This window comes from Chamaea fasciata, unplaced genomic scaffold (assembly GCF_029207755.1).
Source record: "Chamaea fasciata isolate MVZ Bird 193981 ecotype frontalis unplaced genomic scaffold, bChaFas1.0.hap1 SCAF_2, whole genome shotgun sequence".
NCBI lineage: Eukaryota > Metazoa > Chordata > Aves > Passeriformes > Sylviidae > Chamaea > Chamaea fasciata.
Window position 1 is genome coordinate 14,944,334 of NW_027094087.1, and position 72,089 is coordinate 15,016,422.

Genomic DNA, 72,089 nt, shown 5'->3' on the forward strand with positions numbered 1-72,089 from the left:
AGGATTAATCCAAACAGTTTTTCCCAGCATACCTCTCATGTGTACCACTGGAACCTTATCTCCGTCTGTCGTTTGCAAGGGCTCAGATTGGGCAGGACCTGCTCGGTTGGTGAAACCTCGAGTGTTCACCAACCAGGTGGCCTTTGCTAAATTAATATCCCAATTTTTGAAGGTTCCCCCACCCAGTGCCTTCAAGGTAGTTTTAAGCAGGCCATTGCACCGTTCAACTTTCCCGACCGCTGGTGCATGATAAGGAATATGGTACACCCACTCAATGCCATGTTCTCTAGCCCAGGTGCTTATAAGACTATTCTTGAAATGGGTCCCATTGTCCCACTCGATTCCCTCAGGGGTGCCATGTCTTCACAGGACTTGTTTTTCCAGGCCCAGGATGGTGTTCCGGGCAGTAGCATGAGGCACAGGGTAGGTCTCCAACCAACCAGTGGTGGCTTCCACTATGGTTAGCACATAGTGCTTGCCCTGGCGGGTTTGGGGAAGGGTGATGTAGTCAATCTGCCAGGCTTCCCCATATTTATATTTGGACCACTGCCCACCATACCATAAGGGCTTCACCCGCTTGGCTTGCTTGATTGCAGCACATGTCTCACAGTCATGGATAACCTGAGAAATACTGTCCATGGTTAAATCCACCCCTCGGTCTCAGGCCCACTTATAGGTGGAATTTCTGCCCTGATGACCCGAGGCATCATGGGCCCATCGAGCTAGGAACAACTCTCCCTCGTGTTGCCAATCTAAATCTATCTTTGACACTTCTATCTTGGCAGCCTGATCTACCTGCTTGTTGTTTTGGTGTTCCTCATTAGCCTGACTCTTGGGAACATGGGCATCTACATGGCGGACTTTCACAGGCAGTTTCTCTACACGAGTGGAAACGTCCTTCCATTAATCACCAGCCCAGATTGGTTTTCCTCTACACTGCCAGTTGGCTTTTTTCTGCTTTTCCAGCCAGCCCCACAGAGCATTGGCTAGCATCCACGAATCAGCGTAGAGGTAGAGCTTTGGCCACTTCTCTCTTTCAGCAATGTCAAGGGCTAATTGAACAGCTTTGAGTTCAGCAAGTTGACTTGATCCCCCTTCTCCTTCAGTGGCTTCTGCAACCTGTCGTGTGGGACTCCATACGGCTGCTTTCCACTTACGGTTCATTCCCATGATGCGACAGGAACCGTCAGTGAAAAGAGCGTAGTGTGTTTCTTCTGCTGGCAGTTGGTTGTACGGAGGAGCGTCTTCAGCCCGTGTCACTTGTTTTTGCTCTTCTTCGTCTGTGAGATCAAAGTTTTCTCCTTCCGGCCAGTTTGTAATTATCTTCAAAATCCCAGGGCGATTTGAGTTTCTAATATGGGCACACTGTGTGATGAGGGCAGTCCATTTGCTCCATGTGGCATCGGTGGCATGGTGCGTGGAGGGAGCCTTTCCTTTAAACATCCACCCCAGCACTGGTTGTCGGGGTGCCAAGAGGAGTTGTGCTTCTGTGCCAATGACTTCTGAGGCGGCTTGAACTCCTTCATAGGCGGCCAAGATCTCCTTCTCTGTGGGAGTGTAGTTGGCTTCAGATCCTCTGTAACTTCGACTCCAGAATCCCAGTGGTCGGCCTCGGGTCTCCCCTGGCACCTTCTGCCAAAGGCTCCAGGACAAACCGTTGTTCCCGGCTGCAGAATAAAGCACATTCTTCACATCTGGTCCCGTCCTGACTGGGCCAAGGGCTACTGCATGAGCAGTCTCCTGCTTGATCTGGGCAAAGGCGTGTTGCTGTTCAGGGCCCCAGTGGAAATTGTTCTTCTTGCGGGTAACCAGGTAGAGAGGGCTCACGATCTGACTGTACTTAGGAATGCGCATCCTCCAAAAACCTATGGCTCCTAGGAAAGCTTATGTTTCTTTCTTGCTGGTCGGTGGAGACATTGCTGTGATCTTATCAATGACTTCAGTGGGGATCTGCCGCCATCCATTTTGCCACTTTACTCCCAGGAACTGGATCTCTCTGGCAGGTCCCTTGACTTCGCTCTTCTTGATGGCAAACCCGGCTTTCAGCAGAAGCTGGATGATCCTCTCTCCTTTCTCGAACACTTCAGCTGCAGTCTTTCCCCTACACAATGATGTCATCGATGTACTGTGGATGTTCCGGAGCCTCACCCTTCTCCAGTGCAGCCTGGATCAGCCCATGGCAGATGGTGGGGCTGTGTTTCCACCCCTGGGGCAGTTGGTTCCAGGTGTACTGCACGCCCCTCCAGGTGAAAGCAAACGGGCCTGCATTCTGCAGCCAGAGGAATGGAGAAAAATGCATTGGCAATGTCAATAGTGGCATACCACCTCGCTGCCTTGGACTCCAGCTCGTACTGAAGTTCCAGCATGTCCGGCACAGCAGAGCTCAGCAGTGGAGTCACTTCATTCAATGCACGATAGTCCACAGTCAGTCTCCATTCTCCATCAGACTTGCGCACAGGCCAGATGGGGCTGTTGAAAGGTGAGTGGGTTTTGCTGACCACCCCTTGGCTCTCCAGCTCACGGATCATCTTGTGGATGGGGATCACGGCGTCCTGATTTGTCCGATACTGCCGACAGTGCACTGTCGAGGTGGCAACAGGTACTTGTTGTTCTTCTACCTTCAGGAGTCCCACTGCAGATGGGTTCTCTGATAGTCCCGGCAAGGTGTTCAACTGCTTAATGTTCTCTGTCTCCACAGCAGCTATTCCAAAAGCCCATCTGAGTCCTTTAGGGTCTTTATAATATCCATTCCTGAGGAAGTCTATGCCCAGGATACATGGAGCCTCTGGGCCGGTCACAATCGGAAGTTTCTGCCACTCCTTCCCGGTCAGGCTCACCTCGGCTTCAACCAGAATCAATTCCTGTGATCCCCCCATCACCCCGGCAATGGAAATCGGTTCTGCCCCCACATGTCCCGATGGCATTAGAGTACACTGCGACCCAGTATCTACCAAAGCTTCATATTTTTGTGGCTCTGATGTGCCAGGTCATCGAATCCACACAGTCCAAAAAACCCGATTTTCCCGTGCCTCTTCCTGGCTAGAGGCAGGGCCCCTCTAGCACTGGTTATTATTCTCTTCTTTGACATACATGGTAGAGGTTCCTTCGAGGGAATCTGACACAGCATTCCCACCTCCGTAATACCTGGCAGCTTGCTCATGGGAGGCTGAGGCTACCTTCATTCTAGTGGAACTCCCTCTGTTAGTGTTTCTCTCCTGGAGCTCACATACCCGTGCTGCCAGGACAGAAGTAGGTTTCCCATGCCACGCTCCCATGTCCTCTCCATGGTCCCGCAGATAAAACCACAGGTCAACTTGAGGGGTGTACCCTCTCTCTCTCGCTGGGGGATGTTGGGCTCTGATTCTGGGGCCTGTGACTCACACCGGTGCTACATGGGAACTGTTCCTTCTCATCTCCTCTCTCATTTCCCTCATCTCCTCTTTGAGTTCCTTCACCACCGCAGAGACATGAGCCTGCATTGGGCCACTGATCATACTTTCATAATTTCTGAGCTTGTTGGCAACAGAACCCACTGTCTCTCGGTTATCCTCGGCATTAATTGTTGCGATGAATGTGGCGTATTGAGATGGTCCATGAGTTGCCAGATTCCACAACTTGTGCCCTGTGCATTTAACCTTGTCGGGGTCATTATCATGCTGCCCGGTCCTCCCAAAAAGTACTTCCAATACTGCCACTTCTCTCAACTGTTGGATTCCTTCCTCAAGGGTCTTCCATCGCATTCTATTGTTGTGCTCTTGCATTCTGTCTCTGTGGACAAATCTCTCTCTCACACTCATTAGACGTCGTTCCCAAAGGGGAAGGGGCCTTTGCTCTCTTACAAATACCTGATTTATACCTGAGTCCTGGGTCAAGGGTCCCAAATTCCTTGCTTCAGCACTATCCAGTTGTACGCCTGTACCCATAAGGTCCCAGACTCTAAGTAGCCAGGCTGCATAAGCCTCATGTCCTCGTTGTGCAATATCTTTTTGCAGATTACGTAGACTTTCATATGTCAGGGACTCAGTGATGATCTCAACCCGTGGCTCTTCTGTGGATTGTGAGGACCCTCCTTTCTTATCCTTAAGACCAGGATCTGACGATTTCACTTTACACTTCCTTGTTTCCACAGGGGCAACTGCTGCTGGCTGTGGCTGCCCTTGTGGTTCAGCTGGAACCTGGACAGTTGTAACGTTTGTGGGTTCCACTGCTGCACCATCAGTCTCTGCCTTCTCGGGGCGGGGGGGGGGGGGGGGTTTCATGAGCTGGGGAAATGTACTCCCTCAGCATCTGGCCCATCTCATGCATCTCTTTTACCAGAACCTCAACCCAATCTGGGTGGGTCCTTTCTGAGGCAGGCTGTGGGGCAGAGTCAGGCTCTGGGGTATCATCCCTATTCTGTGGGGTAGGTATCAGGGTGGTTATCCAGGTCAATCTTCCCTTATCTCTGAATGCTAAATAGAATACGCATATTAGCAGCACCAGCCATTGTATGATATCATTAGCATTCAGAGAGGATTTAAACCCTTCAAAAACTGGTGGGGCAGACCCAAAGAGATGGGTAAAGGGTTGGGAAAACAAAACCTCCCCCGGTGTCATTTCCTCACAGTAGGTACCATTGTTAAAGTAACTCCAAAAACACACAGTTAGTGTACGATAGCCCTGAATCCATGTGCCTGAGGAAATTAAAATTTTAATTTCCAGAGGAAATTAAAAATCCATGAGTTCTTCACCTTATTAAGCCATAAAATAAACTGGATGACAGTCACAGTAGCTTTAGTTATAGGGCCCATGTTTAGATAAGGGCCTGCAAATGGAAGGAATACAGCCACAACCACATGCCATCCAAACCAGGCTAAGTTAGACCACATGATGCAGCCTAATGAGGTTTTTATATCCAACGCACACAAAAGAAAGTACTAGGTTGGTTAAGAACCGCTATTTCTCTCCCCTTTTCTTTTCTCAGTGCCCTCAAGCCCCACACTTGCGCACCAAAATCTGTCTTGGTTTGGGAAGACAGGTATCTGCCAGGTAAAATTACAATCAGAGGCTCTTTGGCAAAGATTTGGGAAATAGGAATAGCAGTTCTTTACTAGTATGTAATACAAAGCAAACAAACACAAAAAACCTCCCCCCCCCTCCCCCCAAACAACTACAGCATTAATGACAAACGACAACAGTACCAAGAACCTTGAGGGCTTTGTTTCACAAAACCCAGGGCAGTTTGGTTTCGGCGTCCCTGCAGGATCCTCAGAGCACCAAGCGGAAACAGTGGAAAAGTCCCGGGCTGGTAGCTGGGATGGCAGGGTGTCCCGGCAGGCAGGGGCAGGATGTCCCAGCAGCGCAGGGGGTGCAGGGTCACGCTGCAGCAAGAGGAGCAGCGCCGAAGAAGCCGAAGGCGAGGCAAGGCCTGGACCAGCTCCCGCAGGTGGCAGGGAAAACTCAGGATTCAGGCCGAACCGGTGATAGTAGATTTCCCAGGACTGGATCCCTTTGGCCACAGTGAAACTCCTCCAGCCAGCAACTGCCGTTCTCTGCTCGGCGTGCTTTGCGGCGGTTGAGATCCTCGAGAAGCGGCAGACACACGTCCGCTTGGCGTGCTTTGTGGCGGCTGAGATCCTCGAGGAGCGGCAGACATGCGTCTCCCGGAACGCCAAAAAAAGAAAAGCCCGCAGCTGCCTCAAGCTTTGTCTTTTACCTGCATTCTCTCCCCTTTCCACCTTTGTCCACCTCTTTGTTTCGGTTAAGTACTCTCAAGTATCCAACACTTGGTCCCCTTGGTAACTTGTGGGGAAAAAATTCTTTAGAGAAAAAGGAACAAACCTAACCCCCAACAACTCTAAGGAACCAGCAGCAACCAAACACCTGAGATGCAGCTCAGTTTTCCTCTGAAGGTCACAAGTGCCTTGGTAGCTTCTGGACTCAGTGTGGCAAATGGCCACAACACAGATCTTATGAAATTACACTGGCAGGCACTGAGGCCATCTGCACTTTTAAGTGGAGTTTAAGGGAGTAAGTTTAGTCAGCCTGGAAAGAACAAATACAACTGCAAAGTCTGAGCAAGAACAGTCAATAAGGTCTTGTTTCAAGAATGCCTCTGAATGAATTTTATGTTAAGTCAAATGTTGCTTCAGTTCCTCCCTGAATCAGGACTGAATAGCAAAAACTCCAGACTTGGGGGATTAGGAGAAGTTGATTTCACTGGGACACAGTGTCTCCTTTCTGCAAGCTGCTTTTTCATTTGTTACTACATGGATACACTTGAAAAGAAGCGAAAGGCTACACTAGAAAACATTTAAATGCATTCTGATCTCCTTGAACCAGCAGTAACCTACAGTTGATGCCACAGCTATCCCATTCTCAAACTGCTCAGACACCCAACTCAAACTAAGAACATTCAATATTTTTAAATTCTTAAAGAGACGCACTCTTTGTGGTTTGCATATGAACCTGAGAAAAATAATAGTCTTAATGCTGAAAGATGATGCTTTAGGTAATGGAATACGCTATTCTGAAGTCAAATAGCTGCTGCAGAATTACAGTTATCGTTATAAATACATGGAACATTTTAAATCATAAAGATCTGGACTGCATATAGTAGAGAATAAGTAAGTTTGAACAGCATGCATGACAAATGTAAAAAGTATTACTTGGTGACCTACAATTTTAAAATGCCCAAGACACATTCAAAAGTAATTAGATGCTCATAGTCTCTACCCTCATCTCTTTGCAAAGGCTGAATATCCTCATTACTGGTAAATAATATGATTTCAAAGCCCTGGCTTTATGCAATTGAACTGAAGTAAAATCTAGGATGCTTTCATATTTGTTTTTAATTTTTTCTCCCATTTGTGAGTTTTGCTGATTCAGTATTTTTATACTAAAATCAAAATATCATTTGCTGATATAAAAGGCATTTTAGCATATTTCCAATGTATAGAGTTTTTAAGTCCAGGTAAATCAATTATAAATTAGTGTATTTTACATACAAAAATTCTCCTTATGTTAACATTTCAGTTCATAAACTAGTCACAAACTGCTTAAAAAAGAGGCACTCAAAAATCTGCACTTGGCCAAAAATAATACCTTTTAATTACTAGAAAATTCTAACAGCACGTCTCCATCTAACATACTTATCAGACCAACATGCACAGTGATCATTGGGTATTATCAGCTGGAAGTATAAATGGAAAAGAGTTTCAGTCTTCCTTGTTCTTTCTTATTCCCCTCATTTCAAGGAAAGGCATAGTGGTTGTCTCAAGACAGAACTTGACACTTTCCCCCAGAATAAACCCCAGCATCTGCCTCCTGTGCTTTTGAAACAGTTTGTTCAACCATTTGCACCACTTGCACATTCCTACATGGGAAAAGCCTCACTCCCATGTGCTGCAGGTGAAGCTAAGAACTGGTGTTAAGCACTCATCAGACACTAAATTATAAAGACTGTTTCTTTGGTCACATGTTGTTTAATCATGAAACACGATGGTCCAGAGTAGACAGTATTTTTATTCATCCTGAGCCTTGGCAACCTTTCCAGTTTATTTCAACACCTGGCCACGTGTGCTGATGCAAAACCCAATCCTATTTGTCCCTGAGGAAACAGAACTGTCCCAACAGTGCTGGCTGTTTCAAGAGGCAGTCAATATCCATGTGAAGCCATGTTAATTATTTCCCTGAATATCCAGGGTATGGAGGGGGTGGGGGATACTGTGGAGTTGGAGGAAAAGGTGGAGGTAGGTCAGCTGGGTACTCCATTTCATGTTCATAACTGTATGATGGTGGAGCCACTGAAATGCGAGAAAAAAAGAACACAGAGTTAAAAACCTGTTTTTCAGATCAGCCTTCAAGTATTTCTTTGCTGATATCCAGACTTGCATGCAGCTGATATAAAACCTCCTGGCAATGCATTCATTTTTTTCAGGCTGCCATTACACAGTCAATTTATATCAACGTGAGTCATTGTTCATTGCCTTTTCCTTCAGTCCTTAGCTGTGTGCCCACCAACAGGCTGTGCCAGTAAAAGTGTTTGTGTGCCTGTATGGCAGATGATACCAGGCAAACGTGGCAGAGCTAGTAATTTTTGGGGAACAAAGGCTGAGTTTATCAGATCCATTCCCTTCCACCTCCTTCAGTAGCACAGGGATTTATGTCATGTCAGAATGATGGCAGTCAGGGTTCTTGATCTCCACAGACACCTCAAACACCCTCTGGATGCCCAGGTGTGTGATGTGCCATACCATGGCAAACACAGCAGCATCACACCTCCCAGGGCAAATGCCAGACAGCATAGCTTGGGCTGAGCAAGAACAAAGCTTTCACCTTGTTCACACCAATGGGGACATCTGAGGAGAGCCCAACATTCATAAACTGGGTTAGGCATTCAGAAGTAGCTGAAAACTTTTTCTCAATTACTTCTAATAACTTTAAAGAAAAAGGATTCATTCACTGACTAAGAAGATTGAAAGCTGCAGAATGATAGCATGGTAAGAACTAAAGGCTCTGTATGAACATACGACTAGAGTAGTCTCTACAATTTTTAAGGTCCAGAGTCTGCTCATGTTTCCATTTATGTCACCACAGATCCTCTCCTGTCCCCTCTGTAGATGTCACAGGCAGACTGGCAATGAAATAGTACTAGCATAGAGTGGAAACAGAAACGTAGGGTGTGATGGGAGGAAGAGACTCAAATCCCAGAGTGCCATAAAAGCATGCCCTGCTCTCTTGAACACCGGGCTGCTGCTGTGGCTGAGGCAGAAAGAAGAGCATCTTCACACTTGCTGTTCCTGTCCAAAACAGGTAATGGCAGAGGGACTATTGGCCACAAGCCATGCAGTCAAATCAGGTCAGTCATTATTCGAGAAGTGTTCATGACAGCAGGGAACAAAGAAAACATTTCCAAGCTTCCTCATTCTCCAAAACCTGCTGCTGCTGCTGAGAGGAAGAACTGCTCAAACTGATGTTTGCACTAGAGGCCTTAATGCATAGAGCCAAACTGCCTAGAGACTGAGAGATAAGGGTGAGTCATTGCAGGAGCAGACTTGGGGAGGAAAAGGTTACGGCCCTGGAGTTTTCATTTTGCTCCTGTTTTTACAGCTTGCAGCAACTATTCATTTTTGAAGTAGCTCTTCAGAAATTCATGGTTGAGAATATTGCCATTTTCTTTCATACTCATCTCTGTATGCAAAATAGTGTTGAAATGATAAGCATGGTTACAGATGCTTTCAGTCTAACTGGAATGTAATGATGTGAGGGAGAAAACAGACATTAGGACTGGTATGATAAAGGAATACATAAAAAGTATTGCATAGCTTGCCTATAAGTATACATAATGCACCTGAGGTTTGCTGCAACTTTTGCAACAGAAGGGAAAATAAAAGCAGAGGATCTCTAAGAGGGGGAGAACAAGACTTCATGTATGGAACACCTTTGCATTTTATTACAATGAACTCCCAAAGTTATCCCAAGGCAATTGCTCCTGGATTTGTAATTAACAATGTCACTGAATTGCATAAACACCATTATGCTGCATACAGGGTCTGCCTATCTCTTCAACAATGTGGCCACTTTCATATGGTAGATGTGGAACTGAGGCAAATGTGTCTTGCAGACCCCTACTGGCTTGGTGCCACCTCCTTTGGTGCTCTTAGAGTGGTGCAAGTTGACAAGTGTGGTGCAATGGGTGGCTCTACACCAAGATGGCTCATACATAGCCCTATGTACCAGCTCGCACTCACTTTGGACACAACTGCTCTACCCCAAAGGCACAAGGGGTCCCTACTGTTCCCTGCGATGTCGCAGACCCTGTGACACCTCTGGCTTAGACTCTGGGCCTTCCTGCTGCTGCCTGCACCTAAAAAAAAATTACATCAAAACAGTTTTAACTCACACACAAGCCTGCACTGAGCATGTCCAACACTCAGCTAACTTTGACCAAGGCACAAACAAGTACCTCAGCACCATGTTCCCACCTGGGACTGGGAGGTTAGAACTAGATGATCTCTAAGGTCCACTCCAACCCAAGACATTCTAAGATTTTATAAATATTGTCCAAATTTGTATTCCAAGTTCCAGTTCAGGCATGGTGCCAGGTGGATGCAGAGATCGAGCACTGCATCCTAGCCAGCAGTCTTTCCTGGGACATGAAGTACAGAACACCCTGCAGTGATGCCTGTGTGCTTTTGTAGAAGTCACCTAGGATCTTGCAGCACCCAGCAGAGCTTGTGAGCTCTGGGCAAAAACCAGTCAGCTCAGGTTGCATTAGACTCTTCATCACCACTCAAAGCCTTTGCACTATGGTCCACAGACCTTATTTTCCAGGTTTTCCCCCTTCTGTGATATGCCTGGCCCCATTATATTGGACAATGTGAAGAAGCTGGCTGCACATGAACAAGAACAAATACAAAAACCAGAACACTAAACAACTAATCTATTGCCAGAGAGCCTCTGGCAGAGTGAGACAGTTTGTCCTGTACTGTTACATGGGGTTGTTGATTGGAGACAGAATTACGACAGGACTCACCAAGGATCATCAACAACCTGGTTTATTGTTCAGGATCTCCTTTCATGGGGGTTCAAAATTCCTGGGTTTAGTCAACTGATTGGTTGGGGTTTCATCACCGCCCAGCTCTCTGGCCAGTGATGTGTCTGTGTTCAGGGTAGAATGGGATTGGCTGGGGTTCCCTGCTTGAGTTCAAACCCATACTATCTTTGCTCACCCAGGGACTTGTTTATTTTCAGGCTGGTTGAGTTTGGGGGTCTGTTATGGCCAGATTTATCTTTGCAGCTACAGACCAGCTGCAGCCGTGACACTGTACAATGTAGCATTGCCCTGAGCAAGGACTAGACATGCTCCTGCAGGCACCATAAGCCATCTATCTGTAAAGTGCGTCACCTGGTCAGATCTCCTTAGCCCGCTCAGCACCTGAATAAACCCTTCCAGCCAGAGCTGCACTGGCAGACACTGCATACTGAGCTGTCCTGCCTTTCTCAGCAGGAGCTGTGCTGCTGCCTTCCAGACTGAGAAGAACCTCCTGCTGCAGTCACATTCCCCATTTACTGTGTCTCAGAGACTGAAATAGTTCATGCCCCAAACACTAATATAAAAGTTTTGCCCATTATAACAAAAGCTGTAGAAAGAAAAACTGTATAACCAAAGAAGCCTCCCTGAAGATACCTGACTGGTACTTTGGACTGTAAGTTAAACCACCAAGGTAAGACGCTATTGTTCAATCATCTCAGGCCTAGGGAAAAACAAACAATGCTGAGGGAAAGGAATGTATCTACAACAAAGGCAAATCCAGCAGAGATTCTTCCCTGGCTGAATTTGCAGTGGGCGAGACCACAGCCCACAGAACCCAGATTTACTCCCCCTCTGAAACAAGGCAGGGGAGGAGGTTTGGGTGTAACCTCAGAGGCAGGGAACACTCATCCTCCCTTACACAAACTGGCCCAGCTGTGGAACCCCCAACCCCACAGTCCACATCCACGGGACATTCACATAAGAGGCAGCTAAGGGAGTATCATAATCCATCAAAGACCCCACAAAGTATCCCCCAGAGTCATTCCTGAAGCCTTGCACCACAGGACTGCACGTGAGGCAACAAACCCAGAGTCTGTTGTAAAAGACAAAGGCAAACTCCCCCTAACACTCCAGAGAGGTGCCTGGGTTTTCCTACCTAGCCGGGGGCATATTAACCCATCAGAATCTATGTTTTTCAGGGTGATCATCAGTACCAAGACGACCAATGAAAGGATCAATGGAAAATCATTGGGATCCACGGAGTGGTGATATTTTCCTTATTCTGTCTCTATCACCCACCTTTCTGTCCCCCCACCTATTTTCTATTTTCTTTCTTTCTTTCTCTCTTTCATATCAGACATAACCCATACTATAGTCACTGGCATATGGTCTCATTTGCATCTTACTTCAGGCAGAGGCATTTCTAAGAATTTTAATGATCAGATCATGACACCGTGGAGCTATAACTATCCAAGGATAACACTCCTGCCATGACCACAGGCGCTCTTGCAGGGCTTCCTTACCTGGGTACGTGTTGATGGTGTTGATGTGCATCATTTGGATGACCCCTGCTTGAGTCCCACAGTTGCTCTTCATGCACATGCAGATAAGATGGCAATCCCAGCAATCACTCCCATTATAAATACTATGCCAAAAACAATTCCAGCTGTCGCTTGCCTCTGCAAGGGGAATGGAAGCATGCAGTCAGACAAATGAGGTTTACAAAATAAAATTATTTTCTCAAGAGCAGCCCTTATGTGAGAAAAACCCATATTTATTACTGAAAATGGCTCAAATTTTAATCCATCAAGGCATGTGAATAGAAAAAAATGAAAGACATATGAAACGATCTTTTATTTCGATTCCAAGATTCCCCTAATTAGTTTTTTTTTCCTTTTCAAAGTCCCGTGCCAGAGTTTGAAAGAAGAGCAGATCTCACAGCTCGGTCTTGAAAGGTGTTTATTACATTTTTTATCTGAAGGTCAGCACACTGCCTAACACCATGCTTAGCAGACTGAAAGACACCACTGCTAAGAGCACGAGACCTGGTGCCCAAGGTCTCTTAAAGGTTTCTAACCAAATTAACTCTTGAAACGTACTACATTTACAATTTTGTACCAATAATTACTACTAATTCTAGACACACAATTCTCTACATCACCTACATTCTACCAATGTCTTTGGGCCACCATCACAGCAGAAGATGGAGTAGAAGAACTTAAGACACAGCCCAAAATTCTCCATCTTGCCTCTACCTACTTGCATCCTAAAAACCCAAACCTACAAATTTTCCCTCCACGGCAAACTAAACTACTATCTAATTTAAATTTTTGTTGTTCTCATTTCATCCGTAAGTGTTGGCAGTTTTTCCCATGGGCTAAGGTCAAAGGCAATGCTTTCCTGGGGTCCTGGCAGGCGACCCAGGCCCCCCAGGGCAGTCTGAGGGATTTTCTCTGTGCCCTGGACTCCAACAAAATGAAAACAAGAAATTTTTTCAAAGTCACCTTTGCAATTGTGGCAGATCACTCTACTGATTTACCATATATTAAATCCTCCCATTCCAAGGCCATCTGAATTTATCTACTTTTAACATTATGAGGAATAATTCCTTCTCTTTCCTCTCATCACATAAGTCCTTTTTTTTTTTTTTTTTTTTCTGAAAGGCATTGGTATGATTTTCTTTTGAAAAGGAAGCCTAAGTTATCCCCAGCAATATATTTCCGAAGCATTCATGTGCATGATGTACTTTCATAGAATATTACCATTGTTTTGTTCTAGGTCAAAAAGTCCTGCTTTGCTTCTGAGCCCACAGATTAAGGACAGCATCCTCTTCTCAAAGATGAGCGGCATAAAGCAAAGCAACACCTACCCTTTCACACATATGCTGCTTTAGGCAGCACGTGTATTTGAGGCTTAAACAATTTCTTTTAAAATGATCCAGAGGAAGGAATTTAACTCAGCTCCTGAAATAATGAATCAGACTTTCCTTGAAATTTTAATATAGAGAAAGGAAAGAAAGCCTTATTGCCCTCACACATTGGAGAAAAACCTTGAAAAACTTCAAAAAAATTCACTAAGAGACACTAAAGAGCTTCCAGTAATCCTGAGAGAAAAATCAGCCTTTTTTATGAACTCTACTTCACTCAGGTTTGTTGTCAGCTACAGGCAGTGAAGCATATGTTATATGAAAGATGGTATTTATAGCCTACCCTTTCATGAAAAAATCCCACTGACTTGACAGAAATATTCTTACTCTGTTCATCTCTTCATCTTTCAGCAAAGACTTCAAATTGCAACCTTGCTGGAAACTTTCCTACTGGATATTTTAGTTGATAGTTTGTCAGAATGAATAAGGCTAACTAGATATTATTGGAATGTAGAGAACATAACATGCACTGCAATACCACAAATATTAAGAGTAGTCTAAACCATAGTTTAGATTTGCCACAGAATCATGGGAAAACACAGCAGGCCTGATTTTCAAAATGCTTAAAGTCTGCTTGCTTCAAAAAACTCAGCAAGAGTTAGGATGGACTCAATACTTGAAAATGAGACCTTCTATTTAGGAACCTAAATATGAATTTAAGAGCTTGATTTTAGGCCCCAGCAATTCAGGAACTTGGTCATGATTTGCAGAACAATCACTTAATTGTACAGCATAAGTAAACATAGACCATATGGTGGTGTAATAAATACACTGCCAGAGAGCTAAATTGTTTTCTGTTGTTCTGTAGCAATGAATGAAGAGTGTGCAGGGAGAACAAATCCGTTAATATTTTGCAGAATATATGAAGACCTAATTAACAAAAGCCTAATTCATGACAACAAGCACCTGGCTTGCTCAAAACACTGATGAGACCAAGTGCTTTGTACTAACCACCATGAGTAACTAAGAAACACAACCACAATAACTAGTATCTAAGAAAAAGCAAGTATTTTCTTTTCAAAGATGCTCTTGGGAGATGTGATCAACATTATCACTACCTTGAGAAAAACTGTCATAGGAGACAATAGTTTGATTCAGAAGACACTTTAAAACTGTACTCCCTTCCTTCCAGACGATTCGCTAATAATATCACAATTAAAAAACTATGGTGACCCTTTTACAAAGAAGTGACTTGCCACTGCTTTTGCTACATTCACTTAGTGGATGAAGCATTGTGAGCACTGCATCAGAGTTGCAGGTAAGTCCCTTACGCAGAAATAATCTCTTCTAGCCAGATTCCCAGCAGCAGAACCAGTCACTGCTGACCACTGGCCTCCAGTCCTGCATTGCTTTGTTCATGGTCCACTGCTGCTCAGCTCCCGCAACCCTGGTACACTCTGCCTGGCTGACCTGCTCAAATCCCAGAAACCACAACAGTTTCTTGTGCTTCCAACCAGCTGCACCCTGAGGAAAACTCAACCTCTATCCTTAAAATTCACAGAAGCATGTAACACACAGCAAACGTTACCTTCCCAGTACTAAATTAAAATTCCTGGATTAATAAAGCCCATTGTATAATACAGTTTTAATAGTTTGCCTTCACTGTTTTCGAAGGCAAAGGCATCCCATTTGCTCCAGAAGTGTTTAGCCAGATTCCATACTCCATCTGTGCTGAAAAATGGGTTGCACTCTTCATGGGCAAGACACAGCTGTAGAAAGCCCCTCTGCATCTGCTTCCACCTGAAATTCAAAAAGGGCCAAAGTCCACTGTTGGAAAAGGCCTCTCAGCCTAAGAACAACTATACTGATTGAGAGGACTTTGGAAGATGTATTCTTTCAAATGTATATAACAGAACACATATGACTCCATACCACTCTCTAATGATGAGTCAGAATGTAAACTCACTAATTTAGAGACCTGCCCTTAAAGCCCCTCACAATGGCCCCAGTGAAACCAGAAGCACATTGCCTCCACATATCAGGCTGCATCTTCTCAGCATCAAATCCTGGCAAGACTATGGTCACATAGCAGCTTTTCTGGGCACACAGCACAAAAAGAAATGTTAGTTCATTTTGTGGAAAGCCTACGACTAGAATATATGAAGAAAAATAAGCATATATTTTTTTCTGAAATGATAAGGTTTCTCTTTGCCTTGTTGTGGAATTTTTGAGAATAAATATCCTATAACCAAATATGCCTTATTATTAAAGCCTGCTTGCTTTGTCCCTCATTGATATTTTAGACTTCTGTATAGAGACACAGAGGGATATGGTGGGTTTTAGAGCTGTTCAAGGGAAAGTGTGTAAGAAGAGGGACACTGTAAAGCAAAAGAACACTTAGAAACTACACAACAGAGTCTCAGAGCAACTAGGAAGTTTGAAAAAAAAAGGGAAATTTTTGAAATGGAACAGTTTGAAGGACAACTTATGCAAAGTCCTCCACAGAAACAAAGCCAATGAAGAGAAGACGACTGTCACAGAAAAATAATGCATGGAAAAATAAAGATTGGGAGGAGAAAAGTAATTTTAAAACTGTGGAAATGTCAAAAGACATTGTCAAGAAAAAATCAGATATTTATAGAATATCTGATATAAAGAATATTTAAAGAATAAAGGTATTTCCTCCTGTTTTTAGCAACATCCCACTGGAAAGAATATAAATCTCATTCCCAGATTAACATTTCTGGCCAAGCAGGTTGGGTAATTTTTTTACTGTATCACTTGATGGATTTCTTTTCTGCAAATCTGTTCAGCCTTGACCTAAGCTCAGGTAAATTTTAGCACCCACAGCCTCAGGTGGCAAAGAATTTCCCAGCTTAATTATAAAAGAATCCTATAGTCACAGAATGGTTTAGGTTGGAAGGGATCTCAAAGATCATTTAGTTCCAACCTCCCTGCCATTGGCAGGGATGTTTTTTACTAGATCATAGAGCTCCAAGCCCATCCAAGTTGGCCTTTTAACACCTCCAGGGATGGGACTTCTCTGGACAACTTGTTCTATTACTTTGTCATCCTCTCAGTAAAGAATTTTTTCCTAATATCTAATCTAAACCTGCCCTCTGTCAGTTTAAAACCATCATGTATCTGACAAACTGTCCCCTCTGCAACTATTCTTAACTTAATGTCCAATAGTTTTCTCTGGGGCTCCAAGCCCTCAGCTGTTGTGGTTTAGGTTTGCTTATCTGAGTCACGGCACCATTTATGTGGTGGTTTTACATTTGCCAAATCTGGCTAACTGAGAGATATGATTTTGGGAGAAAAAAGGCAAAAGCAGGTTCAACTTAGAAGTAAAACCAGATAGATTTTATTAACATACACTAGGAGAGGAAAATAAGAAAAGAAAAAAAATCAACACAAATTAATTTCTAAATCCAACTCACTCTCTCACTACAAACTGTTCATTTTCTACAAATAATGTAAAGACGCAAAACTCAGAACTGCAGATCAGTACCACTTATAAAACAGTCTTTCATTCACTCTTTCAGAGAGAGAAGTCACTCCTGTGGTTTGGTAACTTCCACACAAAAGCAGCCTGCCCAGGAAAATCTGCATTTGTGGAACTTCCCATATAAGGTAGCCTTTCCCATGACTACCCATGGGCCATGGCTTTCACAAACTGGGGTGATACTGTTATAAATAATCACGAGCCAATTCAAAATCCAAATATTTATTTAGCAATTTCAAAAATATATTTTGAAACGCCACAATAAATCAGGACAACATCGATCGAATGCTGGGTGGACAATCCGGAAGCAGCAAGGCTGCTTCTCCAGGGTACTGTCCATGAATTCAGAGTCTCAGGGTAGGAACTTCATACGGTTTTTCTGCCCTGAGGCAAAAGCACGACTGCTGAAAAGATCGTGATTTCGCCCAAAGCACGACCTCATGCAAAAAGCTTGACTTTGTGCAAAAAGCACAACTGCTGAAATGTCTTTCATCCCCTGAGGGATGTTTTTGAAAGGGTTTCCTGAAGAATTGTAAAGAAGTCCAAAAAAAGAGTCACTGAATTTTCTGTTGGGGCACTTGATGAAATCATCTTCTAGTTTCCATCGAGATCGCTATCAGATCCTTGAGTGGCTACAAAGATGTGGCCTGCCCGTAATTAATGAGCCCTTTTCACGTTATCTCTTCTGTTATGTTGCTAATGTCGTGGTGGCACCTCCAAGCTAAAAAAAGACTGGAATTCTTGGAGACGCCCTCGGACCGTCTCCAAGAATCCACGTTTTTTTAAATTCCAATGTATAATTTTCCACACACAATTTTAATACACGAATTTTATACAGTACAGCTATTACAGTACCTTTTAATAATGAGCTGTTTCAAAAAAACCCAAAGAATCTTTTTCAACTCAGGGAACAGAAATGGTCTTCTCACTTCTTCAGTGTGTTATAAATGGGCAGGAGACACAGTTTCCTCCTTTAAATGCCTTTATTAATGAACAGGGTCTCGAGGGGTGGCCTACGCCGCTGCTGCTCCCTTTTGTCCACACCGCTGAGGAGGAGGTGCAATCCGCTTTGCTGCTTGCGCTGCAGAGTGGGAGTTCTTGCCTTGCAGGGGTTCCAAAAAACTCTCCTTGGCTCATGGAGTCCAGGGGTGTCTTGCTCTTTAAGTACTTTCTCAGTTATGGTGAGATACAAAAGCTTATGAAAACCCTTGGCATAAATACCCTTGTGCATGGTTAGTCCAGTGCTGTCTTTGGCAGATTTAAATTTTGAGTTGGCTCGTTTTGGCTAGGGGCTCTTGGTGTTGATATGGTCCCATCATGCAGCTGGGCTCTTTTAATTTCCATAAGGGTGGCAGCAGCAGCCTGACTGACAGGCCGGTTGTCAGCAGGAAGTAGGAAGAGGATCTGACAGGAAGTGGAGCAAGCAGGGAACAAGCCGATGGGACAGGCTGGGTGCAAGCAGTGTGCAGGCAGGTAAAGCAGCAGCAGAAATGGAGAGCGGTGATGCCAGGGAGCGGTGATGCCAGGGAGCAGTGATGCCAGGGAGCAGCAACAGCTTGACTTGATGGAAAGGTTAAGTGGGATTTTGGGGTAAGGGATACAGAGTGGACAAAACTGCCAAACAGCATTATAACTCTTGAACTAAATTTAACAAAATATTACAACTCTATAACCAACAACTTATAACTTCATCACCATTCTTATTTATCACAAGTGGCAGAGGGCTTCTTCTTATCTCTCTCTTCGACCTCTCATGGGGACACAAAAATAGTCATTCAGTTCATCACAGATGCCTTTGCTCAAAATCCACAAATCATCCCCAATTTATATCATTCACAATTTAAAAGATTATTCTGTTACCATAATCCATAGGATATTTTCAGCCTAGAACCAAGGCAACTCGTCATCTCTACCACTTAAAAGTCACTCTTCCTTTACTGACTTTGAGATCTTCATATTGTCCCTTGACATGTCTCCAATTTGGCCTTTTCTTCCATCTCTGAGAAGGGTTAGAGTTTCAAAGTCTCAATCTGTGTCAGGAAAGAGTTAAAGCTTGCCCAGGTCTGCGGTGGCAACTGCTAATGTTTCAAAGAAATGCCGGTGGGAAGGCTGATGGATAACTTGTCTTCCATCCCTCCATCTGATGGTGTGAGCCATTCACAGCTGCTATGTTAGGCCCATCGTAGAGTGGAGGTGCGGGGGGGGGGGGGGGGGGGGGGGGGGGAGAAATCCTACCCTACCCTTCCCCTGAGCCAGGGTGCTGGCAGCCAGGGGGGCCCAGGACATGGTCCTGCCACAACCCACCCTGACCCCTGCCACGGCCCCAGACACATGGCCAGCCCAGCCTCCTCTGCGGGCAGCAGCTCTTGGAGGCCCCTGCCGGCCCCTGGCCGCCTTGGGGGCAGCCAGGGCCTAAGCTGGGCTCTCCTCAGCCAGCCCACGTGCTACCCGTTCACTGGACGGGGAGAAGGAGGAAGTCTCCAACCCACCTTCAGCTTTTATATGGGTATTACCAAAAGTAGCCTTTCGTTTTCTGAATGGTCAGAACTGCATGTCAATTCAAAACCTGTGCCCCCATAGGTCCCTGTCCTTTCCAGAGAATTCTAAGGTCCTTGCAGGGAGATGCTGTTTCAACCCATGACATCAGCTCACCACCCAGTGCCCTCAGCTTTTCATCCACAACCCTCAGTTCATCACCAACCAGCTACCCACCTCTGCTGCACTGCCCGTGATTTTACAGACCTTTAGAATCATGCCTGGCATCCAACTCTTCCCCTGCAGAAACCCAGTCCCTCTTGGCTGTTCTGCCTACAGGGACTGCTTCATGCCTTGAAGCCCTGGCCACTCCTCATTGCATTTTTTCTCAACCTCTTTTGTTGTTTTCTGAGAGCACGGTATTGTGAGAAATCAGGTTGTAATTCATGTCAATTAAATAGCATGTGTGTCTGTGGACCATGTGGACAGACACCATGGGATTATTATAAAGAAGAGTTTTAAATCAACTAAGTAAGGCATGGAAGTAGGGTTTAACAAGACAACTGTATAACAGTAGGCTTTTAGCTAACAGTTTATTTTAACAACAAAATTGTAATTGTTTGATTACCTTGTATAAATTTTAAACTGTCCTTAGTATAAGTATAGAAGAATTTGCAATCATTAAAAGGGGAACTGGGACTAACATAAAACTGACAGGCTTTACAGAGATGTTTTGAAACATGCTGATTTTGAGGTTTTGTAACGCAGAAAGGGGCCTCATGTAAACAGGTGTTAGGGCCCTACTAGCTTTGGGTTGTGTAATGACTAAAAGAAGGCTTGCAAAATGTATGCTGACTAATGTAATAAATGGTTATGATTGGTGCTGATAAATTGAAACAGTAATCAATATTTTAAAAGCAGTAGTTCAAAATGTAACTTTTTAGGAGAAGAGGGATGGCAGAAATCTCCTCCCCTTCTCCAGCAGATGTTCAGTAGAGAGGAAGAAACAGAGATAAGGAGGCTATATTTATCTGGAGATGGGAACTTTTGGGGGGAAATCCAGAAAGATGCTAATTATATTAGATCTATTGCCTTAGTGTACCAAGAAACTATTTGGATGTGCATATATAGTATTTACTGACATAATATAGGCTTAGTACGCATGTGTAACCAATGAGTTCAGTGAAAGGACACGTGATGAAGATGAGACCCTTCCTCCCTGTGACCCCCGAAGGTGGGGAAGACCACTGGTGGAGTACGTGCAGTGGAGGCGGAAATGGGTGGTGATAAGAGTGGTGATGAAAATTTTACGAATCGAAAATAGGTGGGAATGGGTAGTGACACAGATTGTAAAAGAGCCCAAATGAGCTATTTTTATTTGTACATGAGGCTGGACAGGTCCTGCTCATGTACCCCGCAGGATATATAGATTTGCTTATATATTATTAGAACCAATATTATTTACTATTAACAAATTATTGTAACTTTTAAGCTGCTCAAATTAAACTTGCTGCTGCATTTAATATTTTTTGGGTTTTTATTTCTGATTAGAAAATTAGGCAGCACATTCATTTATAACACTAACAAAATATATATGCTTGTTAAGCAAACTATATAACCAAAAATAATGCTAGTGGAAAAAGGTATTTTAAAGGAAGAATGGGGGGGGCGGGGCTGGAGAGACATCAGAAGACCATTTTGGACCACCTCCCCAACAGACCTTCAAAAACTGCAACTACTGATTATGAAGAAAAGCAAGCATAAAATAACTAAAAACTTTGGGAAGTGAAGTGCCAAGAATGATATAAGAAGACCACCGCTCAAGAGCTGAATTTGTGCGTTGCTCGGGGTGGTGACACCCGCGCACCCAACGCCGTAATTGCTGACTCTTTTATGGAACAAATTATTAAATTGGTTATATTGCTTAATGCATTGGCGATTCTAACTTCTCATTTATTACAGTATTAGATTTGTTTTTTCTTGACTGCCAAACAGCCAGGAACTAAGGTTTTGTGGCATTATTTACCGTAGTACAAGTCTCATTTCTGAGAGTAATGTCAGTCCAGAGTCTATCAAGTCCTCTGGGAGCTTGGATTGCTTCCCCCTGGATGCACCACATAGTGTTTATGGGCCCTGGATTTTCTGCCTCAGTGCCTGGACTCCTGTCCTCTGCTGCAGGACACAGGCTCAAGCAGAGGTGAGCTTGAACCACCAGTTTTGCCGAAGCCCAGCTCACTCTAAAATACCATATCAATTTAGAAACTCTCACTGTAGAAGAGACAGTGCTCTGCACTGCATTGATATTGGCATAAAGGTCTTTTCATCCTGTAATTGCTAAAATTAGCAATTTTACAACAATTTGATCAAGCACACCAAGTTGTAAAAAGCATGTGAGGATCAGTATTCCCACTCTGTCTTCACAGTATTCATTACCACGTTACTGCAAGAAAAATGTGCCATTCCCAGACTTCTCTTCACTCAGCTGGTCTCTTCCATCTCATAATCTTTCCTAATTTCCAGTACTTTATTATTTCTCCAATTAATTTATTGCCAACTCTCTGTATCTATGATTTGCTGGCACTGCATCTAGAAAAATATTACTAATAATATGTGCAATACACCTCAAAAATTTACAGATAATATTAATAAATGCCCTTTAATTTCTCAGCCTGTAAGGCATTTGAAAAGAAACATTGTGGCAGTGTCAAATGGTGACAAAGCTGATTTTTTTAAAGTGATTTTTTAAAAACTCACTCTCTGAGATAATAAAAAAAACCAAAAAAAAATCAGTGATCTTTGGTATTCTGATCCAGACATTCTTGTTTGAATAAAACCAAAAAAACTCTTTGGACTCTTAATCAGACTCAATGTGATTTGGAGGGAGGTAGTATTGGACTATTTATGCAACTTGGTTGGCAAACCCCTTGGTTACTTGGACCAATAACAGAACTGCAGCAGCATCACATGCATTTCCTCTGGCCTCCACCAGAGCAGGCAGACCAGCTCTGGGGCATTTGCTCCTCCCCACTCCCTTTATTTTCAAAAGGACAAAACCACATAGTGAGGGATCCTCTAAGAGACTGGTTTTGCTGTTCAGAGTGTTTTGGCTGGGGTACCTTGAAAACCTCATAGCAAAAACTGGTGGAGGAGAGACTGAATCAACTGGGATACCCCATGGCTGAGCCAGCAGATTTCTCAGTAGAGTTTTACAGCCCTGGAAAAAGGGATACACCAGGGCAACGTGGACTGAAAAAACATCCAACTTGGAAACGAGTTAAGTAGTCAAGCTAATTGCTGCATCCTTTTTTAAATTAAATAATTAGTTTACAGAGTGGCAACACAAATGGTTTAGGCTTGTCTTTGAGGCTTTGCTTTGTGAGGCATATTTATACAAAATTCCATCTAGTACTTCTTTTAAATACACTTTTTTACCACAGAGTGGAAGGCGATGAGTCTGCTTCCGTAAACAAATCCTGTATGCCTATGTTAAAACTGGGTACAGAGCATACTTAAACAGTATTTCCCTTCTTTTGCTCCTACTTGGTTGTATTTAAGGTGTGTTTTTAATATTTAATTCCTTCCAGATAGTTTCCTCTGTGCCATTGCCTCTCTACCATGCTATATTTCCCGGATTCAAGCGCCAAAATACCCTGAGCAGGAGCCTCAAACAATACCTTGAGCAGGAGCTGTACAATGAAAGGATAGTGGGCAATCATCCTGGTTCCTCACCTTCCTCCCCCAGCTCCATTTGGACATATCACTCCTCTAAGACTGCTCCATAAACTACATAAATATTACAAACGGTTAAAGGACTTGCTGCCCATCAGTACTGCCAGACCTGAGCAAGAAGGTACCTTCTGCAGCTTGTTAAAAGGCTGCTGAGTGACCGAAGAGTAAATGTGGCACACTTGCAAAAATGAACAGAAATATCAAATAATCTGTAAACCAATTGGATACGTAATTACAGCTTGTTCTGGTTTGGGCTATTGTCAGACAGACTTTTCAGAAAATTTGCCTTTTAAAAAATATGTAGACATTTTATGCTTACTTCCTTTATGCCAAACCATATACTCTTCTCTCCAACACACTGCCAGATGTGCTGCTTGCCAGCAGCGATGCAATGTGCTTCAAATAAGCAGTCCTGGAAAAGTCATGGTAGCTGCCATGGTAAAGGGAATAGAAACCTCCTCCAGCTGGCTCCCAAGCTGCTTCCTCTGCCTGAGATCTTCCTGCACCCCCAGACAGAGGGTTTAGAAGGAGGGATGCCATTGCTTCCACCCTGCTTATGACTCAATGCAGGCCTGGCCCAGAAATAAATTTATGGATAGAGGAAATGATGCATGAAACATAGCTGGGAGGAGCATATCTCATACACCAGGCATAGTACTTACTGTACAGCCATGTTCTTAACTGATCATGGTTAACCAAAAACATTTTAATCAGCCCACCCTGTCCAGCATTTTCATCAGGCCAACATGTGCACACATGCAGATGCTGGCTTTGAAACAGAGAATCTGTCTTGGCACTTCCAAAATTTCAGAACATTGCTGGAATGGCAAAAAAACCAATGCAAAAATCTGAATTAAAACAAGAGATTAAAAAAGGGAAGAAATACAAACGTAATGAAGAAGAAACCTTCCCTTTTTTACCTTTTATGTGAAAATTCTGATTAAGATATTCCAAGATTTTCTGTTACCACTTTTCACCCTCATGCTCTCCTCTGTCCTTTTGTTTCAGCAGTTCCTGCTGCCCCACCTCTCTCTCTCAGACATCCTGTTCCCTGCAGTCATGACCTCCTCTTGCTCTTTAATGTGCTTTACATACTTCTCTGGAAAGGAAAGAGAAGCCATAACACAATTCTCACTTTCCAAAATGTTCCTTGCTGTGCTCACAAATTCAAGGCCCAATGTGATATTTACTTAAATAGAAAAATATGGGTCAACTATATCTAATACAACATTTGCTTTAATTTAGGGATTTTTATTTTTAATGATTGCAGTTTGCATTGCTGGATGACCCTGCCAGATAAAATACTTCCTGAATCAACAGCAGCAGGAGAATCTGAAATTACTGCTTAACTTCCATCCCTCTAAGCATCAAAGCATGAGAGAAGTCAGGATGACACAGTGGGCTTCCAAAATGACCAAAAAGTTACTAAACCCCAGTTACAGATCACTTTTGGCAGCTGTGCTACTGAGTATAAACACCTATGAGAATCACAGGGTCATGGTATTCCTAGTAATTCTTAACTTACTCTTTCTAACACTGATTTTAATTACAGTAGCTTCTACAAACTCCATGAGCTCAGTGCAGGTGAATCCTGCAGCTCCCCTTCTGGGGAGCTCTTTCTGGAGCAGCCTGTTACTATTTTGACTTCTAGACATGTTACCAGTTAGATCCTGAAATCTCAGACCTATCAACAGGCAAACCTGCATGGTTTAACCCAGGAGTATATCTATATGGTATTTTTGCCCAGCCTGAAGCCAAAGCTGTAGAGTCACAGTTGCTGGAAAGAATGGTAGTTCAGAACCTTTTGGCCTATCTGCTGCCTGCCTTACACCTGTAACAAATCCTGAAAACAGCCACAGATGACATGATTTTGATGTGCCAGGGAGTATTCTGCACAAAGATGACTGATTTTTTGGTCAGTGAGACAACTGTGCAGACATTAAGGGAAAGGGTCAAGACATGTGACTTTTAACACTTGCACCAAGGCAGGATGCAAGTGATACACAGATTAACTGATTTTTTAAAAAGGAAAAACTGCAATGGCTGTAATAAAAAAGAGCAACTCCCCAAGATTTCCAAGTCAATGGGTGTCTTGGTTTGGGAAGACAGGTATCTGCCAGGTAAAAAAACAACAACTGGAGTTTCCTTTGGAATGGAGAGTGTAAAACCCCCCCACCCCTTTTTTTCTTTTTCAATTATAAATTTACAATCAGAGGCTCTTAGGCAAAGATTTGGGAAATAGGAATAGCAGTTCTTTACTAGTATGTAATACAAAGCAACCAAACACAAAAAAACCCCCACCAAACAACTACAGCATTAATAACAAATGAAAACAGTACCAAGAGCCTTGAGGGCTTTGTTTCACAAAACCCAAGGCAGTTGGGTTTCGATGTCTCTGCACGATTCTCAGAGCACCAAGCTGAAACAGTGGAAAAGTCCTGGGCTGGTAGCTGGGATGGCAGAGTGTCTCGGCAGGCAGGGGCAGGATGTCCCGGCAGCGCAGGGGGTGCAGGGTCACACTGTAGCAAGAGAAGCAGCGCCGAAGAAGCTGAAGGCGAGGCAGAGCCAGCCCAGCTCCCACAGGTGGCAGAGAAGATTCAGGATTCAGGCCGAACCGGTGATAGTAGATTTCCCAGAACTGGATTCCTTTGGCCACAGTGAAACTCTTCCAGCCATCAACAGCCGTTCTCTCTCTCCCCGAACGCCAACGCCGGAAAAAGAAGAGCTCACAGCGGCCTCAAGCTTTGTCTTTTACCTGCGTTGTCTCCCCCTTCCAACTTTGTCCACCTCTTTGTTTCGGTTAAGTACTCTCAGGTATCCAACACTTGGTCTCCTTGGTAACTTATGGGGAAAAAATTCTTTAGAGAAAGAAGGAACAAACCTAACCCCCAACATTATCCACCTCAAATTTTTTTTCCCATGCCAACATATTACATTGAGTTTTAACTGTTAAATATATATATATATATACATGCAAATATGGATCCAGCCACATTGTCATGTGTAGTTCACCCCAAAACAAGGTCTTATTGAGGTATGCATCGGGTCTCTCCATCTTTTTGCATTACTTACCTGGTCCCTGAGTGAAGACAACCTCACGGATGGGATTGTCTTTGCTGGAGGCAGGATTAATCCAAACAGTTTTTCCCAGCATACCTCTCATGTGTACCACTGGAACCTTATCTCCGTCTGTCGTTTGCAAGGGCTCAGATTGGGCAGGACCTGCTCGGTTGGTGGAACCTCGAGTGTTCACCAACCAGGTGGCCTTTGCTAAATTAATATCCCAATTTTTGAAGGTTCCCCCACCCAGTGCCTTCAAGGTAGTTTTAAGCAGGCCATTGCACCGTTCAACTTTCCTGACCGCTGGTGCATGATAAGGAATATGGTACACCCACTCAATGCCATGTTCTCTAGCCCAGGTGCTTATAAGACTATTCTTGAAATGGGTCCCATTGTCCCACTCGATTCCCTCAGGGGTGCCATGTCTTCACAGGACTTGTTTTTCCAGGCCCAGGATGGTGTTCCGGGCAGTAGCATGAGGCACAGGATAGGTCTCCAACCATCCAGTGGTGGCTTCCACTATGGTTAGCACATAGCGCTTGCCCTGGCGGGTTTGGGGAAGGGTGATGTAGTCAATCTGCCAGGCTTCTCCATATTTATATTTGGACCACCGCTCACCATACTAGAAGGGCTTCACCCGCTTGGCTTGCTTGATTGCAGCACATGTTTTACAGTCATGGATGACTTGAGAAATACTGTCCATGGTTAAATCCACCCCTCGGTCTCAGGCCCACTTATAGGTGGAATTTCTGCCTTGATGACCCGAGGCATCATGGGCCCATCGAGCTACGAACAATTCTTCCTTGTGTTGCCAATCTAAACCTATCTTTGACACTTCTATCTTGGCAGCTTGATTTACCTGCTTGTTGTTTCGGTGTTTCTCATTAGCCTGACTCTTGGGAACATGGGCATCTACATGGCGGACTTTCACAGGTAGCTTCTTTACATGAGTGGCAACGTCTTTCCATTCATCAGCAGCTCAGATTGGTTTTCCCTTACGCTGCCAGTTGGCTTTTTTTCACTTTTCCAGCCAGCCCTACAGAGCATTGGCTACTATCTACGAATTAGTGTAGAGGTAGAGCTTTGGCCACTTCTTTCTTTCAGAAATGTCAAGGGCTAATTGAACAGCTTTGAGTTCAGCAAGTTGACTTGATCCCCCTTCTCCTTCAGTGGCTTCTGCAACCTGCCGTGTGGGGCTCCATACGGCTGCTTTCCACTTACAGTTCATTCCTACGATGCGACAGGAACTGTCAGTGAAAGGAGCGTAGCGTGTTTCTTCTGCTGGCAGTTGGTTCTACGGAGGAGCTTCTTCAGCTCGTGTCACTTGTTTTTGCTCTTCTTCGTCTGTGAGATCAAAGTTTTCTCCTTCCGGCCAGATCTTCAAAATCCCAGGGCGATTTGGGTTTCCAACACAGGCACGCTCTGTGATGAGCGCAGTCTATTTGCTCCATGTGGCGTCGATGGCATGGTGGGTGGAGGGAGCCTTTCCTTTAAACATCTACCCCAGCACTGGTTGTCGGGGTGCCAAAAGGAGTTGTGCTTCTGTGCCAATGACTTCTGAGGCGGCTTGAACTCCTTCATAGGCGGCCAAGATCTCCTTCTCTGTGGGAGTGTAGTTGGCTTCAGATCCTCTGTAACTTCGACTCCAGAATCCCAGTGGTCGGCCTCGGGTTTCTCTAGGCACTTTCTGCCAAAGGCTCCAGGACAAACCGTTGTTCCTGGCTGCGGAGTAAAGCACATTCTTCACATCTGGTCCCGTCCTGACTGGGCCAAGGGCTACTGCATGAGCAATCTCCTGCTTGATCTGGGCAAAGGCGTGTTGCTGTTCAGGGCCCCAGTGGAAATTGTTCTTCTTGCGGGTAACCAGGTAGAGAGGGCGCACGATCTGACTGTACTCAGGAATGCGCATCTTCTGAAAACCTATGGCACTTAGGAGAGCTTGTGTTTCCTTTTTGCTGGTTGGTGGAGACATTGCTGTGATCTTATCAATGACTTCAGTGGGGATTTGCTGCTGTTCATTTTGCCACTTTATTCCCAGGAACTGGATCTCTCTGGCAGGTCCCTTGACTTTGCTCTTTTTGATGGAAAATCCGGCTTTCAGCAGAATCTGGATGATCCTCTCTCCTTTCTCGAACACTTCAGCTGCAGTTTTCCCCTAAACAATGATGTCATCGATGTACTGTAAATGTTCCGGAGCCTCACTCTTTTCTAGTGCAGCCTGGATCAGCCCATGGCAGATGGTGGGGCTGTGTTTCCACTCCTGGGGCAGTCGGTTCCAGGTGTACTGCACGCCCCTCCAGGTGAAAGCAAACTGAGGCCTGCATTCTGCAGCCAGAGGAATGGAGAAAAATGCATTGGCAATGTCAATAATGGCATGCCACCTCGCTGCCTTGGACTCCAGCTCGTACTGGAGCTCCAGCATGTCCGGCACAGCAGCGCTTAACGATGGAGTCACTTCATTCAATGCACGATAATCTACAGTCAGTCTCCATTCTCCATCAGACTTGCGCACAGGCCATATGGGGCTGTTGAAGGGTGAGTGGGTTTTGCTGACTACTCCTTGGCTCTCCAGCTCACAGATCATCTTGTGGATGGGGATCACGGCGTCCTGATTTGTCCGATACTGCCGACAGTGCACTGTCGAAGTGGCAACAGGTACTCGTTCTTCTACCTTCAGGAGTCTCACTGCAGATGGGTTCTCTGATAGTCTGGGCAAGGTATTCAATTGCTTAATGCCCTCTGCCTCCACAGCAGCTATTTCAAATGCCCATCTGAATTCCTTAGGGTCTTTGTAATAGCCATTCCTGAGGAAGTCTATGCCTAGTATACATGGAGCCTCTGGTCCGGTCACAATTGGATGTTTCTGCCACTCCTTCCCGGTCAGGCTCACCTCGGCTTCAACCAGAATCAATTCCTGTGATGCCCCCGTCACCCCGGCAATGGAAATCGGTTCTGCCCCCACATGTGCCGATGGCATTAGAGTGCCTGTGACCTAGTATCTACCAAAGCTTCATATTTTTGTGGCTCTGATGTGCCAGGTCATTGAATCTACACAGTTCAAAAGACCTGGTTTTCCCTTGCCTTTTCCTGGCTAGAAGCAGGGCCCCTCTAGCACTGGTTATTATTCTCTTCTTTGACATACATATTAGAGGTTCCTTCAAGGGGATCTGACATATCGTCCTCACTTTTATAATACTTGGTGGCTTGGTCATGGGAGGCTGAGGCTACTTTCATTTTAGTGGAAACCCCTCAGTGAGTGTTTTTCTCCTTGAGCTCACGCACCCTTGCTGCTAGGACCGAAGTAGGCTTCCCATCCTACCTTCTTATGTCTTCCCCATGATTGCGCAGGAAGGACCACAGTTCAGCTCATGGGGGGTACCCTCTCTCTCTAGCTGGGGGACGTTGGGCTCTGGGGCCTGTGACTTGCACCGGTGCCACATGGGAATGGTTCCTCCTCATCTCTTCTCTCACTTCCTTTATCTCCTCTTTGAGTTCTTTCACTACGGTGGAGACATGAGCCTGCATTGGGCCATTGATCATACTTTCATAACTCCTGAGCTTGTTGGCTACAGAACCCACTCTTTCTCGGTTGGCATCAGGATTGTTTGTGGCAATGAATATGGCATAGTCACGTGGTCTATGAGTTGCCAGAGTCCACAACATGTGCCCGGTGCATCTAACCTTGTCAGGGTCATTATCATGCTGTCCGCTCCTCCCAAAGAGTACCTCTAACACTGCCACTTTTGTCAGCCTTTGGATCCCCTCCTCAAGGGTCTTCCAGTTGATGTTATGATGGTGCTGCGGCACTTTGTCTCTGTGGACAAACCTTTCCCTTATACTCATTAAAAGCCGCCCCCAGAGGGAAAGGGGGCCTGGTTCTCTTACAAATACCTGATTTATGCTTGAGTCTTGGGTCAAGGGTCCCAAATTTCTTGCCTCGCTACCATTCAGTTGTACACTTGTACCCATAAGGTCCCAGACCCGAAGCAGCCAGGCTGCATAAGCCTCACGTCCCTGTCGTGCAATATCTTTGTGTAGGTTACGGAGACTTTCATATGACAGAGACTCGGTGATGATCTTAACTTCTGTTTCCCCTGCGGGTTGTGAGGGCCCTCCTTTCTTATCTTTATTACCTGGGGGCTCTGATTTTATCTTAGACTTCTTTGTTTCCACAGGGGCGACTGCTGCTTGCTGTGGCTGTCCCTGTGGTTCAGCTGGAACCTGGACGGTTGTAACATCTGTGGATTCTATTGCTGCATCATCAGACTCTCCCTTTACAGGGCAGGGGGAGTGTTTTTCACCAGCTGGGGAAGTGTATTCTTTCAGCACCTGGCCCATATCATGTATCTCCTTCACCAGAATCCCCACCCAATCCGGGTGGTTCATTTCTGAGGTGGGCTGTGGGGCAGGGTCAGATGCCATGACAGTATTTCCAGTCTGTGGGACAGGGTCAGACTGCATGGCAGTATCCCTAGTCTCTGGGGTAGGTGTCTGTATGGTGATCCAAGTCAGCCTCACCTTATCTCTGAAAACTATTGAATAGGCTATGACTATTAGCAACACTTGTATTAGCAACACTTGGGTAGTATCTAGAGAGAACTTAAAGTCTTCAAAAGCTGGTGGGGTAGGCACAAAGAACTGGTTGAAGGGCTGGGAGAAAACTTCCTCTGCTGTCATTTCCTCACAGAAAGTACTATTCTTAAAGTAATCCCAAAAACATACACTTAGTGTGTGATAGCCATGTATCCATATGCCTGCCTTCCAGAGGAAGTTAAAAATCCATGAATGCCTCACCTTATCCACCCATAAAACAAACTGGATCACAGCCACCGTAGCCTTAGTTATAGGGCCCATGTTTAGATAAGGGCCTGCAAATGGAAGGAATACAGCCACAACCACGTGCCATCCAAACCAGGGTAAATTAGACCACATGATGCTGCCTAATGAGGTTTTTATATCCAACGCACACAAAAGAAAGTACTAGGTTGGCTAAGAACCGCTATTTCTCTTCCCTTTTCTTTTCTCAGTGCCCTCAAGCCCCACACTTGGGCACCAAAATCTGTCTTGGTTTGGGAAGACAGGTATCTGCCAGGTAATTAAAAAAAAAAACAACTGGAGTTTCCTTTGGAATGGAGAGTGTAAACCCCTCCTACCCCTTTTTTTTCTTTTTCAATTATAAATTTGCAATCAGAAGTTCTTAGGCAAAGATTTGGGAAATAGGAATAGCAGTTCTTTACTAGTATGTAATACAAAGCAAACAAACACAAAAAAACTCCCACCAAACAACTACAGCATTAATAACAAACGAAAACAGTACCAAGAACCTTGAGGGCTTTGTTTCACAAAACCCAAGGCAGTTGGGTTTCGATGTCTCTGCACGATTCTCAGAGCACCAAGCTGAAACAGTGGAAAAGTCCTGGGCTGGTAGCTGGGATGGCAGAGTGTCTCGGCAGGCAAGGGCAGGATGTCCCAGCAGCGCAGTGGGTGCAGAGCCACACTGTAGCAAGTGTCGAAGAAGCCGAAGGCAAGGCAGAACCGGCCCAGCTCTCGCGGATGGCAGAAAAAACTCAGAATTCAGGCTGAACCGGTGATAGTAAATTTCCCAGAACTGGATTCCTTTGGTCACAGTGAAACTCTTCCAGCCATCAAAAGCCGTTCTCTCTCTCCCCAAACGCCAGAAAAAGAAGAGCCCGCAGCTGCCTCAAGCTCTGTCTTTTGCTTGCATTCTCTCCCCCTTCCAACTTTTTCCACCTCTTTGTTTCGGTTAAGTACTCTCAAGTATCCAACACTTGGTCTCCTTGGTAACTTATGAGGAAAAAATTCTTTAGAGAAAGAAGGAACAAACCTAACCCCCAACAATGGGCTAAACAACAGAAGTAAGTGCTAGATATGGAAACCAATAGAGAGCTCTGCCATGCTCCAGGACATCTTCAGAGATGCCCTTCATTTTCTTGCTGTTTCAACAAGCAAGCTATCTTGTCTTCATTGTTTCACAGGTCTCTATCCATTCCAATCAACTTCAGCTGCAAAGTTTTGCATAATGAAGGCTGGTCCTTCTCATATTTCATTTTCTCCACATAAAAACATTTCCTTTACAGCCTGTTGTGTGCCAACCAGCCAGTACTCTGAGCATTGCGGCATGAGCTGTTGGTGCAGGTGATGCCACATGATTTTTGCCTTTTCCTTTTGTATGTTCCCTGTATTCTTCACACATGTATTTGTAGTTCTGTAGCCTATTGTTATATTCACGGCTAGTTTTGCCAGTACTTTTCCCTGTCTTTCCCCTAAGCAGAAAGACAAAATATATTTCAGAGCTCCAAGTCCCAGAGGGTACAAGGTCCCCTAGCCTATCTTGGTTCTTTCTGGGAACCAAGGCTGAAAAACAGCTCTTCAAGACACATTTTCATAAACAAAGTTTAGTTTCCACCTGAGGGGGGAGAATTCAGAGAAGGTTGAACAGAGGGAAATTGCATCATCACTTATGTCTCTAATTAGTGATTTTTGTCAGTTATGCTAATTTGTTAAACTTAGAAAACTGTATTCACCCTGGGTAGGGGTAGGCATTTTGTGGAAATTTCCCATATTTGCCTCTGGAGGCTTCCAATAAAGACCAACATTTATATTACCTCCTATAATAATATTATCTTGAAAGCATGTTGTTTTATTTCTAGGTTTGTTAGGACATCACTGGGAGAGCTGAGAGCTAACCATCCTCTGCTGCCATATTTCCTTCACTGGAATATCTTTGTTTTATTGGTTCCTTAGCCAATGAAAGAGAATTAAATGGTTGTTTGCAGAAAACCGTCCAGCTCCTAACATGATAATCATACCTATTTATTGTAGTTTCTGAAAAATAACAATAAAAACAAAAAAAAAAACAAAAACAAAAAAAAAAAAAAAAAAAAAAAAAAAAAAACCCCAAAAAAACCCAAAAACAAAACCCCAAAAAACAAACAAAAAAACCCCTCAAACAAAATAGCAGCGACACTCTCCTCTCCATTTCATTTAGGGGTAGAGTGAAAAAATTTAGACTTTCCTAAGCTGTTTAGAGCTGGGACCTCATGCCCAGAAAGGGCATCCTCCAGGCATTTCACAGAAGTGCTTGTGCTAGTAGAGCAGAGGCCAGGTGACTCAAAAGGGCAGTGATGCCTTAAGTCTCTAGCTTTTATATTTTTCAGATTCTGTACTGCATTAGTGTATAACACCGAACTTCATCTAGTGTTAGTAAGCTCTCATCATAGTTTGGTCAGACAAGACAATCCTTCCAGGCCTGAGAACCAAAGTCATCATCACAGCCTCAGGCCCGAAAAGTATAGAAAAAAGTAAATTGAGGAGTGCAAACGGAGGAATGTGACTTCATTACCTGAAGCTGTAATTGGACAATTAACCCCCGACATGCAAACAGACCAAACTTTTATTTGCCTGAAAAACTTATGACTGTCATCCATCTTGGGTGTAGCCTGTCTGAGGCTCCCGCACTGCCCAAGGTGTATCTGTTGAAGGCCTTTAATAAACACCCACTTTATTCTTTAGCTCTGTCTAGCCTCTGTTCTAGGTAGCCAGTCCAAACATCAGCAGCACTGGAAAAAACTTCCCCTGCCCATTCAGCGGGTAGCACTAACTCATACCAAACTCAACTGACCACGTATCTCTGGCTAAAATGAACCACTGAGTGAATTGAAGTAAAAATATATTACTTCTCTGCCAGATAAATCCTTTCCATAATGGGGTTGTCTTTGAGAAGCAAAATGCCACTGAATATAACTCTAGAAGATGCAGTTCTTCTAGGCTGTGACCTTGGACTTTATAGGTTTCCCTTGGGATCTCCCAAAGAAGGCCATGTTTCAAGCATTCAGTCTCAAAATACTCTTAACAGAGGCAAGAGCCCAACTTGGCATTCAGTCCTTGCTTCATATAAAATTGCATGTTTCTGTGTTTCTGACTGAAGATATCCTTCCCGATTTTCGAAAAGTTGAGCCCAACAGAAATATTTTTTTTCCTTCTTGGTGGTCATCTCTGAAGACTAAAGTAGCCTAGAAGCTAATCTAGTGGCTTATGTAAATTGCTAAGACACATATAATATAATATAGAAAGATTCTGCCTAAATACAACGCAGCCCCATGTTGGGGGTTGAAGGTTTTTTTTTTCTTTTTTTTTTCTTTACTTGTCATCAGTGGAAATTTGCCCGTTGTGTTGCTAAGAGACGCTGATGGCTGGGTGCTTCAGACAGGGAGGGGAGCAGAAACTCTCTCTCACTCGATCTGAGCCTTCGGAGGAGAGCGGTGTAGCTGCTTGGCCTGAGGAAAAGAACTCACTCCTGCTACAGAAGTCCAGCTGGGTCCTGTTTCTTCTGGTGTGGGGTGAGACACTGCTCCTGGGAGCAGCCACTGAACTGGGACCTTGTTATCTCCTGCCCCGCTGGAGGAGGGGGTGCCGCCATGCTGGGAGCAGGGTCGCTGTTGTCCCGCCCCCCTGCTGCTTCTTCAGCCCTCCTCCGAGTTGTTCGCTACTCTGTTGCGCACACCCCGTGCTTGCCGAAACTTCCCCTGCCTACAGCCTCAGCTCCGGAGTTCCTGATCTATCTCTTCCTCTCTGGGCTGAGCCGCCATTACCGCGTGCTCCCCGAAATCGCGACACAGCGCCCCCTGCGGCCGCTTGGGGATCATCGCACCTGCCCTGCCCGCCGGGAGCCTGCCAGCGCCCCTGCCGGCTGTGACCGTAACTACACCAAAGGGGAAAGTGCCTGCGCTCAGGGAAGCTGTTACTGGGTTCCCGGTTCTGTTTATTACTAATGTTGTAGTTATTGTTTGTTTGCCTTGTTATACATATTAGTAAAGAACTGTTATTCCTATCCCCATACCTCTGCCTGAGAGGCCTTTAATTTTCTAAATTATAATAATTTGCAGGGAGGGGGTTTGAATTCTCCATTCCAAGGGAGGCTCTGCCCCTCCCTAGAAGACACCTGTCTTTCAAACTGAGACACCCCTTAATAAACACTTGATGAATCACTGCAAGGAAGTGCACTCTCAGCTCCCAGCAGAGAAAGCACAAGATAAATGTGAGAGGAATGGACATCACAGTATGCAGAGGGACAAACCACCAAGCAAATGCCACAGACGATATATTACAAAACAAATTGCATCTCTTTCTTGTCTGAACTGAAATGGAAAAGCATCATAGAGACACTTATCCCTGAAACACTCCCTACTCATTCACCCCATTTTTCTTGAGTCCATAGTTTTTCCTCAAGAGCAATCACAGACCTTCTTCTGGCATCTTAGGTTATATCTTTATCATCTATGTAGAGGTTGCATGAGACCTAAGATCATCCAGAGTAGGTTCTTTTCAGGAATACATGTTTTTTCATGAAATACTTCACTCTGAAATACGTACTGTCCTGTGACAGATGAGGAGACACCTGAGTGCAGCAGTGCCAGGAATGCAAACCATTTTTATCCACAGCATCACCGAAAAAGCATCCAAGGAGTATAAACAAATTGGAGGCTTTAACTCAACTTGCACCTTCTGGAAAGACCAGCAATGCTGCTGCTTATTTTAATGGAATATTGTGTGGAGACCAGCATGCTAAGGGAGGGAGCACAGGGACCCACTTGCTGAAGTAGTGTCAGGGCTGTTTCCAGTTCCCTGATGGTAACACCTGCACATGGAAAACAGTTTTGATTGCAAGGAGCTAAGCCACCTCCAGTTCTCCAAAGCTAAACATACATGGCATGCATTGAGCTTTGCAGGAACTGGAATTCATGGTCCTTTCCTAGCATTGCTTCAGTTGGACTCTTTCACTGACATTAATGATCTGTAAATCACTCCTGAAGCAGAAGCTTATCAACTTTTCCTGTTTTTTTTTTTTTTTTTTTTTTTTTTTTTTTTGTTTTTTGTTTGTTTGTTTTTTTTTTTTTTTTAGTTATTAGAGAATGAGGGAACATAGAGGAGAGAAAATTTTGCCATTTAATGAAACAAAAGGAGAGGAAAATTGTAACCAAAATCCTTTTTCACAACAACAAAGTCAAAATACCATTGAATAAAACAAAGAAATAAAATATCTGAAAATGAGCAGCTTCCTGCAAATAACACTACCTTAAGGACCAGAAAAAAAGACCTTTGACCTTTTCAGAAATCTGATTCCGAAATTATATAGAATATAAAAGGTTCTTCATAAATCATTAATTAAATGCATTTATTAAATTTCAACTCAAATTAGAAGATTTTACTGCTTTTGGAATTCTATGTGTTCGACAAATGAAAATGATTTAGGTTTGCGGGGTTTTTTTTCCACATTGAAAAATTTGTAGTGGTTCTTGGATGATCTTGGAGAAAAAGTCTGAATTAAGACCCTAAAAACCTAACATCATAAATTATTTATATCCAGATATCCTGGGATGACTTTATGATGTTTGTATCCCAAATCGTCTGTTGTGTTTATGCTGGATATTAAGTTCTGCACCTTTAAGACTGGTTCTGAGAGTGAAGGGGGAGAAAAAGAAGTGTGGAGTTTATTTGCAGAAACTGCACTTGCTCCCCTGCATTCTTCTCACAGACAGTGTTGTCTGAAGTGGACAGCAAGAGAGAGCTTTCCTTTGCTTTTAGTTAGTTTCTTGGCTAGCTGAGGCAGAGAAGTTCCCAGGACTGTGGTTTTTCTTTTTCTTGGAGCTGTTCAAACCTGCTCTGGACTGAGGGCCCTGAAGAACACTGGAGCTCATACCTGTGGCCCACTGGGCCTGGGACACTGCATTCTAGTGCCAGAGGGACTGATAACAGACTGAGTGAGCTGAGGTGCACCTCCAGAGGGGGACTTTCTGAGTTTGTCATCTCTTCAGAACGGCAAAAGATTTTGTTGTTTAATATAGTTCATTTTTTTGTGCTGGTGAATGCTTTACCTGTTAAATAAACAGGTTTTTTCCACTTTTCTCCAAGGAAATCTTTTTCCAAACTAGTTGGGAGAGGGGCCGCTTGAATTTGCTTTCTAGAGAGACCCCATTCAGAGGTTTCTTCCCAAATTTGCCCTATATCAGGACACCATTTAAAAAAGAAAATCATAAAATATGTGCATTGCTCGAGCAACCATGCAATAGCTTTTTAAAACTGCAGTGCTAGGGAGAAATGTGTATTTTGAGTCTAAATAAATCTATCTGGGCCTTGAATTACCCAGCAAAGGGATTTTTTCCTCATATCTTCATACAAAAATAGTAAGACACTGAGAGTTTAATTTCAGAAATTCTAAAGCAGATTGAAAGAAAAAAATGCTTTCATCTTTTCTTTTTCTAATGTACTTTAGTACGCAAATCTTACCCCTGTGAAAGCAACAAAAGAACCTCTTTCTGCATTCTTTTCTTTCTGTCAGATTTATAGCACCAATTCCATTTTTCTTTCCCCTTCTCTCTTCCCAAATACTGTGTCAGAGCTTATGAGAGCCACAAACACCCACTGAGAGTAAGGCAGAGGACATTATGATTCTAAATCACCATTTGCAAAAACCTATAATGAACTTGAAAGTATTTACATAAGTCTTTGCAGGATTCAAACCTTATTATGTAGCATAAGCAAATTATGTGGTTGAATTTTTGTGGTTTGGAATACCCTCATTAAGCATGTATAAAGTACGATTTACTAAATGGAAAAGGTGTTAAGTGCTTGAGTATATGAATCATTTTATGTTTCTAGAGAAGAGGACTATGAGTCAGAAAATGAAAAAAAACCCTTGAAAATTAAACTATAGTTACAGAAACATGCTGTGGCTCTTACAAGTTCCATTGAATGATGAAAGTCAGTTTATCTGAAGGCAGCTGTGCTGGGGATGCAGAAGTCACCACATGGTAAAGGCCAGTGCACACACATGAAGTAATGTTGAGCTAGGCTTGACCTCCTCCACCTCAGTTGACCATTGGGGGCTGGAGAAGAGCCAGTTACTAATGAGTCATCAATAATTTCCCTTGCAAATGCATGACATGGTGGCTCATCTACCTGCATGGCCCGGGTGGAGGACAGAGAAACCCCACACAGTAACACAGAGGATCCAGTCCCTTCCTCGCCTTTCCCAGGAGATGGGACACTGCTTATTCCTGTAGAGCTGTGCAGGAGAGACACCCCCCATATCTTGGTCCCTTCCTCACAGTTTTGGTGACATGTTACTTTGCTTTTTATGCTAATGAAATATAGCAAATAACACGACTTGATTTATATAGGCACAGAGCCCACTGTCTTTTCATGGACTCTAGTAAGTCCATGCAACTTACTGGAGCTGGTGTTTCTCATGGGAAGAAACAGTAGCATCCACAAGCCAGAAGACCTATCCATGAAAATATTTTCTGGTAGCAAAACCAGATGGAATGACAATCTGAGCTATTTTGGCAGAATGATATGTAAACGCAACATTTTGTGGAGTTTCCCTTGAGGTAAACCTTGCCGTTATGTCACAACCTGTTACTAATCTAAACTTGACACCATTTTGCAACAGCATGAAGGAAGTGACTGAATGCCGTTACATGGCTTGCAAAATATTCAAAACATCAAAAGCATCCACAACCACTAAACAATATATTAATACAGTATTTATTAAGATATATGCTCAAGATGTCAATTTTTTCCCCCAAGTATCACAGTCCATTATAGTCACTTCAGACATATGCACAGCTGTTGGAAAGAGCAGACAGGTTGTTCAACAGCACAGTCAAGTAACAGAAAGAAATGTTTACCCAGGAAAGCAGGCAATTCTTTTCCTTCTATGTATGTGCAAACTACATACCCCACCAACTAAACAAGGAGTTATACTTTTTAATCAAGAAATACACTTTAATGTACACAGTTAACTAACACAGTGAATGGGTATCACAGAATGTGATGAGTTGGAAGGGAGTCATCAGGATCATCAAGTCCAACTGCTGGCCCTGCACAGCACACACCCAGAATCACATGAGATATATGTGATAGATATTGTAGGATTAATTTGTGTTTTCTTTTTATGATACTTTATAAACCTATATAGAGTTAGTTTGTGTGTTACTGTATAATGTTTTAAGCCTGAGGAATGCAGGGTTCTGGGAAGACATTCCTCAGCTGAAAAGCAGAGAATCACCCATCACCGAAAGAAAGGAAAGCACCACCCATGGGTGATGAAGTTGAGCACTGCCATCATCGGCCATCGGCCAAGCACTCAGCACCCCATATCCATCATCCCAATCTCATCAAGGACATACATCTCAATACCTGGTTCCAGTAAACCCAGATATAAGCTTATGCCTCCCAGGAAAAACTATTCACCAAACTCACATTCAAAAAGGAAACCATATGAATATGAATCAAGGACCATGTTACACAAAGAACCGATGAAGTAATCAGTTGCACAAGCCCAAAAACTGTATAAAAATGGGGGCCTGCACACTCCGAATTTGTGAACCAGAGGGGGATCCTGTGCCATAGGGGCAGGATCTTCAGTTCACCCAGCACCAATTCCCGGGATCAGAACTGAGCTTTGGTTGTGGTTTTATTGGGGTTTTTCTATTTCTCAAATTCTGGAAATTTTTTTGTTGTTTTTATTAATAAATTTTTTATTAATATTTTTAATTCACAGATTCGGCTTATCATTTATAACATATATACAATGCATGTATATTCTGCCATGCAGCAGCTTTTCAAAACAAGCCCAGTCCACGATCCATCACTTAGAGAAGGGATGAAAATAGTTATTTCATAATTTCATATCAAAATGAAGGGTCAATTTAAAATATATTACTAGAATTAACATACTTGTAAAAGAAGCTTGAGAAAGAAAAGATTCTTGATGATCAGAAAAATATGGCTCTGGAAGAGTTTTCCAGTAGGTGCAGCAGGGGTGAGCTACTAAGAACTGCGAACACTGAGCTTGGCACATTTACGGGCTGCCTGTGATAGTGAGAGCCTGGTTACACTGACCTAACAGTGCAACACAAGAAAAAGCTCTGAATTCAGAGCTAAGCTGCAGTAGGTATGAAAAAAAATGAATACACAGACATCAAAAGGACTCAAACCTCTCTGAGTCAGTGCTATGTCACCCAAGTTCTGGCAAAGCTGCGTGTAGGAAAAAGAGCTTCTAGTAAGAAAAGAAAGGACTATTCAGACAAGGCAGGAGAGATGTAACAAGGATTCTAAAATGTAACAAGTAGCAGAAGCATAGTAGTTTTGCAGAAAAAAATCATCATTCAAGCGCTTCTCTTAGGGAAAAAAAGGTGATGTTGCTCTTAGGGAATCGATCATGTATATTATTGGTTAGCAGACATCTGAACATTTATACTATTGGCTATCCAGACTCACGCTATTCTAACCTGATAGTAAAAATATTATAAAAGCTATGTACACTTTTATTAAATGTTTCCAGATATACCACATCTGGAGACTGTGCTTCATATGTTTCATCTGGGCTCAGAGATTGAGAGAGGGATTAGCAGCCTCCATTCCAAACTTCTCTAAACTTTAATATTTTTTTTGTTTTTCAAAGAAACTGCATTGTTATAAATACATATTATAGGGTTGGCTTTCCACAAGATGTGTGTTATATGAGTAATAATGTTATGGTAAGGATATAAGTTTTTCTTTTATTTCTGCTACTGGTAAAAAGAATTAAGCATAGTGGTATTAGCTGATATAGTATGCTTAAACTGTCTGTTTGGCTGGGATAACATCCAGTGAACATGTGAAGAAGACTCTGCTATTTGCTTGAACTGTCTGTTTGGTCAGGATAGCATCCAGTAAACATGCAAAAAGGGACTCTGCTATTGATATACCAACTATCAGCATCTACCATCTGAAGAAAGCACAGACCAAGGCCCAAACTGGATGTGATAACAAAGACACAGGCAAGAAACAAGCATGCTCTAAAAAGGCGGACCCAAGGAGGGACCATGCAGAACAGTTCCTGGAATATGGAAACTAGTTTATGGAAAAATATGAATATTCAACAGACTGATGCAATAGAAAGGGTATTTAAAGCATGACTTCAATATAGCAGTGTGTGGACTTGGCTGAGTGCCAAGTCACCCTGCCAGCTGTACTTTGCTTTTTTATCTCTTTATTATTTCATTATTTTATTAAATCTATTTCTTAAAAATTACATAGGAAGTGAACCTCATTTTTCACAGCATTCATCAGCTAGTCCCATAGAATACAGAGAAATGCTCTTGTCTTAAGCTAATATTTACTCCAGTACAGATATTTTTTGTCCCATCAGTACCAATGGAGATGAGATAGTACCCTTAGACTGGTCTCATGGCATAGATCACACAGGAGTGGCATTCTTGGTAGTAACAGAAGAGTGTCACAGATCAGCCAGTCTGAACTGCCAACTCAACCAGAATAATTGGACTGTACAGCAAATTTTCTGAAAAAATTTTTTGCTTTCCCACTCTGGGGAAGGCAAGCCCTAAATGAAAGAACAGAGTGGTGTGAAGCAAAAAGGCAAATGGTACAATAAGGCAAACAAGGTAAAAAAGAGGGAATTTAAGAGCAAGTACATTGAAGAACCAAAGAGGCCAATAAAAGAAAGAATTAATTATTCCTCTCTGTGCTGCTGAGGATTTCTCCTTGTGCTTCTCAAACTTCAAAGGCTAGTCACACTCAAAGGCCAAGCTGAATGCAAATGTCCTGATTCAACAAAACACTTCATAAGTAAGAGTTGAACACGTTTAAATGTGGCATGGGGTCTCCAGCGCTGTCTTGGGGTGGTTTTCTATTCCCTTTTCATCTGCTTTATGCCCACAAATGATTGCTGTAACTTGAAGGCGGGTCCGGGGGAGGGGGGAGCCTTGGGGTTCTTGTGAGGGCTTCTTCAAAGCCTTACTCCCCAGGCATCTGGGATACAGAGAGGATGGTGGTTATTTAGTTGCCTAGCTAGCTTGGGGTTTTATAGCTTTGGCAAGAAGTTGGGTTTTTTCTCGCTTTCCCTGGCCTTGGAGGCTACAGCAGCAATCCTTCTGGGGCCTTTTTTTTATTGTTTCTTTTCTTCCTGAACTGTTTAGTCTGGTTTGGTCCAAGGCCAGAAGGAAGTATCAACTATACCCTTGTTTTGATTTTCTTCTTAAATATGTTATCACAGAGGTGTTACCAGCATCTCTAATTGGCCCGTTTTTGGGCAGCAGCATGTCCATCTTCAGAGCCATCAGCAATTGGCTCTATCAGACATGGTAGAAGCATTCAGCAGCTTCTCACAGAAGCCACCTCTGTGGCCATCCCGCTACCAAAAACCAGGCAGTGCCAAACCAGTACAAGAGGAAACACTCATTCTAGAGTGGTTTTCTCCTAAACCTGTCTCTAAACTGAGACAAGCACTTAAGGGGAACAAGGAAAGCAGGAAAAGAAAAATAAATGGTAGTATGTTGGACTTGGCAGAGGCAGCAGAACATCCTGAGTCTGATCGGTGACATGAGCTGAAACAGAAGGAGCAGGGGAGAGAGGCAAGAATTAACAGGATTTTAGGAAACAACAGCCTAGATGACACGAGGGCTGAGAAGGTCTAATCCTGATGTCAAGTTAATGAGGCTTCCTGAAGTCCCTATAGCAATCAGTTTTATGATCAGTGGTGCCACAACTCTTGATTGTGCCTCACTTTTCAAGCAATAGCCTCACTGTTTCTCATCCTTTATATGAATAATGAACATTCCAAACAGACTGGGAGTTTGGGACAGGCATGCTTTAGGAATAGAACAACAATGTGGGGGAGATAGGAGTCAGTTCCAGACACCTGACACAAGAACATGCAGAATGCCACGGTTGTATCACCTGGCACACAATATTCCCACCACAGAATGAGATCCCATTATGGAAAGCCACTATATTTTGGCCACATGATGAAGATACATCCAGGTACAGACTGAAAAAAGACAGATGGAGAATAGGAACACCAGTTGAGTAAGGTGCCAACTTCATTAATTAGCAAATAAGTCACTTGCATATATGAGAAATTTTAAGTATTGCACAAGGGCAAAGTACCACCAGGAACACTAAAAAAAAAAAAAAAAAAAAAAAAGGAGACTTCAATAAAATGGAGGAAAGCAAAACATTACTGTGTATAATGAATAAACTAGAGAAAACAGGGAAAACTACAAAGGTATTTCATCATACAGTTCGATTTTTAAGCCTTTTGGACTATTGGATTCAATGGACAGCTTACATTCTGAGTGGCTTTTTTGTAGTTTTGCTATTACATACTTCAGCTACGTATGTCTGAACAAAACCCCCCATGATTTATCAATCAGGGAAAGGCATTTTTACCTGACTCTTTCCAATAGTACCCTCTTGTCTACGGCACTGAATAGAGGGTAAAGTTGATACAAAACCCACGGAGAAAGAGAATAAGACTAGTGTATATGAATTAATGTAGTAATTTAATGGATGTATTTCCTGCCATAAAAAATGCTCTTGTGCATTTCTTATGACCTGCCAGCTTGTGAGTAATGAAGCATGTGATCTTCTAGCTACTTAATAATTGTAATGTTTCTATAGTTGGGTTTTGCTTAGGTGTTATTTAATAATTCTTTTTTCCACATTCTATTTCTATGCTCCTTTATCACATAGATAATTAAAAAGAAGGAGATTTCCAGCTTCTCTTTTTCTGATCAAGAACTTATGTGGGTAAAGTAACATACATGCCTTCATGTTTTATAAGCCCTTAAATTCAAACAACAGGATATCACTTGATCTTCATCTCCTTCATCCTCTGTACTCACCAAAACAAACAAGCTTCTAATAGGACTACATCAAGGAAAAACCACCACTATTTTTAAGAAGCATTTTGCATTTTTAAAAATGTATATAGGAAAGCAAAATGAAAAGTAGTCTGTCTGTATTTCTGAATTAGTTATTTTGGAACTACTGTATAGTACATGCCCCATAATACAGCCACCACAGTAAGATATAAATGAAGCAGCTACCAAAAAAGTGGCAAAAGATATATATGGAATCATTTTAGTCACACTGTGCTTTTGCTTTCCATTTTGAGCAACTTATCTTGAAAGGTGTTTGATTTATTTCAAAATGTTTTTACAACCTACTCATTTCTTTAATGGGTTTGGGGGTTACAAACAGACCCTCCCGACACAAGAAAATCAGGTAACACTCAGATGAACATCTGTTTATAAACTGAAGGTTGTGCTAGACTCGTTACCAGATTTCGTGTGGTATGAAGACCCTGTTGTAAACAACAACTTTTGGGATGCAGAGAAACTGATAAATGAAAACCTTCCATTTTAAAAGAGCAATTTAATGAAGCTCTTTTTCCTATTTTTCTCCCTTCAAAAACAGGGTTCAGGAGATTTCAGAGGAAAAGGTTTTCATTAGTAATGAGCATCTTAGCAGAAAGCTCATAGATTTAAAGCACAGCATTTTTTGTTCCTATTTAATTGTCAAAGGGAACAGCCATGTTTTAATTTTGCCTTTTCTTCATTTACTAATTGCACAGAGAGCTGTTTCATTTAGTATATTTAGTTCCTTACAGAATCAAACTCTAAAGAATTAAAATATAAGTCCTGCTTGAGCTGTGACAGCTCAGACTACTGGCAAGCGGTTAAGTCTGAATTTAAATTCATATCCAACACAGAAGTCATGATCACATAATTTGCTTTTCCGAGCCTTATAGCTGTGCTAGATTTCCACAGAGGAACACCAAGGCTGCATTTTGGATTGCCTTTGACTGGCATTCTGCACCGTGCTTCTGCTTAGCCTCAGTGAACATGGGCAGAGGAAGAGACGATCTCTTTCCCAGATTTCTAAAGAGCTTCACATCTTTTAAATTAATCAACACCATGCATGTGTGACAATATCGACAATACAGAAAACAGCTTCTCCTTTCTTCCCAGAGGACAAAAAGCTGTTTCAGATTCCCAGCTGGCTTGAGAGAATGTAGGTCTATGAAAGCTGGCAATTATTAACCCAGATATTTTCCAGCCAAGGATCTCCCTTGGAGGGTTTCAGAATAATTTCGCCTCTCCATAGCATTCAAATGACCCTTACTCTACTTTGTCCATGTAAAACTCTGGTAAGTCAGAGAAGAAATAGTTTCTCCAACTCCTACAGCACTGTACCAAGAAGGTAACCACACTGCAACCCAGCACAGACTGAAGCAAGGAAAAGTGTGAGGGGCAGTGGAATGGGCTATGATGGACTGACCATACCTACATTCCCCACTCTCTGTGCTGCTCAGAGTGGGGAAGAAGAGGAGCTGGGGATGGAGGAGGAAGTTGAGCCTGAGACAAAGCCTGAGGAAAGAGAGAAGGGAAGGGGAAGGTTTTAGTCTTTGTTTCTCACTCTCTGACTATATATTTAGTTGGCAATAAATTGAATAAATTTCCCCTAGTCAAGCTTATTTTGCCATCATGGAAACTTGTAATTGATTTCCTGTCCTTGTCTCAACCCCTTCTTATTTTCTTTCCCTATCATTTTCAGGATGGGGAATGAGAAAGCAGCTGGAAAGGCATCTGGCAGCCATTCAAGGTCAAACCATCACAAGCAGACAAATGATCTAGAGCCCTAAATCCAGCATTCTTCAGTGATTCAGCCTCTCACAGGGAGATGTTCCAAGATATCCAAGTACCCAGCACCTATGCCAGGAGGAGTCAGGTTTTTAGCTGATGAGAAGGGAAGATCTATCTCAGAAACCCCCATGACTGGGCCTAGCTGCCTTCTCTCTCCTCCTCAAAGATTCCCTTCCACACTTCAGGGACTACTCAAGTTTGCTGCTTACTCAACTGTCCAAATTACATGCCAATGTATTAAGAAAACACAAAATTGGAGCGGCCTTGCCTTCATTACACGAACCTCGACTGCGATTTTAGGACAGGCAACATTGTTTTCACTGAATGCCTGCCTTTTTTTGTTGTTGCTTTGGTGATGTTAATGTGACTTCCAAATCAGGGCAGTAGAAAGTTCTGCCTCTATCAAAATTTTCTGCTTTGGTGAGAGCAAATACAAAGGAATTCACTATAGAGACATCATAACTGGCACAGACTATAAAAGAATACTTTATATTTTAAAAGGTAATGAACAGCTGGTCAGAGGTTAAGCTCACCTATTCTGATCTCAAGCTGACATAACTTAAAATCAGTGGCAGAACAGCTTCTGTGAACCTAACTGAGGGAACAGGTCATTCATTAAAATGTCATACTGAAACACTGGAGATAAGTGACAATACTTTAAATAGAAAGCAAAAATAGAATTAAAGGGAAAAATCTTTCCCATTCAGCAATGCAGTAACAAAGTTTTGATAGTAGCTGGCTAACCATCATTTCCAGAAAAAAAAATTTAAAATCCATGACTTAATGAGAAACAATGGAAGAAAGACAACCCCAACACAACAAAAGGAAAGGAAATACATCCTCTATCTATAAGGCTAAACTCAGCAAACACCTGTATCACCTAAATTTATGAACATGAAGCCAGATCTAATCTCTCACCAATACCTCTGCCCAACATGCTAACCTTCCACAGGGAAACCTTAGGTGTTTTCTTTAGTATGTGTGCAGCATCCTATTATATGGAGCTGTAAAGGAAATAGTTCTAGAAGGGAAAAACTAAGAAATGCAGCCAAGAAAATCATAGCTTAAAAGTTACAGTGATGACAGAAAGATTTACTGCTGTTCTGCAGCTAAATAGGAAGAGGGTGATGATATTTAGTCCTTTTCTACCCTATCAGTCTCCATTCCTGGGGACAAGATCTGAGTAAGATTGACTGAAGCAGCCAAATAAAACACAGATGTTATGCTGGAAGGGAAAGCATCACTGGACAAAACAGAGGTGACAGGCTGGATTATGCCTGAAGTGCTTGTTAACTCTTCACTGTTCACTGTCTGAAAAGACAAATTGATTCTTTATACATTCAACTCCTATGTATCAGGTTTGTGTTGCCATGTTAAACACTAGAAATCACATTTTTTTAAGTTGTTGAGGTTGATGCTGGTACTCCTCACTGGGTTTTACAGATTTTGCCTAGGACAGTGAATTAGCTTTATAGAAGCACTCCTGTAAGGCAAGTAAACAACAATAACCTTGTTTTTTGTAAGAAGAGGTACAACAGGTTGAACTGCAGCTGTTCATGAAAAATAACACAGGCTTTTGGGTCCTTGCATATATTAGCTTATTCCCACAAGCATCTATCCCCTTACTGCAAAATAAAGATTTACAGTTTCCAAATGTTTTGCTGCATTGATCTGAAGATACTGAAAAGCAGGGCTAGAGGCTTCCTCAGCAGTCAGAGCACAGCAGACATGCAGAGTCTGATGGCAGGCTGTAGGATCCTTTCCTTTACCCTAGAATAGTATTCAAAGGGTCAAACACATCGAGAATGTGCTCCAGAAGAGCTGAAGAGTCATCCAGTGATGCAATCTGACTCCAGGCTTGAATTTCCTTCATTTGCAAGGAGTTCTCACCTGAAGAGGCTGGCAGTCATGAATAAATATAAACACCGAAGTTTCTGGTTACCAGGAAATTTCCATGATTCTTTAGCTTGGATCTGGATTAAATATGAAACCAAACTGAAGAAATTATGAGTCAGGGCACTGATGTATAAGCAAGGCTGGCAATAAATGGAAAAGTGCAGCCCCAGATCTTACTACAGGCCGTTTCAATCTCATCCAGGCATCTCTGCTCAAAAACAGACTTCTGGTTTATTGGGTGCCTCTCCTGCCTCAGGCACTGAGGCAAACAGGATAATACTGAATAACTAACCCTTGATATGCTCAATACAAAAGCATCCGTGGCTGCAGATAAGCTACTGTAGGTGCTGGAAGTAATAAACTTCAGAAATTTCCCCTTCTTTTGTGCAATAGCCCTTAGATTTGGACTGGAGAATGAACGGAATCAAACCTAAGAACCAGGCCGTAAGTTTCCTTGTTGCATAAAATGAGGGGAAAAGACCTCCCTGTCAAGCTTCCCTAAAGTCCAAATAAATACAGAATACTCCTGTTTCATAGCACTAAGTCATGGGGCAAGAAGCTGTGTGGAATGGAGTCATCCCCCAGGAGAAAGGGCACAGGTCTTCTCACTCATCTGTTAACATGCAGGGAGAAAATCTAGCAGCATATTCCATTCCTCATTGTGTTTTATAGTTGGACGTGGCTATGTCTTGTGAAATGATGTAAGATGTCTACAAATAAGGAGGCTGAGAGATGACACTCCCTTTGCTCCAGTATAAACATGCACAATGAAAAGCATGGCAGGGTGCGGGGCAGAAGTAAGTTGCCATTCATAGTAGAAGTGCTAGGAGAAAAGAGATTGCAATGCTTCCATGCAATTCACATGGCAGATTATAGAAGAGCCTTTTAAGCATAGCACTGAGACCATACTATGCTGGAATTCCATCATGCCCTATGGACTATGCATGGCTCAAAGACCCTGCCAATCTCTATGATGTTCCTTTCACACAACTAGCACTGTAGCAAAGAGGAATCATTGGACAAGTAACATGCATTTCTCAGTGCATTATTCCGTGCTTAGACCTTATAAACCAGGAGTGAAATGGGAGCACAAATGCAATGCAAGAAAACAATGCTCCCCTGGGAATCTTAATGGCACTGCCATGCACTTTTGAACTGGTGAGAAAAGTCAAGACGATATGTAATAAAATACAAGTGAGCTTTTGTAGAATAAGTCTGATCAAAATCCCCATCAATGTTCCTCTCCCCCTTCAACATTTCAGTGCTTGTAATCTTTGTGTCAATTTCCTCATGTTTCAAATAAAGCAGAATTTATTAATGCATTTTCTTTGATTTCAGGAACCAGGCAAGCTCTTTGTCATGGTTCGATATTGGCCAAGCAACAGGCACCCATGACAGTCATTTGCCCACTCTCTTCTGCTACAGTTGGGCAGAGGAGAGGGGAAAAAAAAAATTAACGAAGGGCTCATGAGTTGAGATAAGGATTGGGGAAAAAAAAACCTTGAAAGGCAAAAATAGGTTCAAATTGAAAGGTATAAGGCAAATTTATTTTTAAAAGACTCAGAGGATGATAATGAGAAATAAAATAAGCTTTTCAAACACCTTCCCCCTCCCCATTTCTCACCAACAGCACAGGAAGACAGGGCATGGGGGTTTTGGTCCATTCATCACTTGAGATCTTCTGTTTGCTCAGGGTGAGGAGTTTTTTCTGCTATGCCATGGAGTCTGTCCCATGGGCAAACAGTCCTCCCAAAACTGTTGTGGTGTGGGTCACACATCCAGGGGGTGTAGTCCTCTACAGAGGACTACTAGATAGGCTACTCTAGTTTGGAAGCAAGGGCCCTCTCTCTCTATTCAGGTCTACCACTAGATCAGAGCTTTCTCTTGCGTCTACCCACTCTGGCATGGGCACTTTTCCCACGAGCTGTGAGTGGATCTCTGCATCTCCCATGGACTTTATGCATTACAGGGGGACAGTTTGTTTCACCATGGTCCTCACCATGGCCTGCAGAGAAATCTTGGCTCCGATGCTTGGAGCACCTCCTCCCCTTCCTTCTTTCCACTGACCTTGGTGCCGCCATGTTGTTTTCTCTCACATGTCCTGACTTCCTCCTTTTCTCCAACTGGAAGAAAAACTGCTCATAGGTACTACTGTCATCAAGTTCCACCAATTTGAAGATTGCTGCAGCATCTTGCAATGCCAAGAGGTTGATTCTGTCTACATTCAGGGTCAGGGAATTGCTCACCATGTTTCTGCCACTGGGCAGGTGGCCCCACTGCCACTGGGTGGGCAGTGGCAGCCACCTCTGGCCACTGGCACTATTTAATGCCAATCTTCATGCACAGTGCTGGGAAGGAGAAGCCGCCACCCCTGCCCTTCTGCACGCAGTGAGGCTGGCTAGGGGCAGCCATGCAGGCAAGGCTTGCCACAGGCCATGTTGAGATGGCAGCAGCCGTGGTGCACTGCCATGCGCCATCCTGGGAAATGGCCCCCAGCAGCGGTGCCTCGCCACCCCTGGAAAAAAAAAACTGCATCTGTGCTGTTTTGATTTTCTTCTTAAATATGTCATCACAGAGGCATTATCAACTTCTCTAACTGGGCCACCAGCATGTTCATCTTCAGAGCCATCAGAGATTGGCTCTGTTGGACATGGTGGAAGCTTCTAGTAGTTTCTCACAGAAGCCACCTCTGTAGCCCTCCCCTGCTACCAAAAACTAGGCTGTGCTAAATCAACACTATTGGTTCAGGAGTTGGTGATTGTAAACAGCTATTTTGCCTCAGCATCAAGTCTGCAGGAACACAAGATGCCACAATGGCATTGTCAAACACAATTGGAAGCCACAATGGCATTGGCAACATAATGCTTTCAATGTGGTGTAAACCCAACCTTTTCTGAAAAATGCTGCCTGTCAGGCAAAACTATTCATGCATTATACATATCTTGGAGTTGGACACAAGATTGCTGACATTATACTACTCCTTATTTCCTCTGTCATGGAAGCTCTCCAGTCCTGGCAAACATTAAAAAAAAAAAATCATACGTCTCTCATAAAGAAAGACCTCTCAACTCTGCTTGTGTTTGGCATTTCTGAGCACTTACTCAAAGTCTGGCATAAGTACAAGAGTTGCTCCTGTTCTTCTTTCTCAAAAAGTTATGGATTTATTGGCATAGCTTATAAACTGCCTTCAAAGTGATACAGAAGAACATCCCTCACATCAAGCACAACCACAGGACAAGTAACTGCATGGGTTATAAAGAAGGTACATGCCAGTCCCTCCTGAGGTAATTCTAACTGTAACAAAATAAAAAGCAAAGCAATACTGAGGTGCACTAAGTGCACTAAGTTTCCTCTGAAATCTGTACACCTACATTTTGCTAATATTCTTCACACTTTTATAAGGCAAGACAGTGTCACATTTGAGCTTTTCTTTGCCAACCTTTTGAACCCAAGCTACTCATTAACCACCTTGAAAACAAATACTTGTTCTTAGGAAGAAATCTGAGCATATGTACTGTGTTGCACACATGTGGTAAGGGCAGTGTATCCTGGACAGAAGAAAGCTTCAGATATCCAGGAAAAACAACTTAAACCCATGCCAGGCTAGCTGTCTCTGGGTCAATGATATAATGTCTGCCCATGAGTTTTGCAGACTAGGGAAATTTTGGCCTTGCTGTGTGCAGTTCTTTCTTCTGGGCACAGATGACCAGAGTCTGACCCCTGGGTTGTTCACAATGGAAATCCTCCTGGTGATGGGAAATCCCTGGCTATCAAGTCTGCACTAGGATGGCCTATCTCTGTCCCTCATCTCCGTAAGCCTGACAGAAGAATGGCCAAAGATGGGTTTGACAGATCACACAGTCATAGAATAGTTTAGGTTGGAAGAGACCTTCAAAGGTCATTTAGTCCACGCCCTGCTGCACTGAACATCTTGAACTAGATTAGGTTGTTCAGAGCTATGTCCAATCTGGCCTTGAATGTTTCCAGGGATAAGGCCCCTTACAACCTCCATAGGCAACTTGTTCCAGTGTTTCACCACCCTCACTGCAAAAAAGTAATTTCCTTATATCTTCTCTGAATACCCTCTTCTATGTTAAAACCATGAAAATCATCTTTATGTCTAGCAGTGGGACAAATGTAAAACAAAGTCAGCTTTTGAGATAGCTAAAGTCTGAACACATTCTTCTAAGTTGTCCCACTGGCCACTTGGAAACACAACTATTCACTGATCTAAGTTATTTTTAGGGGCTTTCCAATAAGTTGTTTTTTGAAGAAGGCAGTATGATTTAAACTTTTGGCTTTGGACTAGTTAATAGTACGGTGAGCATGATAAATATGCAGAATTCCATTTTGGAGCAGAGGTCAAGCTGGCAACACCTGCTGGCATGAACCTACCAAACATTCAATCTTTAAATGACCCAAATGTATCGTATTCTCTTCCCACTGTTCATCACATCCCAGTCCATATTTCTTTTGAGGATTATGTGGAGTAAAATGACAGTACAAGGAGTACAATGACAACATTCGTACTGGCAAGTTATACAAAATATCACATGACAATTTCTTAGAAGTTGAAAAACATAAAGCTAAGATGTCTTTAAGGTAGCTTCTCATTACTGACAATACATCCACTGACAGAGGGAAGTATTTGTTTTTCCCATCTCACCACTGTTTCTTTTTAAAGCAGAGTAATTGTCAGAGTCATGCTCTGAAAGCATCTGTTCTGGTGTAGAGATGGCCTGCAATGAAAGTCACTGCTGACTGAGGCACCAGACACCTGTACCACACCCCTGGGAATCATCTCATGCAGAAAATCCCTGGAGCTGGTCCAGAAAGTTACTCAAGTTTTTCAACACAGGGAGCACAGCCACTGCCAGGCCAGTAGCCCCGCCATGTCACCCAAGATGGAGCAGCCCCTGGTCTGTGGGGGCAAACTTCTCCAAGGAAAACATCCAGGTAAGATGGACCTCTGCAGAATACCAACCAAGAAACCAGGGGAGTCGGCAGGAAGACACAAAAATAATTACTAGAAGAGGAGAAAAGAGCTTCTTACATATAAAAGTTATTTTCCATTCTATTCAGAAGTAAGTTTAGTCTTGTGTCAGAAATAATTTTAAATACATCAGTCTCTGCTACCATTTTGGCAAAAGTGACTTTTCCTTCTGAGCAGCTTTTCAGGATTATTTTTGTCCTGCTGGTTTCTGGATTTCACCAGGTTGACCTGCCAAGGGCTGCTGCTGAGTTCCCCATCCCTCTGATCCTCAAAGAACCTCCACAAGTCCTGCTTCTCATCTCAGAAGCAGGAGCAAGAGGGTGGCCTGGCAGTCAGCCTTGGCAAAAGCTCATTTCTAAATGCATCAACCATGCCACTGCTAAGAAGGGACAACAACAACCCATACTCTGCTGCCTCAGTCATGTAGCCATTTGAAGTCTCCAAAAAGAGAAAAAAATCTTTCCTCCCTACCATGTTCAGTAAGACACTTCTTACTGATTATCCGGGCTGAAATAAAACACCAAGACCAATGTCAGAGCATGCAGAAGTGGAGACAGATACCAACCACATACCGTTCTTCTAGGGACAAAGTGACACAAAACCCAGGAAAGCAAGACTAGAATTTTAAAATTTAAAAATTATGACAGGATTTGTAAACCTGGTAGAACCACGGGATTTTTACCATTCTAATTCATAAATCAGTGATTTTCATCCCAAGAGCAAAAGTATATTTCTATAAAGTATAGAAACTTATAAAATATATAAAATCTATAAAGAATATTTAGGATTTACTGGCAGAATTTATACTGCAAAGGTATGAAAGGATTTGTACATCTAATTTATGACTTACAAAATGTTTTGAGGATTTTTGTGTGGTAAATCCAATTAAAGTAAGTGTAATGTCATGATTTAAAATCAAGCAACCGTGCCCCCCACATTTTGAACCATGTCAACTCCACATGACTGCAATAATGAGGGTGCCCTACCATTGAGTGAGGTTGTCTGGAAAAGACCTAGCTTCCTATCATGGACACAGGGGAGATGAGCACAGCTTGCAGCCAGATGGGTGTTTGAGAAGAAGACACTGATGGCGCAGGGGTCTGCAACCTTTTTCAGTTTCAACAGCACCTCCTAGTGCTTTGATTCTGATAGAGCACCTTCTCCATTTCTCTCTGCCTGGGTCAGGGCACCCTAAACACAGAGGTAGATGGCAGTTTTACTGTGCCTGTGTTGGACACAGTTCCACTAGCTGTGGCAGTGCCTCAGGGGTAGCCTGGTGAGTGGAACAGGTGAGAAAGACAGCCCTGAGAGCCCCAAGGGGCAGAGGGGCTACAGGTGCCCCAGCAGGGAGCCTCTGCAGCCCCTGAAGAGCCCATGCTGGAGCAGGTATCTACATTGCAGCTGTGCAGGAGCCTATGCAGGAGCCTGTGCTGAAGCAGGATATGCCCTGAAGGAAGTGCAGCCTATGGGCAGGACCCATTCGGGTGCAGGCTTGTTCTGAAGGGCTGCAGCTCATGGAAAGCTCACACTGGACCCTGGGAAAAGTGTGCAGGGAAAGGTCAGAGATGACCAGTCTCTTCATCCCCAAAATCCCCCTGCACTGCTCAGAAGAGTTGGGGATGAAGGACTGAAGTTAAGCCTGGGAAAAGGGGAGACGGCAGAGGTGAAGTCAAAATGTTTAGTGTTTTGTCTTTGTCACCATCCAACTCTATTCTAACCAGCAATAAATTAGTTTTCCCCAGGCCAAGTCTGTTTAGCCCATGATGGCAACTGGTAAATGATCTACTTGTCCTTATGTTAACCCAAGAGCTTTTTCATGTTATTTTCTTCCACCTGTCACCTGCTGAAGAGTGGGAGTGAGAGGGCAGCTGGGTAGGTATCTAGCAGCTGGCCGAAATCAACCCAGAGAAACACAGCTGGTGTGGGCACAATTCAAGCTGCTGAGGTTGCAACACCCAGGCTTTCATTTTTCCCTGACTGAGGTTTCACATTGCATAATTCTTCTTTGCCGGTCTGTTATTAATTTTATTTGCTAAGCTAATTATGAGTTAATGTTTTAGAGAAAAACTACAACCACTCTGTTTCTGATGTTTGAAACAATTGACACAAGACAAAAGAAGTCAAAGTACTTAATTACCCATGAGAAATGTGTTGACTACAGTAGGGTTAAAAATGACCAGTATCACTTGGATTTTACCTAGGATCACTCACATTCAACTCTAATTCAATACCTGTTTACATTTAAAGAAACATACCAAAGACAAGGTGTCAATTTGGTGCTGAAGACATGGTTTCAACATTTCAGCAGTCACCCTAAAGAACCCCCTGGTCAAGGCCTTCACAAAGCACAGCTCTGACATTAGGCAAGACAAATGCTAGCTATCTTCACGTGAAAGTGAGAGATTAAATCCACTTGCTCTACTACTATAAGTATTATTATAACTTGCTCTTCTGTTATGAGAAGGAAGCCTCCTTCTTATAATGTGATGTTCTATGCTCTTGTGTCCATCATTCGTAATCACATGTGGTCTGGAACAAGATATTCAGAATGAGCACCTCCTTCAATGTTTGTAAATGGAAAAACAATTTTGTAATTAAAAAATAGAAAAAAAATCAAAGCAAACATTCACTCAGTAAGCAGGAAAAAAAATCACTTGTCATTCTACAGCAGTGTAATAGATGTACTGTATAAAATCTGTGTATTAAATTTGTGTGTGTAAAATGATACATTGGAATTGAAAAACCCTGGATTCCTGGAAACGGTCTGAGGGCATCTCCAAAAATTCCAAAGTCTGTTTTTAGCTTGGAGGTGCCACCACAACATTTGCATAAGAGATAACGTGGAAACAGCTCATTAGTCACGGCTGGACCACATCTTCGAAGCCACTCAAGGAACTGATATTGATCTTGGTGGAGATTAACAGATGATTGCATCAAGCATCCCAACAGAAAATTCAGAGACTCTCCTTTTGGACTTTCATACAACTCTTCAGGAAGTTCTTTCAAAAACATCCCTCAGGGAGTATAGGACATTTTGGCAATTGTATTGTTTGCATGATGTCATGTTTTTTGGGCGAATCCGCATTCTTTGTGGCAGTCGTGCTTTTGTCTCAGGGCAGAAAAATGGTATAAAACACCCACCCTGAGACCCCAAATTTGTGGGCAGTACCCCGGAGAAGCACCTTTTGCTGCTCCCGGATTGTCCACCCAACATTCAATTGATGTTGTCCTGATTTATCGTGGCATCTTGAAATTAATTTTTGAAATTGCTAAATAAATCTTTGGATTTTTGAATTGACTCATGATTATTTATAACAAAAGTAATTGATCTTAAATACACACTTTGTAATTTCCAGATGAATGAAGGATTCTGGTGTTCCACCATAATTTTATTTACTTCAGCCCAGGAAGTATCTCATCTGCTTTAAAAACTGTGGATCAATTCTGTATTAAAACACCATCATTCTGCCTACTCCTTCAAAGTGCGATAAAATACACTGATGGGAACACTGGAATATTCCCCAGGTACCATGGGTGAAACAAAACCTGCATCAGAGGAGTCTTTCTAGAAAAAAGTAACTACCACTTCCCACTCTCTCTTCCCCATGCACCAGGCAGTCCATATGCCATGTCGTTTTTATCATCTCTGGTTTTAGTCAAGAATGTAAACCAAAAATAAGTCACAGACTGCAAGCTAAAGGTAAAGGAAATTACTAGTGTAATTGATGAAACAAAAAGGAAGATGCCTTATTGTCTTAATTTGAAAGACAGGTGTCTGCCAGGGAATGCTGGAGCCTCCCTTGGAAAAGAGAATGTAAACTCCCTCCCTCTGAATTATTATAATTTTGAAATTAAGGGGGTCTCAGGCAAAGGGATAGGGATAGGATTAACAGTTCTTTACTAGTATGTATAACAAGGCAAACAAAAAACAACTACAACATTAACAACAAAACAGAACCTAGAACCTCGTGACAGCATTCTTGGCTGTAATAGATATTGTAGGATTAATTCATATTTTCTTTTTATAATACTTTATATACCTATATAGACTTAGTTTGTGTGTTACTGTATAATGTTTTAAGCCTAATGAATGCAGGATTCTGGGAAAACATTCCTCAGCTGAATAGCAGAGAATCACCCATCACCGAAAGAAAGGAAAGCACCACCCATGAGTGATGGAGTTGAGCACTGCCATCATCAGCCATCGGCCAAGCACTCAGCACCCCATATCCATCATCCCAATCGCATCAAGGACATACATCTCAATACCTGGTTCTAGTAAACCCAGACATAAGCTTATGTCTCCCAGGAAAAACTATTCCCCAAACACATCCAAAAAGGAAACCATACGAATATGAATCAAGGACCATATTACACAAAGAACTGATGAAGTAATCAGTTGCACAAGCCAGGGAACTGTATAAAAATAGACCCTGCACTCCCTGAATTTGTGAACCGAAGGAAGATTCTGTGCCACAGGGGGAAAAATCTGCAGTTCACCCAGTGCCGATTCCCAGGATCAAAACTGAGCTTTGGTTGTAGTTTTATCCAAGGTTTATCTATTTCTCAAATTCTTGATTTTTAGTTCATATCAATAAATTTTGTTATTAATATTTTTAATTCACGGATTCATCTTGTCATTTATAACATTGGCTGAGATGGGAAGGGATGGAGGAGAGGCTTTACTTCAAAAAACTTTGAGACATTCTGATCTTGGTGCCCCTGCAGGACTCTGAGGAGCACCAAGGTGAAACAGCAGGAATAAGCAGAAATCCCAGGCTGGTGGATGAGATGTATCAAGCTCTGCAGTTGTAGCTGGTAAATTATTAAAAAAAATATGAATATCACCCTAATGCGGATATCCAACTATGACGGACAAAAGACTCTTTAACAGTTCAAAGTTAGAAAGTGTATGTTTAATTACGATGCTGGGCAGTGTGCAGGATAGCTCCCAAACACACGCACACTCAGAGAAGATCACAGGGTCTTTTCATGTTCAGAAGTATTGAATAGCCAAAACACAAATGTATAATTATGACTCTAGTACATCCCATTCCCCGGTTCGTATGGTAATTAGCCAAAAGTGATTAAGCCTGTGTGGTTTGTTCTTTGAAATGGGTCGGTGGTCTTTTTTATTGGGCAGGGTCTCAAAATGATGAAGTAAGTGAGTCTTCATCGCTTTGACTTTTTAACCCTTTAGTGTTGCGTGACAACTGAATCCTGTTCACCCAGGAGTATTTGATTTATAAATTCATTGTACTTCGTGAAGACTATTGATCAGTCAGAAAACACAAACATAAGTTGAAAGGCCTCATGATACATCAGTCCCTTAAATCGGGAATCTGCTTATCAAAAGGGAAATCTATCTCTCTTACATCACCAATATCTGGTTAATTAAAGGCTTTAAATCTTCAAAATCAATGTTTCACCAAAATTGCTGGATGTTTCGGCAGGGCAGGGGGTGCAGGGCTATAGTGTAGCAGCACTGTACACCGTAGGCTCGCTCAGTACAGCGACTAGGCATGGTTTCCGAGCTCTCCACAAACAGAGAAGCTCGTTGCACCACGGAAAGTGTGTTACCTACCCCGGGAAGCGAGAAAGCGCCTTTTGGCCGCGCCTAGTGCTCTCGGCAGCTGTACGCTGTAGGGTGGGTGGGAACAGCGGCTAGGTGCGATTTCCGAGCACTCCACAAGCACAGAAGCTCTATGCAGCATAGTAAGTGCGTCTCCTAGCCTGGGAAGCAAGAAAGCGCCTGTTGGCAGCGCCTACTGCTCCCGGCAACTGTACGCTGCAGGCTGGCTGGGAACAGCGGATAGATGCTGTTTCGGAGCTCTCCACAAGCAGAGAAGCTGGTTGCAGCACGGAAAGTGTGTCTCGTAGCCCGGAAGGCGAAAAAGCGACTTCTCGCTGCGCCTAGTGCTCTCAGCGTTTCTGGATTGCAGGCAGGCTGGAAACAGCGCCTAGGCACGGTTTCCGAGCTCTCCACAAGCAGAGAAGCTCTTTGCAGCACGGAAAGTGCTTCTCTTAGCCTAGGAAGCGAGAAAGCGCCTTCTCGCTGCGCCTAGTGCTCTCGGAGTTTCTGAGCTGCAGGCAGGCTGGAAACAGCGGCTAGGCACGGTTTCCGAGCTCTCCACAAGCAGAGAAGGTCTTTGCAGTGCGGAAAGTGCTTCTGTTATCCAGGGAAGCGAAAAAGCGCCTGTTGGCCGCGACTAGTGCTTTCTCCGGCGGTACGCAGCAGGCAGGCTGCGGACAGCAGCTAGGTGCTGTTTCCAAGCTCTCCATACACAGAGAAGCTCTTTGCAGCACGGAAAGTGCGTCTTCCAGCCTGGGAAGCGAGAAAGCATCTGTAGGACGCGCCTAGTACGTTCGCCGGCGGTACGCGACAGGCAGGCTGGGAACAGCGGCTAGGCACGTTTTCCGAGCTCTCAACAGGTAGAGAAGCTTCTGCAGCACGGAAAATGCGTCTCTTAGCCTGGGAAGCGAGAAAGTGCCTTTTCGCCACACCTAGTGCTTTCTCCGGCAGTACGCTGCAGATTGACGGGGAACAGCGGCTAGGTGAGGTTTCCGAGCTCTCCACAAGCAGAGAAGCTCTTTGCAGCACAGAAAGTGCATCTCCTAGCCTGGGAAGCGAGAAAGCATCTGTTGGCCGCGCTTTGTGCTTTTAGTGGTGGTACTCAGCAGGCTGGCTGGGAACAATGGCTAGGCGCTGTTTCCAAGCTCTTCACAAGCAGAGAAGCTCTTTGCAGCACAGAAAGTGCTTCTCCTAGCCTGGGAAGCGAGGAAGCGCCTTTTGGCCGCGCCTAGTGCTTTCTCTGGCAGTACGCTGCAGGCAGGCTTGGAACATCGTCTAGGCGTGTTTAACGAGCACTCCAAAAGCAGAGAAGCTCATTGCAACACGGAAAATGCGTCTCCTGGCCTGCAAAGCGAGAAATCATCTGTTGGCCGCGCCTAGTACTTTCTCTGGCGGTACACTGCAGGCAGGCTTGGAACATCGTCTAGGCGTGTTTTACAAGGTCTGCACAAGCAGAGAAGCTCTTTGCAGCATGGAAAGTGTATCTCTTAGCCTGGGAAGCGAGAAAGAGCCTGTTGGCCGTGCCTAGTGCTCTCGGTGGTTCTACGCTGTTGGCAGGCTGGTAACAGCGGCTAGGCGCTGTATCCGAGCTCTCCACAAGCAGAGAAGCTCTGTGCAGCACAGAAAGTGCATCTCCTAGCCTGGGAAGCGAGAAAGCATCTGTTGGCCTCGCCTAGTCCTCTGGGCGGCTGCACACCGTAGGTAGGCTGCGAATAGCGGCTAGGCGCTGTTTCCGAGATCTCCACAAGCAGAGAAGCTTTTTGCAGCACAGAAAATGCGTCTCCTAGCCTGGGAAGCGAGAAAGAGCCTGTTGGCCGCGCCTAGGTCTTTCTCATGCGGTACGCGCCAGGCTGGTTGGGAGCAACGGCTAGGCGCTGTTTCCGAGCTCTCCACAAGCAGAGAAGCTTCTGCAGCCTGGAAAGTGCGTCTCCTGGCCTGCAAAGCGAGAAAGCGCCTTTTGGCCGCGCCTAGTGCTTTCTCCGGCAGTACGCTGCAGGCAGGCTTGGAACAATGTCTAGGCGCGTTTTCCGAGCTCTCCACAAGCAGAGAAGCTGTTTGCAGCATGGAAAGTACATCTCTTAGCCTGGGAAGCAAGAAAGCATCTGTTGGCCTCACCTAGTGCTTTTGGCGGCTGCACGCCGTATAAAGGCTGGGAACAGCGGCTAGACACTCTTTTCGAGCTCTCTACAAGCAGAGAAGCTTCTGCAGCACGGAAAGTGCGTCTCCTAGCCTGGGAAGCGAGAAAAACCCATGTCCCTGCGCCTACTGCTCTCGGTGGTTCTACGCGGCAGGCAGGCTGTGAAAGGCGGCTAGGCGCTGTTTCCGAGCTCTCCACAAGCAGAGAAGCTTCTGCAGCATGGAAAGTGCGTCTCCTCGCCTGGGAAGCGAGAAAGAATCTGTTGGCCCCCCCTCGTGCTTTCGGTGGCTGCACGGCGTAGGCAGGCTGGGAACAGCGGCTAGGCACTGTTTCTGAGCTCTCCACAGGCAGAGAAGCTCTTTGCAGCATGGAAAGTACACCTCTTAGCCTGGGAAGCAAGAAAGCGCCTGTTGGCAGCGCCTAGTGCTCTTGGCGGTTCTACGCTGTAGGCAGGCTGGGAACAAGAGCTAGGCACGGTTTCCGAACTCCCCACAAGCAGAGAAGCTGTTTGCAGCACGGAAAGTGCGTCACCTAGCTAGAGAAGTGAGAAAACATCTGTTGCGCTCGTCTAGTGCTCTCAGCGGCTGCACGCCGTAGCCAGGCTGAAAACAGAGGCTAGGGGAGGTTTCCGAGCTCTCCACAAGCAGAGAAGCTGGTTGCAGCACAGAAAGTGCATCTCCTAGCCTGGGAAGCGAGAAAGCGCCTTCTCGCTGCGCCTAGTGCTCTTAGCGTTTCTCGGCTGCCGGCAGGCTGGAAACAGCGGCTAGGCACGGTTTCCGAGCTCTCCACTAGCAGAGAAGCTCTTTGCAGCACGGAAAGTGCGTCTTCCAGCCTGGGAAGCGAGAAAGCATCTGTAGGACGCGCTTTGTGCTTTTAGCGGTGGTACTCAGCAGGCTGGCTGGGAACAACGGCTAGGCGCTGTTTCCAAGCTCTTCACAAGCAGAGAAGCTCTTTGCAGCACAGAAAGTGCTTCTCCTAGCCTGGGAAGCGAGGAAGCGCCTTTTGGCCGCGCCTAGTGCTTTCTCTGGCAGTACGCTGCAGGCAGGCTTGGAACATCGTCTAGGCGTGTTTAACGAGCACTCCAAAAGCAGAGAAGCTCATTGCAACACGGAAAATGCGTCTCCTGGCCTGCAAAGCGAGAAAGCATCTGTTGGCCGCGCCTAGTGCTTTCTCCGGCGGAACGTGCCAGGCTGGTGGGGAACAGCGGCTAGGCGCTGTTTCTGAGGTCTCCACAAGCACAGAAGCGCTTCTGCAGCACGGAAAGTGCATCTCCTAGCCTGGGAAGCGGAAAGCATCTGTTGGCCCCCTCTAGTGCTCTCGGCGGCTGCATGCCATAGGCAGGATGAGAGCAGCGGCTAGGTGATGTTTCCGAGCTCTTCACAAGCAGAGAAGCTGTTTGCAGCACGGAAAGTGCTTCTCTTAGCTTGGGAAGCGAGAAAGAGCCTGTTGGCCGCGCCTAGTCGTTTTTCCGGTGGTACGCTGCTGGCCCGCTGGGAACAGCGGCTAGGCGTGGTTTCCAAGCTCTCCAAAAGCAGAGAAGCTATTTGCAGCACAGAGAGTTCGTCGCCTAGCCTGGAAAGCGAGAAAGCGCCTTTTCGCCATGCCTAGTGCTTTCTCCATGGGTACGCTGCAGACTGGTGGGGAACAGCGGCTAGGCGCTGTTTCCGAGCTCTCCACACGCAGAGAAGCTTCTGCAGCATGGAAAGTGCGTCTCCTAGCCTGGGAAGCGAGGAAGAACCTTTTGGCCGCGCCTAGTGCTTTCTCTGGCAGTACGCTGCAGGCAGGCTTGGAGCATCGTCTAGGCGTGTTTTACGAGCTCTCCACAAGCAGAGAAGCTCTTTGCAGCATGGAAAGTGTATCTCTTAGCCTGGGAAGCGAGAAAGAGCCTGTTGGCCGCGCCTAGTGCTCTCGGTGGTTCTACGCTGTAGGCAGGCTGGTAACAGCGACTAGGCGCTGTTTCCAAGCTCTCCACAAGCAGAGAAGCTGGTTGCAGCACGGAAAGTGCATCTCCTAGCATGGGAAGCGAGAAAGCGCCTTCTCGCTGCGCCTAGTGCTCTTAGCGTTTCTCGGCTGCCGGCAGGCTGGAAACAGCGGCTAGGCACGGTTTCCGAGCTCTCCACTAGCAGAGAAGCTCTTTGCAGCATGGAAAGTGCATCTCCAAGCCCTGGAAGCGAGAAAGCATCTATTGGACACGCCTAGTACTTTCTCCGGCGGTACGCGCCAGGCAGGCTGGGAACAGCGGCTAGGCACGTTTTCCGAGCTCTCAACAGGTTGAGAATCTTCTGCAGCACGGAAAGTGCGTCTCTTAGCCTGGGAAGCGAGATAGCGCCTTTTCGCCACGCCTAGTTCTTTCTCCGGCGGTACGCTGCAGACTAATGGGGAACAGCAGCTAGGTGAGAGTTCCGAGCTCTCCACAAGCAGAGAAGCTCTTTGCAGCACAGAAAGTTCATCTCCTAGCCTGGGAAGCGAGAAATCATCTGTTGGCCGCGCTTTGTGCTTTTGGCGACGGTACTCAGCAGGCTGGCTCGGAACAGTGGCTAGGCACTATGTCCGAGCTCTTCACAAGCAGAGAAGCTGGTTGCAGCACGGAAAGTGCATCTCCTAGCCTGGGAAGCGAGATAGCGCCTTCTCGCTGCGCCTAGTGCTCTTAGCGTTTCTCGGCTGCCAGAAGGCTGGAAACAGCGGCTAGGCACGGTTTCCGAGCTCTCCACACGCAGAGAAGCTTCTGCAGCATGGAAAGTGCGTCTCCTAGCCTGGGAAGCGAGGCAGCACCTTTTGGCCGTGCCTAGTGCTTTCTCTGGCAGTACGCTGCAGGCAGGCTTCGAACATCGTCTAGGCGTGTTTAACGAGCACTCCAAAAGCAGAGAAGCTCTTTGCAACACGGAAAATGCGTCTCCTGACCTGCAAAGCGAGAAAGCATCTGTTGGCCGCGCCTAGTACTTTCTCTGGCGGTACGCTGTTGGCAGGCTTGGAACAGCGGCTAGGCGCTGTTTCCGAGCTCTCCACAAGCAGAGAAGCTGTTTGCAGCACAGAAAGTGCATCTCCTAGCCTGGGAAGCGAGAAAGCATCTGTTGGCCTCGCCTAGTCCTCTGGGCGGCTGCACACCGTAGGTAGGCTGCGAACAGCGGCTAGGCGCTGTTTCCGAGATCTCCACAAGCAGAGAAGCTTTTTGCAGCACAGAAAATGCGTCTCCTAGCCTGGGAAGCGAGAAAGAGCCTGTTGGCCGCGCCTAGGTCTTTCTCTGGCGGTACGCGCCAGGCTGGTTGGGAGCAGCGGCTAGGCGCTGTTTCCGAGCTCTCCACAAGCAGAGAAGCTTCTGCAGCCTGGAAAGTGCGTCTCCTGGCCTGCAAAGCGAGAAAGCGCCTTTTGGCCGCGCCTAGTGCTTTCTCCGGCAGTACGCTGCAGGCAGGCTTGGAACAATGTCTAGGTGCGTTTTCCGAGCTCTCCACAAGCAGAGAAGCTGTTTGCAGCATGGAAAGTACATCTCTTAGCCTGGGAAGCAAGAAAGCATCTGTTGGCCTCACCTAGCGCTTTTGGCGGCTGCACGCCGTATACAGGCTGGGAACAGCAGCTAGACACTCTTTTCGAGCTCTCCACAAGCAGAGAAGCTTCTGCAGCACAGAAAGTGCGTCTCCTAGCCTGGGAAGCGAGAAAAACCCATGTCCCTGCGCCTACTGCTCTCGGTGGTTCTACGCGGCAGGCAGGCTGTGAAAGGTGGCTAGGCGCTGTTTCCGAGCTCTCCACAAGCAGAGAAGCTTCTGCAGCATGGAAAGTGCGTCTCCTCGCCTGGGAAGCGAGAAAGAATCTGTTGGCCCCCCCTCGTGCTTTCGGTGGCTGCACGGCGTAGGCAGGCTGGGAACAGCAGCTAGGCACTGTTTCTGAGCTCTCCACAGGCAGAGAAGCTCTTTGCAGCATGGAAAGTACATCTCTTAGCCTGGGAAGCAAGAAAGCGCCTGTTGGCAGCGCCTAGTGCTCTTGGCGGTACTACGCTGTAGGCAGGCTGGGAACAATGGCTAGGCACGGTTTCCGAACTCCCCACAAGCAGAGAAGCTGTTTGCAGCATGGAAAGTGCATCTCCTAGCCTGGGAAGCGAGAAACCGCCTTCTCGCTGTGCCTAGTGCTCTTAGCGCTTCTCGGCTGCCGGCAGGCTGGAAACAGTGGCTAGGCACGGTTTCCGAGCTCTCCACTAGCAGAGAAGCTCTTTGCAGCACGGAAAGTGCGTCTTCCAGCCTGGGAAGCGAGAAAGCATCTGTAGGACGCGCCTAGTACGTTCGCCGGCGGTACGCGCCAGGCAGGCTGGGAACAGCGGCTAGGCACGTTTTCCGAGCTCTCAACAGGTAGAGAAGCTTCTGCAGCACGGAAAGTGCGTCTCTTAGCCTGGGAAGCGAGAAAGCATCTGTTGGCCTCGCCTAGTTCTCCCGGCGTCTGCACGCTGTAGACTGGGTGGGAACAGCGGCTAGACGCTGTTTCTGAGCTCTGCACATGCAGAGAAGCTTCTGCAGCACGTAAAGTGCGTCCCCTTCCCTGGGAAGAGAGAAAGCCCCTGTTGGTCGAGCCTAGTGCTTTCTCCAGCAGTTCTACGCTGCAGGCAGGCTGGAACAGCGGCTAGGCACGTTTTCCGAGCTCTCCACAAGCAGAGAAGCTTCTGCAGCACGGAAAGTGCGCCTTCTAGCCTGGGAAGCGAGAAAGTGCCTTTTCGCCCCGCCTAGCGCTTTCTCTGGCGGTACGCTGCAGGCTGGCAGGGAACAGCGGCTATGCGCGGTTTCCGAGGTCTCCCCAAGCAGAGAAGCTCTTTGCAGCACAGAAAGTGCATCTCCTAGCCTGGGAAGCGAGAAAGCATCTGTTGGCCACGCTTTGTGCTTTTAGCGGTGGTACTCAGCAGGCTGCCTGGGAACAACGGCTAGGCGCTGTTTCCAAGCTCTTCACAAGCAGAGAAGCTCTTTTCAGCACAGAAAGTGCATCTCCTAGCCTGGGAAGCGAGGAAGCGCCTTTTGGCCGCGCCTAGTGCTTTCTCTGGCAGTACGCTGCAGGCAGGCTTGGAACATCGTCTAGGCATGTTTAACGAGCACTCCAAAAGCAGAGAAGCTCATTGCAACACGGAAAATGCGTCTCCTGGCCTGCAAAGCGAGAAAGCATTTGTTGGCCACGCCTAGTGCTTTCTCCGGCGGAACGTGCCAGGCTGGTTGGGAACAGCGGCTAGGTGCTGTTTCTGAGGTCTCCACAATCACAGAAGCGCTTCTGCAGCACGGAAAGTGCATCTCCTAGACTGGGAAGCGGAAAGCATCTGTTGGCCGCGCTTTGTGCTTTTGGCGGCAGTACTCTGCAGACTGGCTGGGAACAGCGGCTAGGCGCTGTTTCCGAGCTCTTCACAAGCAGAGAAGCAGTTTGCAGCATGGAAAGTGCTTCTCTTAGCCTGAGAAGGGAGAAAGTGCCTGTTCGCCACGCCTAGTGCTTTCTCCAGCGCTATGCTGCCGACTGGCTAGGAACAGCGGCTAGGCATGTTTTCCGAGCTCTCCAAAAGCAGAGAAGCTGGTTGCAGCACGGAAAGTGCATCTCCTAGCGTGGGAAACGAGAAAGCATCTGTTGGCCTCGCCTAGTGCTCTCGGTGGCTGCAGGCTGCACGCTGCCTGGGAACAGCGGCTAGGCACTGTTTCTGAGCTCTCCACAAGCAGAGAAGCTCTTTGGAGCAAGGAAAGTACATCTCCTAGCCTGGGAAGCGAAAAAGCGGCTGTTGGACTCGCCTAGTGCTCTCGGCGGCTTAACGTTGCAGGTAGGCAGGGAACAGCGGATAGGCACGGCTTCCGAGCTCTCCACAAGCAGAGAATCTCTTTGCAGCACGGAAAGATCATCTCCTAGCCTGGGAAGCGAGAAAGCGCCTTTTCGCCGCGCCTAGTGCTTTCTCCAGTGGTACGCTGCAGACTGGCTGGGAACAGCAGATAGGCACGGTTTCGAGCTCTCCACAAGCAGAGAAGCTTCTGCAGCATGAAAAGTGCGTCACCAAGCTAGGGAAGCGAGAAAGCGCCTTTTGGCCACGCCTAGTGCTTCCTTCGGCGGTACGCCGTATGCAGGCTGGGAACAGCGGCTAGGCACCGTTTCCGTGCTCTCCACAAGCAGAGAAGGTCTTTGCAGTGCAGAAAGTGCATCTCCTAGCCTGGGAAGCGCAAAAGCGCCTGTTGGCCTCGACTAGTGCTCTCGGCGGTTTAACGCTGGAGGTAGCCTGTGAACAGGGGCTAGACGTGGTTTCCGAGCACTCCACAAGCAGAGAAGGTCTGTGCAACATGGAAAGTGCATCTCTTAGCCTGGAAAGCGAGAAAGCGCCTGTTGGCCGCGCCTAGTGCTCCCGGCGTCTGCATGCTGTAGTCTGGGTGGGAACAGCGGCTAGACGCTGTTTCCGATCTCTCCACAAGCAGAGAAGCTTCTGCAGCACGTTAAGTGCGTCTCCTAGCCTGGAAAGCGAGAAACCACCTGTTGGCCGCGCATAGTGCTTTCTCTGGCAGTTCTACACAGCAGACAGGCTGGGAACAGCACCTAGGCATGTTTTCCGAGCTCTCCACAAGCATAGAAGCTTCTGCAGCACGGAAAGTGCGGCTCCTCCCTGGGAAGCAAAAAGCGCCTTTTTGCCGTGCCTAGTGCTTTCTCGGGCGGTACGCTGCAGACTGGCCTGGAACGGCGGCTAGGCGCTATTTCCTAGCTCTCCACAAGCAGAGAAGCTTGTTCCGCAAGGAACGTCTGTCTCCTAGCCTGGGAAGCGAGAAAGCATCTGTTGGCCTCGCCTAGTGCTGTCGGCAGCTGCACGCCATAGGCAGGCTGGGAACAGCGGCTAGGCACTGTTTCTGGGCTCTCCACAAGCAGAGAAGCTTATTGCAGTGCGGAAAGTGCTTCTCTTAGCCTGGGAAGCGAGAAAGCGCCTGTTGGCCGCGCCTAGTGCTTTCGTCGGTTCTACGCTGCAGGCAGGCAGGGGGGGAACAGCGGAACGGCGCTTTTTCCAAGCTCTCCACATGCAGAGAAGCTCTTTGAAGCACAGAAATTGCATCTCCTAGACTGGGAAGCGAGAAAGAATCTTTTGGCTTCACCTAGTGCTGTCGGCTGCTGCACGCTGCACGCTGTCTTGGGACAGCGGCTAGCCGCTGTTTCCGAGGTCTCCACAAGCAGAGAAGTTCTTTGCATCATGGAAAGTGCATCTCCTAGCCTGGGAAGTGAGAAAGCATCTGTGTGCCACGTTTAGTGCTCTCGGCGGTTTATCGCTGCAGGTAGGCTGGGAACAGCAGCTAGGCGTGGTTTCCGAGCTCTCCACAAGCAGAGAACTTTCTGCGGCACGGAAAGTTCTTCTCTTAGCCTGGGAAGTGAGAAAGCGCCTGTTGGCCTTGCCTAGTGCTCTCGGCAGCTGTAGGCTGCAGGATGGCTGGGACCAGCAGCTAGGCGCTGTTTCCGAGCTCTGTACAAGCACAGAAGCTCTTTGAAGCACGGAAAGTGTGGCTCCTAGCCTGGGAAGCGAGAAAGTGCCTGTTGGTCGCGCATAGTGCTTTCCCCGGCGGTACGATGCAGGATGGCTGGGAAGAGCAGCTAGGCTCTGTTTCCGAGCTCTCCACAAGCAGAGAAGCTCTTTGCAGCACGGAAAGTGCTTCTCTTAGCCTGGGAAGCGAGAAAGCGCCTTTTCGCTGCGCCTAGTGCTCTCGGTGGTTCTATGCAGCAGGAAGGCTGGGAACAGCAGCTAGGCACGGTTTCCGAGCCCTCCAGAAGCAGAGAAACTCTTTGCAGCACAGAAAGTGCATCTCCTAGCCTGGGAAGCGAGAAAGCATCTGTTGGCCTCGGCCAAATCTCCCGGCGGCTGCACGCTGCACGCAGGCTGAGAAGAGTGGCTTGGCTCTGTTTCTGAGCTCTCCACAAGCAGAGAAGCTTCTACAGCACGGAAAGTGCGTCTCTTAACATGGGAAGCGAGAAAGCGCCTGTTGGCCGCACCTAGTGCTCTCGGCGGTTTAACACTGCAGGCAAGCTGGGAACAGCGGTAGGTGCTGTTTCTGAGCTCTCCACAAGCAGAGAAGTTCTTTGCAGCATGGAAAGTGCATCTCCTAGCCTGGGAAGCGAGAAAGCATCTGTTGACCTCGCCGAGTGCTTTCTCCGGCGGCATGCTGCAGGGAGGCTGGGAACAGCAGCTAGGCTGTGTTTCCGAGCTCTCCACAAGCAGAGAAGCTTCTGCAGCACGGAAAGTGCGTCTCCTCGCCTGGGAAATGAGAAAGTGCCTGTAGGCATCGCCTAGTGCTCTCAGCGGTTTAACGCAGTAAGTAGGGTGGGAAAAGCGGCTAGGCGCTATTTCTCAGCTCTCCACAAGCACAGAAACTTATTGCAGCACGGAGAGTGCTTCTCTTAGCCTGGGAAGCGAGAAAGCTCCAGTTGGCCGCGCCTAGTGCTTTCTCCGGCGGTACGGTGCAGGATGGCGGGGAAGAGCGGCTAGGCACTGTTTCCGAGCTCTCCACAAGCACAGAAGCTCTTTTCAGCACGGAAAGTGCATCGCCTAGGCTAGGAAGTGAAAAAGCATCTGTTGGGACGCCTAGTGCTCTCGGCAACTGCACGCTGCGCGCTGGCAATGAACAGCGGCTAGGCGCTGTTTCCGAGCTCTCCACAAGCAGAGAAGCTGTTTGCAGCATGGAAATTGCATCTCCTAGCCTGGGAAGCGAGAAAGCATCAGTTGGCCGCACCTAGTGCTTTCTCCGGCGGTACACTGCAGGCAGGCTGGGAACAGCGGAAAGGCACGGTTTCCAAGCTCTCCACAAGCAGAGAAGCTCTTTGCAGTGCGGAAAGTGCATCTCCTAGTCTGGGAAGCGAAAAAGCATCTGTTGGCCTCGCCTAGTGCTCTCGGTGGCTGCAGGCTGCACGCTGCCTGGGAACAGCGGCTAGGCACTGTTTCTGAGCTCTCCACAAGCAGAGAAGCTCTTTGGAGCAAGGAAAGTACATCTCCTAGCCTGGGAAGCGAAAAAGCGGCTGTTGGACTCGCCTAGTGCTCTCGGCGGCTTAACGTTGCAGGTAGGCAGGGAACAGCGGATAGGCACGGCTTCCGAGCTCTCCACAAGCAGAGAATCTCTTTGCAGCACGGAAAGATCATCTCCTAGCCTGGGAAGCGAGAAAGCGCCTTTTCGCCGCGCCTAGTGCTTTCTCCAGTGGTACGCTGCAGACTGGCTGGGAACAGCAGATAGGCACGGTTTCGAGCTCTCCACAAGCAGAGAAGCTTCTGCAGCATGAAAAGTGCGTCACCAAGCTAGGGAAGCGAGAAAGCGCCTTTTGGCCACGCCTAGTGCTTCCTTCGGCGGTACGCCGTATGCAGGCTGGGAACAGCGGCTAGGCACCGTTTCCGTGCTCTCCACAAGCAGAGAAGGTCTTTGCAGTGCAGAAAGTGCATCTCCTAGCCTGGGAAGCGCAAAAGCGCCTGTTGGCCTCGACTAGTGCTCTCGGCGGTTTAACGCTGGAGGTAGCCTGTGAACAGGGGCTAGACGTGGTTTCCGAGCACTCCACAAGCAGAGAAGGTCTGTGCAACATGGAAAGTGCATCTCTTAGCCTGGAAAGCGAGAAAGCGCCTGTTGGCCGCGCCTAGTGCTCCCGGCGTCTGCACGCTGTAGTCTGGGTGGGAACAGCGGCTAGACGCTGTTTCCGATCTCTCCACAAGCAGAGAAGCTTCTGCAGCACGTTAAGTGCGTCTCCTAGCCTGGAAAGCGAGAAACCACCTGTTGGCCGCGCATAGTGCTTTCTCTGGCAGTTCTACACAGCAGACAGGCTGGGAACAGCACCTAGGCATGTTTTCCGAGCTCTCCACAAGCATAGAAGCTTCTGCAGCACGGAAAGTGCGGCTCCTCCCTGGGAAGCAAAAAGCGCCTTTTTGCCGTGCCTAGTGCTTTCTCGGGCGGTACGCTGCAGACTGGCCTGGAACGGCGGCTAGGCGCTATTTCCTAGCTCTCCACAAGCAGAGAAGCTTGTTCCGCAAGGAACGTCTGTCTCCTAGCCTGGGAAGCGAGAAAGCATCTGTTGGCCTCGCCTAGTGCTGTCGGCAGCTGCACGCCATAGGCAGGCTGGGAACAGCGGCTAGGCACTGTTTCTGGGCTCTCCACAAGCAGAGAAGCTTATTGCAGTGCGGAAAGTGCTTCTCTTAGCCTGGGAAGCGAGAAAGCGCCTGTTGGCCGCGCCTAGTGCTTTCGTCGGTTCTACGCTGCAGGCAGGCAGGGGGGGAACAGCGGAACGGCGCTTTTTCCAAGCTCTCCACATGCAGAGAAGCTCTTTGAAGCACAGAAATTGCATCTCCTAGACTGGGAAGCGAGAAAGAATCTTTTGGCTTCACCTAGTGCTGTCGGCTGCTGCACGCTGCACGCTGTCTTGGGACAGCGGCTAGCCGCTGTTTCCGAGGTCTCCACAAGCAGAGAAGTTCTTTGCATCATGGAAAGTGCATCTCCTAGCCTGGGAAGTGAGAAAGCATCTGTGTGCCACGTTTAGTGCTCTCGGCGGTTTATCGCTGCAGGTAGGCTGGGAACAGCAGCTAGGCGTGGTTTCCGAGCTCTCCACAAGCAGAGAACTTTCTGCGGCACGGAAAGTTCTTCTCTTAGCCTGGGAAGTGAGAAAGCGCCTGTTGGCCTTGCCTAGTGCTCTCGGCAGCTGTAGGCTGCAGGATGGCTGGGACCAGCAGCTAGGCGCTGTTTCCGAGCTCTGTACAAGCACAGAAGCTCTTTGAAGCACGGAAAGTGTGGCTCCTAGCCTGGGAAGCGAGAAAGTGCCTGTTGGTCGCGCATAGTGCTTTCCCCGGCGGTACGATGCAGGATGGCTGGGAAGAGCAGCTAGGCTCTGTTTCCGAGCTCTCCACAAGCAGAGAAGCTCTTTGCAGCACGGAAAGTGCTTCTCTTAGCCTGGGAAGCGAGAAAGCGCCTTTTCGCTGCGCCTAGTGCTCTCGGTGGTTCTATGCAGCAGGAAGGCTGGGAACAGCAGCTAGGCACGGTTTCCGAGCCCTCCAGAAGCAGAGAAACTCTTTGCAGCACAGAAAGTGCATCTCCTAGCCTGGGAAGCGAGAAAGCATCTGTTGGCCTCGGCCAAATCTCCCGGCGGCTGCACGCTGCACGCAGGCTGAGAAGAGTGGCTTGGCTCTGTTTCTGAGCTCTCCACAAGCAGAGAAGCTTCTACAGCACGGAAAGTGCGTCTCTTAACATGGGAAGCGAGAAAGCGCCTGTTGGCCGCACCTAGTGCTCTCGGCGGTTTAACACTGCAGGCAAGCTGGGAACAGCGGTAGGTGCTGTTTCTGAGCTCTCCACAAGCAGAGAAGTTCTTTGCAGCATGGAAAGTGCATCTCCTAGCCTGGGAAGCGAGAAAGCATCTGTTGACCTCGCCGAGTGCTTTCTCCGGCGGCATGCTGCAGGGAGGCTGGGAACAGCAGCTAGGCTGTGTTTCCGAGCTCTCCACAAGCAGAGAAGCTTCTGCAGCACGGAAAGTGCGTCTCCTCGCCTGGGAAATGAGAAAGTGCCTGTAGGCATCGCCTAGTGCTCTCAGCGGTTTAACGCAGTAAGTAGGGTGGGAAAAGCGGCTAGGCGCTATTTCTCAGCTCTCCACAAGCACAGAAACTTATTGCAGCACGGAGAGTGCTTCTCTTAGCCTGGGAAGCGAGAAAGCTCCAGTTGGCCGCGCCTAGTGCTTTCTCCGGCGGTACGGTGCAGGATGGCGGGGAAGAGCGGCTAGGCACTGTTTCCGAGCTCTCCACAAGCACAGAAGCTCTTTTCAGCACGGAAAGTGCATCGCCTAGGCTAGGAAGTGAAAAAGCATCTGTTGGGACGCCTAGTGCTCTCGGCAACTGCACGCTGC

At 45.7% G+C, this 72,089-nt stretch overlaps 1 protein-coding gene across 1 annotated transcript; it reads right to left on the reverse strand.

The window, feature by feature from the left end:
• Positions 1-7,662: 7,662 nt before the first annotated feature.
• CYYR1 (cysteine and tyrosine rich 1) lies at positions 7,663-34,817 on the reverse strand. Its single transcript, XM_066206800.1, is given in 4 exon segments — positions 7,663-7,784; positions 12,040-12,126; positions 12,129-12,195; positions 34,764-34,817. Coding segments are annotated over 4 exon segments (330 nt in total).
• Positions 34,818-72,089: the final 37,272 nt, after the last annotated feature.